A 72,089-nucleotide genomic window follows, 5' to 3' on the forward strand; every position below is an offset into this window, starting at 1 on the left:
ACTACTAATAATGAAAACTTCATCCCATTATGCCAAAGAAGAGTCAGTGAGCTCGTCAACTTTGTTCAAAATAGCATGCGTCTTCTTAGTCTGTATCTTGCCAATCGGACTATTAGTGAACCGATGATCATCTCATATGTTAATTTTTTTAGCTGACCCAAGTCTCAAAATATGACATATTTTGAAAGCATGTATATTTTATTAAGATCCTATTAGCAATAGTCTTGAAGTTCTCTATAGTGTTAAGATTGGAAATATAAGTTTCAACAATTTCGCAACCGAATGTACAAATATGGTAGTTAAAACATTTGTGGTTCAAGGATTAGTCACTATTGTGGTGGGTATTTGCATTCAAGACGGTGACACACGCCGCATAGGACGCTAACAAGGACCCAACCATGGTCGACACATCCACCACACACAAATCCGTGACGGGAGAAAGGAGGAGGGAGTTGTAGTGCATGTCATATGCATTTGGATCCGGAGGTCCCTATCCACACAAGCCTTAGGCAAAGTTGCAGGTGATGTCCTGCCCAATGAGGTTGTGACCGTAACTGACACCCATATTTTCAATGTGTTCCTCCTTTATCTTCCCTTCATCACCAATTCCATGGCCTAACTACATTTTGATCAAAGTTACAGAGATTCTGTGGGAAATTATCCATCCGTGTGTAGCAAAATCTCTTATATATTGTTGTTGTCCAAAGTACAACATTTCCATTTGACTTTTTCTTGATGTTCTTTTTATCCCCATGCATGTGATCTAGGATTTCATATATAAAAATATTTTCTATGTGATCGAAGCATTTCAAAAACTACATAGTAGATACTGACTAAAAAAGTGTATGTACCACTTGCAATAGCTAGAAATTTTGATAATCGATTTCAACTTATTGTTCATCTTTCTATTTGAAAAAAATCACTTTCTTAATTGGTCATGGATGACAAATAATTAATCTATATATTTTTTATGTCGATCGTTGGATCCTCTAACTAGTTGATCATGCCATTCAAGACCTAAATAGCCACATCCTTCATCATTGATTTGCTTGATGAGGATATTGTCATCGATAACATTATTCTATCATCGATGCTGCACAAGTTTCACTATGAGACTACGCTGGACAAGAATGGGAAAGAAGGCATCGATCTTGAGGATGTCTATAGTAGTGATAATGATGCAATTGTTTAATACACTGATGTGTTGGGAGCAAAGCATAATAATGGATGCCCACATAAGTGGGGTGCGGCCGGCCTCATAAGGTTTTGATGTCTACCAATGGAAGAGGTGCTTCCTATCCATTGACCAAGAGAGGGTATGGGAGACCAAGGAAGATACAAACAGTTGGCTCATCAGAAGCTTATTTTCATAATGGAGACAACACTATGACTATGAGACCCCCCCCCCCCGAGATGATTTATCGACGCCAAAGAGATGCACGGGAGGCCAAGAAAGGAGCCAGAAGCAACATCAACGAGCATCAAGAGAGGGCCTGGGAGGCCGAGAAAGGACCAACAATCAATAGCAGACTCTTCTCCAATTGGGTCCAAAAAAATGCACGTAGTAATGGCCCGAGTGAAAAAGAGCCGATTATTTTGTATACACCTTTGAAACTTGACGTGCGTGGTTGGATTGAGATTTGAGTTAGCTTGGTGGTGAATCTTATCCTTGTGAGTGTTCTTATTGAGTCCCCCTCCCCTTTGTTCCCCATGTCGTGTTCTACCTGTAATCCAGCTCCAATCGTGATGATCGGGGCACACCTATAGCTCCCCCCATATCATTTTATTACCTTGAGAAAGAAGGCATTATAAGTCACATGCAGGGTTCCACCTATAAGACCCGTATCCCATCGACTCTCCTTGACCTCAAGACGAATGTATATTCCCATTCAGCTTAATACGTCGAGCAAACTGAAGTGGAAAACGACTTTGTTTTGTGCCACGCAACAAAATCCTATGTCAAATGATCATTCAGGGTAATTCTCACAAAAAATTCAGGATCAAAAGGCAAGAAACTACTAATAATGAAAACTTCATCCCATTATTCCAGAGAAGATTTAATGAGCTCATCAACTTTGTTCAAAATAACATGCGTCTTCCTAAGCTATATCTTCCCCGTCGGACTATCTGTGACCGAATGATCATCACATATGTTGATTCTTGTAGCTGACCCAACTCTCCAAATATGACCTATTTTGTAAGCATGTATATTCTATTAAGATCATATTTAGCAATAGTCTTGAACTTCTTTGTAGTCTAACATATGTTAAGATAGGAAATATGAGTTTCAACAATTTCTCAACCGGATGTACAAATATGGTACTCAAAAGGTTTGTGGTTCAAGGATTAGTCACTGTTGTGGTGGGTATTGCAGACAAGACGGTGACACACATCGTATAGGACGCCAACAAGGACCCAACCATGGTCGACACATCCACCACACACAAATCCCTGGCAGGGGGAAAGGAATAGGGAGTTATAGTGCATGTCATATGCATTTGGATCTGTAGGTCCCTATCCACACAAGCCTTAGTTAAAGTTGCAGGTGATGTCCTGCCCAACGTGATTGAGACCGCAACCGACACCCATATTTTCAATGTGTTACTCCTTCATCTTCCCTTCATCACCAATTCCATGGCCTGACAACACTTTGATCGAAGTTCAAGAGATTCTATGGGAAATTATCCATCATGTGTACAAAAATCTCTTATACATTGTTGTTATCCAAAGTACAACATTTCCTTTTGACTTTTTCTCGATGTTCTTATCCACATGCATGTGATCTGGGATTTCTTATATAAAAATATTTGTTACGTGATCGAACCATTTCATAAACTACATAGTAGATACTAACTAAGAAAGTGTGTGTACCACTTGAAGTAGCTACGAATTTTGATGATTGAGTTCAACTTATAGTTCATGCTTTTGTTCAAAAAAATCAGTTTATTAATTGGTCATGGATGACAAAACTAATCTACTCCCTCCGTTCCTAAATATAAGTCTTTGTAGAGATTTCACTATGGACCACATACGGATGTATGTAGATGCATTTTAGAGTATAGGTTCACTCATTTTACTCCGTATGTGGTCCATAATGAAATCTCTCCAAAGACTTATATTTAGGAACGGAGGGAGTATATATTATTTATGTTGATCGTTGGATCCTCTAACTAGTTGATCATGTCATTCAAGACCTAAATAGCCATATCCTTCATCATTCCGTTACTTGATGAGGATATTGTCGTCGAGAACATTATTCTACCAACGATGATGCACAAGTTTCATTGTGAGACTGCTGTGGCCAAGAATGGGAAAGAAGGCGTCGATCTTGAGGATGTCTATAGTGGTGATAATGATGATATTGATTAATACACTTATGTGTTGGGAGCAAAGCATGGTAATGGATGCCCACATAAGTGGGGTGCGACCGGCCTCATAAGGTTGTGATGTCTGCCAATGGAGGAGGTGCCTCCTCTCCATTTACCAACAAAGGGCATGGGAGACCAAGGAAGAGACACACCGTTGGCTCATTAGAAGCTTATTTTCATAATGCAGACGATACTATGACTACGAGAACCCCCCCCCCCCCCCCCGCTGGTCATTTCTCGATGCCAAGGAGGTGCACGGGAGGCCAAGAAAGTAGCCAAAAGCAACGTGAACGAGTATCAGGAGAGGGCCCGGGAGACCGATAAAGGACCAACACTCACTAGCATACTCTTCTCTAATTGGGTCCAAAAAATTAAAAAAATGCAAGTAATAAAGGCCCGAGTGAAAAAGAGCCGATTATTTTGTAATCTTGTCCTTGTGAGTGTTCTTATTGAGTCCCCCTCCCCTTTGTTCCCCATGTCGTGTTTTACCTCTAATTCACCTCCAGTTGTGATGATCGGGGCACACCTATAGCTCTCCCCATATCATTTTCTTAGCTTGGAACACGAGGCATTATATGTCACATGCATGGTCTCACCTATAAGACCCGTATCCCTTCCACTCTCCATGACCTCAAGACGAACTGATATTCCCATTCAGTGTAATATGTCGAGCAAACTGAAGTGGAAAAGGACTTTGTTTTGTGCCACGCAACAAAATCCTATATCAAATGATCATCCAGGGTGATTCTCAAAATTCTTTCAGGATCAAAAGGAAAGAAACTACTAATAATGAGAACTTCATCCCATTATGCCAAAGAAGAGTCAATGAGCCCATCAACTTTGTTCAAAATAACATGTGTCTTCCTAGTCTGTATCTTCCCCGTCAGACTATCTGTGACCCAATGGTCATCACATATGTCGATTATTGTAGCTGACCCAACTCTCAAATATGACCAATTTTGAAAGCATATATATTCTATTAAGATCCTATTTAGCAATAGTCTTGAAGTTCTCTGTAACCTGACATATGTTAAGATAGGAAATATGAGTTTCAACAATTTCTCAACCAAATGTACAAATATGGTAGTTAAAACGTTTGTGGTTCAAGGAGTAGTCACTGCATGCGATCTAGGATTTCTTATATAAAAATATTTGTTATGTGATCGAAGCATTTCATAAACTACATAGTAGATACTAACTAAGTCTGTGTACCACTTGCAATAGCTACAAATTTTGATGATGGATTTCAACTTATTGTTTATGTTTTTGTTCAAAAAAATCAGTTTATTAATTGGTCATGGATTACAAATAACTAATCTATATATTTTTTATGTTGTTCGTTGGATCCTCTAACTAGCTGATCATTTCATTCAAGACCTGAATAGTCACATCCTTCATCATTGCTTTGCTTGATGAGGATATGCCGTCGATAACATCATTCTATCAGCGATGCTGCACAAGTTTCACTATGAGACTACTCTGGCCAAGAATGGGAAGAAGACGTCGATCTTGTTTTCTCGTATAAGAACATGTCGATAATGATTTGCCCTGATGCACGTACTACCTTAGTTAATTAATTCCCCCTTCTTTTTGGATTATTTTGTGGGTTACACACTTGATACATAGGCATTGTGAGCCACTAGTGTGAAGATTGTTTGGGTATCATCTGATTTTCATGTGATGGAGAGGTTCATGAGTGTTGGTGTTGAAGTGTATCTGCCCAAACCAATCAAGCTCGTGAAATACATCTGTTTTTCCTGCCATAATGAAACCAAGAATTAATTTCCACGATCTATGATCTTGATATGAACTGCCACCCGCACATCGCTAATTGCAAATTAAACAAGGAAATAATTTTAATCATGTCAGGATCGAGACGGATATACTCCGTATATATGCTAGCTGTGATTGAGGCAGATATACGTGCCATAATCGGCAATCTTTGATGCAATTTATTTTTCCAAAAACCTGAAAAATACTTTGATACTCCATAGCATTTAATCACAAAAGATTCGCCAGCCAACACAATATTTGATTTTCCCTGGTGGATTTAGAAAGCGGTGCAGGTCAGATTGATATTTGCATGTGTGAAGCAGCACCGTGATTACGAATGGACGGCGAAGATCGACCGGCCACTTCTATAAATACCCTTGTACCTTGGCCGAGTACAAGGCACACACCAACACCAAAGACCCAAGTAGCATGAAACAAAGCAAGAGCGGCCGTACTAGTTTCAGTCATAAGCTCAAAGGTTCATAGCCACTCTCGCCCCTCTGTCGGGTCGTGTTTCTTCCATTAGTTTTCCCTCCATGCATGCCTAAAAGATCGATCAAGATTGTTCAAGGCACTGCCTAAACATGAGAAGCTAGTGCACTTTTTTCAGTTTTGATCTATGCATTAATGCATAGCACATGTTCTGGTTGTTGTTGCCAGCCATGTATAGACATCTGTTTTGGCCATTTTTGTTGGGTTGTGTTCTTTGCTTCTCTTTTTTTCATCCTTTTGCTTCTTTCAAGGATTTCTTTGTTGTGCTAAGGCTGGTCATCCTCGTGCTATTTTCGGTGCTACATGTTGCAGTTTTTTGTGCGTGGAGAAATTATCCATTCAACTTAGAAGAGTTTATGTCATTGTTGTAATCGATCCAAATTAAGCACACCATTTCTTTATGATTGTTTTCTTGATGTTCTTTTTGTCCTCAAATATACAATCTACGATTTTGTTTCTCCTTCTCTTTCCCTGATGAAACATTCGATAAAACTAGTAGATAGTACTACATACTAATTATGAAACTTGATCGTCTCAGCTGAGATCTATGAAACGCGTGCTCATCTTCCAGATGATTTGTAACTGGTCAGTTTGCAACTAAAATGCACAACCTTGCACTGTGATTTATTAATTATTAAGATTCTGATTTTCAAGTCAATTATTCTTGTAACAATCTCCTTGAAAATATTAGCTAGGTGTGCATCAGAAATAACTAATCTCCTTATTAATTCTTTTTCCGGTTATTTTAGCTAGCTGATCACGTCATCATCCCTCGAGGCACTGCTTGTTGAGGATATTACGGTTGGCAACATGATTCTCTCCTTCATGCTGTGCAGATTTCACTATGAGGTCACCCTGGCTAAGAATGGGAAAGAAGTTGTCGATATGTTCCTTGAGAGTAACAAGTTTGACATTGTTCTGTATGATAAGGACATGCCCATAATGGTCGGTCCAGAGGTATGTACATGCTTGAGATAATTTCCATTTTCTTTCTTTTCCTTTTTCCTTCAACATAACATATGTTGGATGGTCACCTCATCAACATGTTTACATGTTACTCCAAAGGCAGTCATGAAGATAAGAGCTATGGGAGTCACTGATGTGAAGATCGTCAAGGTGTCCGCTAATGATAACGCCATGGAGGCGCTCATGAGTGTCGGTGCTGATGACTTTGTTCCCAAACCAATTAGGCTTGAGGTTCTCGGGCCTATGATTCTGGAATTCATCAACAGGAAAAACAATTAGTGAAGCTTGCTCGATCCAGCCATGGAGGAAGAAATTAAGCTAGCTCATATACTATGAATCTTTGCTAGGTTTGCTATGCATTATATTATTATTGTGTTGTCATTTTATTTTTGAGGTCAATCAGAAAGGCTACCAATAATTAGATCATTGGGATCGATGTAATATGTAACCTTTTCGAATTTAGTCTATTACTACTCATTAATTTTTGCTTCAGGCTGTGTGACATGTGCCTTTGTTTCAGTGGCAAGTTATTCAACTCTCAATTAATTTGATAATTTCACGGTTTGGATATCTTTTATTGGCATGGTACGCCTAACTAATGATACCTGTAAATCTAAACATGTCGCATGCATCCACATAATTTCTTTCTTGAAATATGAAAAACTATATGCATGGCTCATTTAATCATCAAAGATACGCCAGCCAATATTTGATTTTCCCTAATAAAATTAAAAAAGAGGTGGAGATTGATATTGACCAACGTGATTTCAAATGGACGGTGGGAATAAACCTTCCATCCCAACAAATACATACCTAATAGCAGCAAGCAACCCACCTCCATAAGCTGAAGGTTCATAATTCCCTCCTCATCTACCAAAACCAGGAGATATTTCAAAATGGGTAGGCATACTACATACGTATAACTATTCCTTACTTTTTCTTCTGACTTTCCTTTCAGTTTTCTGTTCCATCATGTGCCATTTGGTAGCATTATTGTCTTCGTGCATGCACAAAAATCTAGATTGTTAGAGCATCTACGACCAGACTTGGCAGATCCACCCCCCTAAACGTCCGCAGGCGCGTCCGGATGCGTCCCCATAAAATGCCGGATGGCACCTCATTTGTCCTCCCGGACAGCCAAACCCCTCATATCTAAACTCTCAAAATCCAGGAACCTCCATCATATAGCACAAATTCAATAGTTCAATAATGCAAAAAAGTGAAAAAAAATAACCACAATGCAACAATCAACACATGCCAAAATTAAATACAACAATTCGTAGATAGGCGATTCAAGAATGAATCATTTAGCGCTCGTAGTTGCACTCTATTTGCGCGGGTTGATCTCCTTTTTCTTTGCCTCAAGCCACTTCTTGCCTTCCGGATCCAAGAGGATAGTGTGGGCCAACATGATCCTCAATAAAATCCATGTCCCGAGCCAGTTGCGATCTCTCTTTCTTGTGCTCCCATTTCACATATGCCTCATGCTTCTCCAAGTCCATCTCCTTCCACTCAAGCTGAATGTGTTGCTTAACCTCTCCCAGTCCCAATCCATCCTCTCTTTTTGAAAATCCAAGAATAGCTTGTACCTCTCCTCGGTGGAAAAAATGCCCGTCCATGTGGCGGACATTTCGCTCGCTGCAGCATCATGCACGGTCCTGCCCTTCTCCCACTTGTTTCCCATCACTTCGTGGTTCCTATTTAAACGATGGCTTATCCCTCCCCCTCAACCTTCATCAGCTTCATCATCCAATCCAATGGAGTGTTGGGAGGTTGAACAACTTCTTGTTGTCATTCTTGAGGTCATCAATGAGTTTTTGCCACTTTGGTTTCCCATTCAATTTCAACCAATAATGTCACATAGTGAATGTCTTCCCCTTATTTTGTTGGTATAAAGTGGAAGCCACCCCATATAGCAAACATGAGTCACTCATGAGAATGCAACAAACAAAGCTAACAATGCAAATTATGATAAAACGAATCAAGTCAACTTACACGACTCTTGATTTCAACGCCACTTTAGTTCCGGCCAACCACGTAAGAATAGTAGCTGCAAAACTTGTTCACACTCTCTTGGATAATGGACCATCTATGTTGGAGACAAGCCTCATTGCGGGTGGTATGGATAGGGAACGACTCCACATATTCCTTATGTTCCTGGTAAGGCTTGTGGATATTTTCCTACTTGTTTCCCTTTTGCTCAGTTCCACATATAGGGTCCATGTTGTGGCCAACCAAGATTCATACAACAAATCATCGCATGGATTGAGAATGTTAGACCTATTGCCTTGAGTATCTTCTTCTTGTTGTTAAGAGTTGTCGATGTTTTCCCAATATCATGCATAGAAGAGTAGGTATACTCCAAGTCATAATGCATAGGTTGTTAACCGTTATTGATCATGTCCATCAAGATAGCCACCTAAAATGATCATGATCAGAAATAAACTAATGGCATCCAACAAAAATATTAAATGGCATACGCAACAAATTGATGCAATGACAACTGATCGAATGGCATACGCAACAAATGAGTGAATCAATACAATGTGTGGCAAAACAAATATTTTATCCTCCTCCACAATGATTGGTCCTGATGTACGTACTACCTTAGTTAATTAATGCCCCTTTCTTATTGGATTATTTTGTGGGTTACACACTTGACACATAGGCGATGGGAGCCATTGGTGTGAAGATTGTTGGATTGTCATCTTATTTTCATGTGATGGAGGAGTTCATGAGTGTTGGTGTTGAAGTGTTTGTTCCCAAACTAATAAAGCTCGTGATTATCGGGCTTATGATCCAAGAGGCCATCGATAGAACAAGTCTTGCATCCCATGAATGGTATAGCACAATCTGGCCTGCTTTGCTTGAGTGAGAAATGGAAAGAATGGTTAATGTCCCACGAGGTCATATATGCATGTTTTATGACTTTGGTCTGCATTATAGAATGTTGTGTTGTTTAATTTTACTGTACTATTGTAGTTTAATTTTGAGGTCCAAATTAACATATGGGCGTCATTAGCAAGAAGAATAAGCATAGAATCTATCAATAATTACAATAATGGGATCAATGTAATATATAGCTATTCCAATTTTTATCTAGTTGTTTTCATTAATTCATCCAACATGTGGCATTCATTCATGTTTGAGCCTGGGATCATCCGCACTCGATGAACAGTAAATTAAAAATATTAGTAAAGGAATTGAAAAATTATGAATCTTTTGCCATCAAAGATACTCACGTGCATAAGGAGCATGAAAATATTTGTGGTGTTTGGACATTCGAGGAGGTCGTGTCAAAAAACAAAAATAATTGAGACCAAATAGTGTTATTTTTTAAAGTTTCTTTCACAGCCAATTATTTTCCATGATACCCCAGGTTATCCAAACTACACAGAATTTTGCATGTGCATTGTGCATTCAAGCATATTTGATGCCAAAATAATTGACATTCTTTTCGTATTTTATTTGAATTTGCTATTCATGCCTGGGAGCAGATGAGCCCCGACACCGAATCGTCGTTTGCCCACATGTGGGATTTAACGTGCCCTACATTTACTGATATCCCACTTGAAACTGGTTGAGATGCATGTTGATTAACCTTCTAGAGGCTTTCCCATAACGAACACTCTATTAAGATCCCACTATTTACAGAAGTTTGTGGTTTAGCCTTTGATACACTTGCACGGTGGTTTATTACATTATAAATTTCTTGTTCCAGATATGATTTACTTACATGTGATGAGTCATATTAACCACATCCTATGGTTGGCCATATATATACATATATATTGTAGAAGTGCAAGAGACATTTTTCCAATATAAAAATAAAAATTCAGAGCCAGAAACAAAGGCATTATAAAGTTAGTTTGTGATACAATGTTTGAATGGTGTGGATTAAATGCTTTCTGGCTAGGGTTTGTAAATATATTTTTTTAAATACGACAATGACAAACATGTTGCATTTAAAGGTGTCTTTGCTATATAAACCAGCCAACCCATATGTCTTAGGAATGAGTGGTCTACATGTGTGATCGCACAAACATTTCCATGCACAAAATGATATTTACAAATGCAATACTTATCGCAGCATTATTATGCGTTGTCCATGCCTGCAAGGGCGAATGTGGTACAGAGTTACTGGGTGAAAGTGAACCCAATAGAATCCATAGAAATCCTTCACTATTTTGCTCTTTATGACAACTCATAAGTAGAAATTACACCATAAAAATACAACTAATGCCAGTAGCATGATCATGCATGTGATCATTTATGCACCCTTCTTTGGTTTACATATGCAATTTACTACGTGTATTAGTAGGTTGTTTTCTTGGTTATCATTTAGATGTTCTAGAGATATTTGTTTGATGATCCATCGTAATATAATTCACTATGATTATGACTAACATGAACGTGTCTTACTAAAAAAAGTACTTGTACGCAGGTTTCATATGTCTGCATAACTGGTGATTTTGGTTTTAGAAATAATTTGTGCCTTATAGGTTATATTCATAGTTTATTATTAAGTTACGCCGGTATGAGGGGTAAACAAATTGATGTGCAATTTATAAGCTAAAATATAAATTTTAGACAATATTGGTCCATTACCATTCATACATACCCAATGCGAGTATAGATACTAATATATAGTGTAAGACATAAGTTTAGATAAGAAGTACAAGTTTCCATGGTTTCTCATTTGAAGGTATTAACATGGTGGTAACTACATTTATCAAGTTTGTGGTTGTGCTCTAGATTGTGCAAAGTAAGTTTAAACAGTGCGAGCGAAGCAATAACGTTAGTCGGTGTACAACGTTTGTATGGTGTGGACTAAATTTTCTTGAAAAGGCAAGATCTCTTGAAAGACAACAAAGAAATATAAATGGCATATCCATAGCCCTGGTTATTATTTTCCAAAACAAATTATGTGAAACCGACTAGCCCAAAGAAGATCAACTTTTGCAATAGAAAAGATATGTGATCAAATAGGCACCTTCCAATGAAAAAAATGGAAAGACAACTACAATATTACTCAAATAATTATGTGTTTACGCTTACGATCTTCTTCACGCCTATATTTGTTGCATTTGTTGTTAACAATATGCTCTCGTACAGAGATAAAATCAAATTTAGCGTTTCATGTTAATGAAACATTGGATTTACAATTCTAATGGGGAAATGGCAAAATTTATGCGGCTAGGCTTGTACCATTTCATATTGAAGCATGTGGCAACATAGAAGTAATTGTTCTTCGAGTGTATTAAGTATTATGCTTCTTATGGAAATGATTTGGAAGTGGATCACAATGATACATTATCACCCTTGCATATATAAGATATATCAGTTTGTGTGAAAATCGCGACTGGAGGCAAGAATTCTAAATAGGTAATAGGGACAGTATGAGGACTAAGAAAGCAATAAGTTATTACAGGCTTGTGTAAGCAGTGGGGTCCCAGTTGCAACATTCTCAAACCATACATTACTAAGTTATTAAAGAAATGAAATTTTATTATTTAGGGAACCATTAAATCATGAGCTACAACTGAGTAGGGTGTTTCGATGCCGAGGCTCATCTGCACCAGGTTAGGAAAAAATTCGTAAAAAATTCAAATAAAATTCAAACAAATCTAAATTTATTTTGTGCGGTAGAAAATTTGATGCGTGGGTCCCGCTCAAACTTTCAAGTCATTTGGACATTTCACTAGCTCTCGGCAAAAAACACAAATCGGGCCAAAACAGTACTTGAACAGTAAACTTTTTTACAGACTCCCAATTTGTCTTTTTTGCTGAGAGCTCCTCAGATATCCAAATGATATGAAAATTGGAGCGGGCCTCGCGCATCAAATTTTCTACCGCACAAAAAACATTTGGAATTTTTTGAATTTTTATAGTATTTGTTTTGATTTTTTTCGTCAGCGCGGGTGCAGATGAGCTCAGGTGCAGAAATGGATTTTCGGTTGGCTTTCATAATTAGGAGTCTACGAATCAATTGGCAGTTGATTATTTTACGTAGCAAGGCACAAGTTCCTCACACAAAAAATGATAAAACACAATGGTTGATATTGTGTAAGAAATAATGATAACCTAGGAGCATGTCATTTTTTAGAAAGTTAGCCAACTAGATAACATGATGTAACTAAAAATGGATTTATGTCATTTTCTGTGATGCACTATATATAGCTTTATTAGAGAGACTATAAAAGAAAAAAATTGTTTGCTTTCTTTATAAATTTATACATGTGCAAAGAGATGAAAATAAAAACTATGTTGAAAAAATGCAATAAAAATTCAAGCATACAAAAGAAGCAACATTGAACAAATGCAAAGCAACTGTTTTACCAGCTTATGCCAATTCAACATGCATGATGCATTACTAAACTGATAGTAGCACTAGTCTGGTCAATAAAATAAATAAGGAGGGAATTCTCTGGTACATGGTCGCTGTCCCAAAATTAGGAAACATTTAATAACAAAAGGATCATCGATCCTTCACTTCCTTACTTGAACTAAGCTATGCATATCTCGGTTATAACAATTTTTACTTATTATCAATTAAATATAGGCAAATAAAATTACCTTGTGAAGAAAGGACAAAGAAAATGCATCCATGTCAACCCAACTTGCACATGTGTAGGGGATCACACTATTGAATACAATGGTGATAATATTTTTGAAGCTGATGTGCATTTTTTACCTTTATCATGTTCTTAGAGATGGCTTGTTCTCCATGTGAACAATTCAATGCCAGAAAAGATAATAGAAGAGATTTGTGGATAATATGAGTGACTTTACCCATATAACTGCAACCTAATACGAAGTAGTATATTAGAGATGAATCACTAACCATATTTGAGTGTTACCACATAAAGGTGAGGCATCCACTACATTATCAATTGGCTTTATTGCAAACTAGCCAATGGAGGGTAAAAAACCTGAGCATTACACATCGGGGATGCATTACCTCCAAGAGGTACCCCTGAAGTTTGTTACCAAATTTAATGGCTTTACTAGTTTGTCGCCAATGTGCACATTCCATGCAATGTCATGGACTACCACTGCTTTTTTACACATAACTATTTGCCGAGCAGGATTTTGAAACATTTATCTTAAATACAACAAAAACATCTAATATATAAAACTTTTCCTATAAGCAACAAACACCGATGATGCCTCCGATAGTTTGGCAATATGGTCCATATATGTGATGACACATGCAGTTTTCATGCGCAAAATGACATTTACAGATATAGTGTTTCTCGCGGAGTTATACATTGTCCATATAGGCGATATTGTTTACATCCTTCACATATGCAGTTAAATTTATGCATTCAAATTTTTTTGGGGTGTTTGGATGTTCTAGATATATTTGCATGTTGGTCCATGGTAATGTATAGGATGAATTCATCTCATTTTAAATTATTTGTATGTAAGTCTCATACGGTTCAGTTGTTAGTTAGTTTATTAACATGGTGGTAAATAGTTTTTTTCAAGTTTCTGGTTTGTGCTCTTGATGGTGCAAAGTAAATTTAAATTGTTGGAAGCGAAGCAATAAAGTTCTATTGAAATATAGTAGGGACACATCCATGGTATATACATACCCTTGGTTATATACATTTTATAGGCCAAGGTTTGAATTTGGATTCTAGGATCCATATAACTTTTGAAATTAAGTTAGAATCGAGATGAACCTAAAATAAAAACCTAGTTCAAGTTCTAATCAATTAAGTGAACCACTTTTCCAATTCAAATCAATTTTTGTTAAACCAAATTGGGATGATGAATTATTTAAATTCTCCTAAATAGTTTAAACTTAACCCAATTAAATTGAATCTGTTTTGAAAGTTAAAACCAAGTTAAATTGACTTAAGTTGAAGCTTTAAACAAAGAAACTTTAGTAGAAAATTCAAACCAAACTGAAACTCAAACTTGGGATGAACAACTGAATGAAACCAAACTCAACCCTAAACACCTTGTGATAAGTGATTTGATCGGGAATCACGGGTAAAGTACACAAACCTCTGCAGAGTGTAAAAACTCATCATGATTAGCCGTGTCCCCGCATAAGGACAACTTTTGAGCAACTCTACTGAGAATTGTCAGCTTGATCTCATCAACTCTTCTTAATTAAAACTTGATGGGGTGAACCAAGGAAGTATGGAGAAAACCAGGTGTATGGTGTGAGATCAGTGGAATTACCTGTCATCGGTCTAGGGCAGCCGTATGAGACAGAGGCCCACTTACTGATATGCATTATGGATGATCATGTGAGACAATTTTCTAGGACTATTGTGTGAGATGGTATGTCCAGCTTAGAGCAGACCACCTATTACAAAGTAGGATAAAACTATTTTTGCAAAGAGCCTTGAACTCCACCAGCCAAAGTGCATGTAGGTGAACAGGATTCCCTGTTGACTGTGGACTTGCCAATACATTCAATGTATTGACCCTATTGGTTGCAACGTATCATGTTGCAGGTTATTACTACGAGGAATGACTTACGTAGGGTTTTTTGCCTCTACTTGACATGCTTCCCCATGGTATTGATGAAGCTTACCAAGACATCTCCCTTATATTCGCTTTCATTTCAGCTTGTTATGAAGTTTGTTTTCTTAGTGTGAGACTATGTATTTGACTAGCCTATGGCTAGAGTCTGTAAGAATATTTGCTTTCTGGGGCATGCGATGTAATAAAGAACGCATTTGTGTATGATACAACATCGTTGCCGTGTATGCCGACGATTTGATCCAGTGGTTGGCATAGAAACACACGGAGACCATAAGCCTGAAAAGGTGGGTCATGAAAGAAACCCATTCTTACTTAGTATGTGAGTTGATGACTCGAGACGGCAGGAGAACATAATTGTGCATCCATAGAAAGATCACTACCTAAACCATCGAATAAGATTGGCTTTTGTGCTCGACCTCGTGAAACTTTGGTGCTTATCCTCTTCTGGCACGTTGGTCATGCCATATTGGGAGATTAGACATTCAGAGGCCTTTAATGCCACCAGGATGGGTCTATGAAGGGGATCAACGTTGGTGACCGCTCTTCCGAAGCTCCTGCAAAGAATTATCTTACATATAAGAAGTTTATGGGGAGATGGTGGCCTTGATGTCTAGCACAAGTTCTATGGAGAACATCGAGGGTGCATGATGAACGGGATTGGTAGCATATTTTCTCGAGGCGAGTCCTATAGTTTACTAATTTGCCATGTGTGGTAATGAGATTCGTTTAAGGTGTTGACTAGATCGAATCAGACTTGAGTTGGGTTGTTCTCTATTTGCATGGTATGTGTTTACGAGTCAATTGAACTGGTCACATTTAAGGGAATCGGGTTTTATGATGTAATCGGGTAGCTAGTGAAATAGCTTGAAACCAGCATGTTATTTTATAAGATCCTAGCTAGCAATAGTCTGGAATATCTTTCAACGGAATTATAAATCTCAACAATTTCTCAACCAAATGTACAAATATGGTAGTTAACAAGTTTGTGGTTTAAAAATTTGCGCCGCTGTGGAGGGTATTGCAGACAAGTTGGTGACACATGTCGCATAGGATACTAACAAGGACCCAACCATGGTGGGCAGAACCACCCCACACAAATCCCCGACGGAGGAAGGGGGAGCGAGTTGTATTTCATGTTATGCATCTAGTTCTAGAGGTCCCTATCCGCACAAGACTTAAGCAAACTTGCAGGTGATGAACTGGCCATAGAGATTGACACCTCAACCGAGAGCCATATTTTCAATGCCTTCCTCCTCCGCCTTCCCTTCATAACCAATTTCATGGCCTAGCTCCACTTTGATCGAAGTTCAAGAGATTCTATGGGAAATTATCATCCTGTAGAACAATATGTTATATATTGTTGTTATAAAAAGTACAACATTTCTTTTTGGCTTTTTTATAATCTTTTTGCCCTGGTACACATGATCTAAATTTTTGTATATAAATACTTGTTCCATGAACGATGAAGCATTTCGTAAACTAAATAGTATATACCAACTAATAAAGTGAGTCTACCACTTGCAATAGCTACATATTATGATGATTGATTTCAGCTTATTGTGCATGATTTTGTACAAAAAAATAATCTCTTTATTGGGTGTAAATCACAAATTACTAATCTATCAATTAGTTATGTCTGCCGTTTGATCCTCTATTTTGTTGATGATGTAATACAGACCCAAATAGCCGCATCCTCCATAAAGGCATTTCTTATTGAGGATATTGCAGTTGATAGCAATATTATCTCAGTGATGTTGCACAAGTTTCACTGTGAGACTACTTTGGCCAGGGAAAGAAGATGTTGATCTTGTTTTCTCTTATAAGGACATGCCCATAATAATTGGTCTTGGCGTACGTATTACTTTAGTAAATTAATTCCCCTTTCTTTTTTGGTTATGTGCGTTACACACTTGACACATAGGCAGCGTGAGCCACGTCTGAAGATTGTTGGGGTGTCATATGATTTTCATATGATGGAGGTCTTCATGAGTTTTGGTGTTGATGTGTTTGTGTCCACACCAATGAAATTCCATATTTTAGGGCCTCCAAGAGGTCATTGATAGAACAATTAGCGTGTGTCGTGCATGGTCTAACACAACCAGGCAAACTTTGTCGATTGAGCAATGGAGAGAAAAATTAATGTTCTGTGAGCTCATATATGCATGTTTGATGACTTTAGTATGTGTTGTACATTGTTTTGTTGTTTGATTTTATTGTACTTGTTGTGAATTAATTTGGGGTCGATGTTAAATATCGGTCATCATTAGCAAGAAGAATAAGCATATAGGCCCAATAATTATAAGCATGGCATCAATGTAATATGTACATATTCCCATTTTAATCTAGTAGTTATTAATTCATGCAACATTTGGGCTTTAATGTGTCCTACATTTACTATCTCCCACTTGAAAGTAGTTGCGATGCATGTTAGTCAAACAGCTAAAGGCTTTTCTACAACAAACACTATGATCCCATAATTTCCAAAGCAATGTGCGAACATTAATTTTGTGGTCCGGTCTTTGATACACTTGCATAGTTGTTCACCACATTATAAAATATCCCGTTGTAAATATGATGTTATCTTTTTTGTGATAAGCCATAACACCATGCTATGATTAGCCATATATATTGTGTAAAAGTGCAAAGCACATTTTCCCAATATATAAATTTGGACCCAAGAATAAAAGCAATATAAAGTTGGTTTGTGGTAAAATGTTTGAAGGGCATGGATTAAATGCTTTCTGGCTAAGGTCTGTGATACAATTGTTCAGGGCATCCTCTGCAACCAAAAATTCTCCTATGTCTTCTCCGAGTAGCGGACGGTCAAGCGCGTTGTCGCCCCCCCCCCCAATGACGCATCTCCCCTCCCTACGCCTCCCCCCCCAATAGAAGATTGGAAACCAATATGATGGAAAATAGACCCGGGGGCCATAGGTTTCACTAGAGGCTTCTCTCATGAAGGCAAATAATACGGTGGGTGAACAAATTATCGTCGGGCAATTGATAGAAGAGCGCAAAGTTATGACGATATCCAAGGCAATGATTATGCAATATAGGCATCACGTCTGTGTCAAGTAGATCGAAACGATTCTGCATCTACTACTATTACTCCACACATCGACCGACTCCTGCCTGCATCTAGAGTATTAAGTTCATAAAGAACAGAGTAACGCATTAAGTAAGATGACATGATGTAGAGGAATTAACTCAAACAATATGATGAAAACCCCATCTTTTTATCCTCGATGGCAACAATGCTATATGTGCCTCGCTACCCCTACTTTGTCACTAGGTGAGGACACCTCAAGATTGAACCCAAAGCTAAGCACCTCTCCCATTGCAAGAAAAATCAATCTAGTTGACCAAACCAAATCGATAATTCGAGGAGAAATACAAAGATATCAAATCATGCATATAAGAATTCAGAGAAGATTCAAATAATAGTCATACATAAGCTGGTCATAAATCCACAATTCATCGGATCTCGACAAACACACCGCAAAAGAAGATTACATCGGATAGATCTCCAAGAACATTGAGGAGAACATGGTATTGAGAATCAAAGAGAGAGAAGAAGCCATCTAGCTACTAGCTATGGACCCGTAGGTCTGTAGTGGACTACTCACGCTTCATCGGAGGGGCAATAGAGTTGATGTAGGTGCCCTCCGTGATCGAATCCCCCTCTGGCAGGGTGCCAGAAAAGGTCCTTAGATGGGATCTCACGGGAACATAAGGTTGAGGCGGTGGAAAAGTGTTTTCGTGGATGCCTCTGGAGGTTTGGGAATATTTGCAAATATATAGGAGGAAGATCTAGGTCAGGGGGGGTCATGAAGGGCCCACAAGGTCGGGGGGCACGCCCTACCCCCTGGGCGCGCCCTCCACCCTTGTCGCCGCCTCGTGGCTCTTCTGACTTGGACTCCAAGTCTCCTGGGTGTCTTCTGGTCCAAGAAAAATCATCATGAAGTTTTATTCCGTTTGGACTCTGTTTAGTATTCCTTTTCTGTGAAGCTCAAAAACAAGGAAAAAACAGAAACTGGCACTGGGCTCTAGGTTCATAGGTTAGTCCCAAAAATAATATAAAATAGCATATTAATGCATATAAAACATCCAAAACAGATAATATAATAGCATGGAACAATCAAAAATTATAGATACGTTGGAGACGTATCAAGCATCCCAAGCTTAATTCCTGCTCTTCCTCGAGTAGGTAAATGATAAAAACAGAATTTTTGATGTGGAATGCTACCTAACATATTTATCCAAGTAATTTTCTTTATTGTGGCATGAATGTTTAGATCCATAAGATTCAAAACAAAAGTTTAATATTGACATAAAAACGATAATACTTCAAGCATACTAATAAGCCAATTATGTCTTCTCAAAATAACATGGCCAAAGAAAGCTATCCCTACAAAATCATATAGTCTGGCTATGCTCCATCTTCATCACACAAAATATTCAAATCATGCACAACCCTGATGACAAGCCAAGCAATTGCTTCATACTTTTGACGTTCTCAAACTTTTTCAACTTTCACGCAATACATGAGCGTGAGCCATGGACATAGCACTATAGGTGGAATAGAATATGGTGGTTGTGGAGAAGACAAAAAGAAGGAGATAGTCTCACATCAACTAGGCGTATCAACGGGCTATGGAGATGCCCATCAATAGATATCAATGTGAGTGAGTAGGAATTGCCATGCAACGGATGCACTAGAGCTATAAGTTTATGAAAGATCAAAAAGAAACTAAGTGGGTGTGCATCCAACATGCTTGCTCATGAAGACCTAGGGCATTTGAGGAAGCCCATCGTTGGAATATACAAGCCAAGTTCTATAATGAAAAACTCCCACTAGTATATGAAAGTGACAAAATAGGAGACCCTCTATCATGAAGATCATGGTGCTACTTTGAAGCACAAGTGTGGAAAAAGGATAGTAACATTGCCCCTTCTCTCTTTTTCTCTCATTTTTTTGAATGGCTTCATTGGCCTCTCTTTTTATTTAAGCTTCATTGGCCTCTCTCTTTTTTTTCTCACATGGGACAATTTTCTAATAATGATGGTCATCACACTTTTATTTACTTACAACTCAAGAATTACAACTCGATACTTAGAACAAAATATGACTCTATATGAATGCCTCCGGCGGTGTACCGGGATGTGCAATGGCTCAAGAGTGACATGTATGAAAATTATGAACAGTGGCTTTGACACAAATACTATGTCAACTACATGATCGTGCAAAGCAATATGACAATGATGAAGCGTGTCATAATAAACGGAACGGTGGAATGTTGCATGGCAATATATCTCGGAATGGCTATGGAAATGCCATAATAGGTAGGTATGGTGACTGTTTTGAGGAAGGTATATGGTGGGTGTATGGTACCGGTGAAAGTTGCGCGGTACTAGAGTGGCTAGCAATGGTGGAAGGGTGAGAGTGCGTATAATCCATGGACTCAACATTAGTCATAAAGAACTCACATACTTATTGCAAAAGGCTATTAGCTATCGAAACAAAGTACTACGCAAATGCTCCTAGGGGGATAGATTGGTAGGAAAAGACCATCGCTCGTCCCCGACCGCCACTCATAAGGAAGACAATCAACAAATAAATCATGCTCCAACTTCGTTACATAACGGTTCACCATATGTGCATGCTACAGGAATCACAAACCTCAACACAAGTATTTCTACAATACACCCACTAGAACGACTCTAATATCACCATCCTCATATCTCAAAACAATCATAAGGAATCAAACTTCTCATAGTATTCAATGCACTTTATATGAAAGTTTTTATTATATCCCTCTTGGATGCCCATCATATTAGGACTAAATTCATAACCTAAGCAAATTACCATGTTGTTTAGAAAGACTCTCAAAATAATATAACTGAAGCATGAGAGTTCAACAATTTCTATAAAATAAAACCACCACCGTGCTCTAAAAAGATATAAGTGAAGCACTAGAGCAAAATTGCCTAGCTCAAAAGATATAAGTGAGGCACATAGAGTATTCTATTAAATCACGATTCATGCGTGTCCCTCTCAAAAGGTGTGTACAGTAAGGATGATTGTTGAAAACTAAAAATCAAAGACTCAAATCATACAAGATGCTCCAAGCAAAACACATATCATGTGGTGAATAAAAATATAGCCTCAAGTAAAGTTACCGAGAGACGAAGACGAAAGAGGGGATGCCTTCCGGGGCATCCCCAAGCTTAGGCTCTTGGTTGTCCTTGAATATTACCTTGGGGTGCCTTGGGAATCCCCAAGCTTAGGCTCTGGCCACTCCTTATTCCATAGTCCATCAAATCCTTACCCAAAACTTGAAAACTTCACAACACAAAACTCAACAGAAAATCTTATGAGATCCGTTAGTATAAGAAAGCAAATCACCCCTTTATAGTACTATTGTGAACTCATTCTTTACTTATATTGGTGTAATATCTACTGTATTCCAACTTCTCCATGGTTCATACCCCCCGATACTACCCATATATTCATCAAAATAAGCAAACAACACAAAGAAAACAGAATCTGTCAAAAACAGAACAGTCTGTAGCAATCAGAGAACTTCGAATACATCTGTAACTCCAAAATTTCCGAAAAATTAGGAAAACCTGGGAAATTTGTATATAAATCTTGTGTAAAAAATTTAGATCAAAAGCACGCTTCTGTGAATTACTAAAACTATTTTTCTGGGCGCAAAAGTTTCTGTTTTTCAGCAAGATCAAATCAACTATCACCGTAAGCCATCCCAAAGGTCTTACTTGGCACAAACACTAATTAAAACACAAAAACACATCTAACCAGAGGCTAGATGAATTAATTATTCAAAAACAACAAGGAAAAATATTGGGTTGTCTCCCAACAAGCGCTTTTCTTTAAAGCCTTTTAGATAGGCATTGATAGTTTCAATGATGCTCACATAAAAGAGAAGAATTGAAACACAAAGAGAGAATCATAAAACACGAGACAAACACATCTAAGTCTAACATACTTCCTATGCATAGGCATTTTATAAGCAAACAAATTATCAAGGCAAGCAAAACTAGCATATGCATGGAAGAAGAAAGAAACAATAGCAATCTCAACATAACGAGAGGTAATTTAGTAACATGAAAATTTCTACAACCATATTTTCCTCTCTCATAATAATTGCATGTAGGATCATAATCAAATTCAACAATATAGCTATCACATAAAATTTTCTCTTCATGATCCACAAGCATGCAAAGTTGACACTCTTCCAAAATAGTGGGATTATCATAAAATAAAGTCATGACCTCTCTGAACCCACTTCTATCAAAAACTTCCTAAGATTGAAAATTATCTAAATATGTGGGATCTAAAGTTGACACTCTTCCAAACCCACTTTCAATATTGTAGCAAACATATTCATCATGAGGCTTAAATAAATTCTCAAGATCATAAGAAGCATTATCACCCCAATCATGATCATTGCAATAAGTAGCGGACATGGCAAAACTAGAATCCCCAAGCTTGGGGTTTTGCACATTATTAGCACAATTGACATTAATAGAATTTATAGTCACATCATTGCAATCATGCTTTTGATTCATGTAACTATCAAGTATGGGTGCAATAGCAACAATCTCATGTTTAACATAAGGAACTATAGCAAATTCATCTTCATAAATATCGGCATCATGGCCATAAGAATAGCAAGCATCATGTTCATCAAGGGGTATTTCAATAAAATCAATGGAATCATAATCATCTATAGATTCATGCATATCATTATTTTCTTCCAAAGCAACAGGCATTCTCTCAATAAATTCTTTGACATAGGCATTATGAGCATAGTTTTCATAGCAATATGTAAGTATGTCAAAATTTTCAGATTTGTAGAGAGTAATATCATACTTTTCAATCAAAGAAGCAACTTCATAAGCACCCTTAAAAGCAACAAATTCTTCAGTTTGTTCGATATCATAGTAACTGTAAACACCCTTTTCATAAGAAGATAAGATTTCATTGTCATTAAACTCACATAGGTAGGGAAGGTGTTTTTAGGGTTCTTAGAGCAACAAGTAAAATCACAAAGTTCACAAAGATTCCAAGCATAACATAGCAAACAATTTATTTGATTCCATAAGAGTCTCCCTTTTTCAGACGCCAACTGGCATTACCTACGCTTTCGTGTCTCTCAGTGTGGTCAGCACTGGGTGTTTCCGAGCAGCGGTGACACATAAAATGAGCATGCTCATCTAAAGATTTTCCCTCAACTAAACTAGTTGGGGTTTCAGCAGGAGCACATATGGATCGAAGATGATCCAAGTAGAAACCTTTAAGTGGATCCATATCAAAATATTTTTAGCAAGCAAAGATGCAAGCAAATAGAAGGCACATGGAAACACAAGCAAAGATAGCAAACGAGCAAAAAAACATACGGAAGAAGAGCGAATAAAAAGGCAAATCTTTTCAAAAATTGTTTTAGAAGTGGGGGAGGGGAAAATGAGAGGCGAATGGAGAATAATGTAATGCAAGAGATGATAGTTTTATGATCGGTACTTGGTATGTCTTGACTTGGTGTAGATCTCCCCGGCAACGGTGCCAAAAATTCTTCCTGCTACTTCTTGAGCTTGCGTTTGTTTTTTCCTTGAAGAGGAAAGGGTGATGCAACAAAGTAGAGATAAGTATTTCCCTCAGTTTGAGAACCAAGGTATCAATCCAGTAGGAGAAGAACGCACAATTCATCGGTTCTCGACAAACACACCACAAAAGAAGATTACATCGGATAAATCTCCAAGAACATAAAGGAGAACATGGTATTGAGAATCAAAGAGAGAGAAGAAGCCATCTAGCTACTAGCTATGGACCCGTAGGTCTGTAGTGGACTACTCACGCTTCATGGAGGGGCAATAGAGTTGATGTAGATGCCCTCCGTGATCGAATCCCCCTCCGGCAGGGTGCCGAAAAAGGTCCTTAGATGGGATCTCACGGGAACAAAAGGTTGTGACGGTGGAAAAGTGTTTTCGTGGATGCCTCTGGAGGTTTGGGAATATTTGCAAATATATAGGAGGAAGATCTAGGTCAGGGGGGTCACGAGGGGCCCACAAGGTACGGGGGCGCGCCCTCCACCCTTGTCGCCGCCTTCTGGCTCTTTTGACTTGGACTCCAAGTCTCCTGGGTGTCTTTTGGTCCAAGAAAATTCATCGTGAAGTTTTATTCCGTTTAGTATTCCTTTTCTGTGAAGCTCAAAAACAAGGAAAAAACAGAAACTGGCACTGGGCTCTAGCCTCTAGGTTAATAGGTTAGTCCCTAAAATAATGTAAAATAGCATATTGATACATATAAAACATCCAAAACAGATAATATAATAGCATGGAACAACCAAAAATTATAGATACGTTGGAGACGTATCACACCCCTATGGCTCTCCCCGTATCATTTTCTTTGCTTGGAACATGAGGTGTCCACATTATATGTCACATGCAGGATTTTGACCCCTCCCCCCCCCCCCTCCCATGTGAGTTACATCCTTGGCCTCTAGAAGCAACCCATGAATGCTACAAGAAATATCCCGAAGACTTGACATGGACTCCAACCCGATTGCAACTCGGCGCTGCGGGCGCTGTGTAGGACCGGGCTGGCGCAAGTAAACCAAGCCGGCACAAGGCCAACGATCCTAACTGGTTGATCCCATGCGCGAGCCAGCGATGCGGCCACGATGAACGAACATGTGATGCGAGCGAACCGACCCGGAATGGGACCGACAGTGCTGATAGCCTGGCCCCAGGCACGATGCACGCGCTACGGATTCGCAGCAGATCAGGCCAGCAGAGGACGCCACACGCGCGAGCCGACGAAAAGGGCGTGACGCACGTCTACCTGGCGCGATAAAACCAGCCCATCGCAGGGGGCGCCTACAGGAGGGTCTGATTGTCCCGTCGTGCCCAGGGTAGCACATGAACAAACACGGGTGGGTGCGACCGAAACAACGCATGCCCCTCTTGTTGCGAGTGAACCAGCCCGACGCTGGGCGAGGACGCAGACAAACAGGCCCGAACCCCGCTCTCGTGCGTGAGCGGGCGCGCGAGAGGCCGCCCCATGACGGTGGCCTCAGGCGCGCCCTCGGTCCATCCGTCATGGACTACCCAGGTGGGTGCCCCTAGCGCGCGCCTTCCAGGCAGATCGGACGGCGTGGAGAGCCCCGAGAGGTCCCGGCGACATGCCACGTGGAAACCGATGGCACGGAGGCGCTCTTCGCCCTTGTAGCCCCAGGAGGCGGGTACAGGAGCATCCTTTATAGGAGTAATGGCAAAATGAATAGTCACTTGAATTTATTTATTTATTTTTGAACACAGTACAGACACGGACGCTCATATATACGCGCATACACTCATCCCTATGAACACACACGCACACCCTACCGCCAGTTAAATTATTTACATAATGTTGAATTATTTACATGATGCAATATGATGCAGATGAGATGCATATGATACACAAATATTGTAATAGGACAAATATTAGTGGGTTACTCCCCGGATGTTAGACGGAGTCCATTTCTCTATTACGCGTAATTGCTTAAGAACTTGTATTTTATATTCGAGCCCTTTTTTCCAATTGTTTTACGTATATATATTTCTTGATACAATTCCTTATTATTTTCTATTTTATTTTTTTGCGGGGATACAATTCCTTATTTGTTCTCTTCTTGTAGACCATCCAATCATTTTTTGGTTGTGCGAACCAAAAGGAAGGGTGTTGGATATTTCACCAATATTTGGTATATTTGCGTCCTCTCTAACTACACTTTCATTGTACGTTTCCCTCATCTCTCTTGTTGCTTACTTGTTCGCCTCTTTCATTGTAGTTGCAAGTACGAGATGAAGGGAGTAAATTACTATAAATTCCTTAAACAAAAGTATAAATCATGTACTTGTGCATCCTCGGGGCCTATGTACCTCAGCATCTCGTTGGATCGACCCAGCTTTTCCTTAACCACAATTAGATATTGGTTTTCTTTTCATGGCGCCAAGTGCCCTTTGTAAAGTATAGTTTATTTCTTTGGACAGATCTATGAAAAATAAAATTAACAAATTACATCTATTGTTGTCGTAGATCGACCCCAAATCTTTTTCCATATCGTGACGTCAACATTCCTACGTATTTGCGTCCTTGAATTCCGTCAGTTCCTCAGCGCTCAACGGACACCATAGTATCCTTTTATCCTAAGTAGTTGGAGGCGATGCAAGTGCCTAAGAGGGCATTTTCCTTGAGAGCTCCTCCTCAACGCCCATAGCACTAGGAAGCTTCCTAGCGCATGCCAGCGATCTTTATTCTCCTTGGCCCACCGTTTCCTAGCGCACGCTAGTCCCGCAAGTTAAGCTAGGTAGTTCATCCCTTTTTCCACTCGAATTTTGTCTTCCTCCATTATTGTCTTGGAGGAAAACCCGGCCACCAAAATATTCTTTTATTATGAATATTTTGGTGAAATCAAAATATTTTCGTGTATTCAATAAATACTTGTGATTTTAAAGAGCTAATGGATTTTATAGAATGTTTGAAAACTTGAAATTTGCTTGTAAAATGGAAAATCATCCATAAATTCAAAAATTGTTCACGTCATGAAAAACTTCCATCAAAATGGAAAAAAGATCAGCAATTCAAAAAATATTCATGAATTTATAAAAGTTCACAAATTTGTTTTTCATAAATATGAAAAAACAAAAAAAAACTCAAACAATTCACTGTTTTCAAAAAGGTTTCTGAGCTTGAAAAGTATTCACGAATCTAAAAAAACGTTCATAGGATTTGAAAAGTTCATGGATTCAAATAAAGTTCACGGATTTGAAAATAAACTGGGATTGACAAGGTTTAGGAACTTTAAAAAAGTTCTCGGGCATGAAAGAAGTTCGCAGATTTGAAAAACATTCGTCGGATTTGAAAAGTTCACGGATTCAAATGAAGTTCAATGATTTGAAAATAAAATTGTAGCTATTAAAAAAAGGTTCATCAATTTGGAAAAAAAACACGATGTTCAGAAAAAAAAAATCGCAGATTACAAAATGGTTCATGGCATCTGAAAATGTTTCTTGATTCAAATAAAGTTTATAGATTTGAAAAACAAATTGTAGGTTTGAAAAAAGTTCACGGATTTGAAAAACATTCATGGGATTCCAAAAATCTCATGGTTCGAACAAAGTTCACAAATTTGAAAAAGAATTGCGGGTTTGAAAAAAGGTTCATCAATTTGAAAAAGCTCATGCATTTGAGAAAGTTTGTGGATTCAAATATAGTTCATGGATCTGAAAAACAGTCTGTGGGTTCAAAAAAGGTTCATGAATTTGAAAAAAAAAGTTACACGTGTAAAAAAACAGATTTCAAAAAGGTTCATGGGATTTAAAAATGTTCATGGATTCGAATAAAATTAATGGACTTGAAAAAGGTTCATGGGTTTGAAAAAAGTGCATGAATTTGAAAATAGTTCGTGAGTTCAAAAAAAGATTGCAGATTATAAAATGTTCATGGGATTTGAAAAAGTATCAGATTAGAATAAAGTTCACACATTTGAAGAAAAGTTTGTGTGTTTGAAATACATTTCAAAAATTCCAAAAGATTTCACAGATTTGAAAAAATTTCACGGATTTGAAAAAGTTCATGTATTCGAATAAATTTGCATGTTTGAAAACATACTGCGGGTATGAAAAAAGATTCATGAAATTGAAAAAAGTTCGTGAGTTCAAAAAAGGTCACGAATTTCAAAAAATTGATGGAATTTAAGAATATTCACGGATTCGAATAAATTCCACTGATTTGACAAAAAAATTAGGTTTGAAAAAAGGTTCGTGAATTTGAAAAAAAAATCACGGGTTTGAAAGAAGTTTGCGTATTTGAAAAAGATTCTTCGGATTTGGCAAAGTTCATGAATTCAAATAAAGTTCACGTCCAAAAAGGTTCCTGGATTTGAAAATAGTTCACGGCTTTGAAAAACTTTCTGGGATTTGAAAAAGGTTCACGGATTTAAAAAAAAGTACATGAATTTTTAAAAAAATGATCATGGGCTTGAAAGACATTCATGGATTTCACATGTTCGAGATTTTTTCATGAAATCTAAAATTTTGCAATTTTTAAAAAAGGTTGATGAATTTGAAAAGGTTCGAGCAGTGAAAAATATTCATGAAATTAAAAGGTTCACAATTTTGCAAAAAAAATAATCACAGGTGTAAAAATAAAAATACAAATACAAATACAATTGAAAAAATTAAAATGAAAAAACAAACAGAAAAAAGAAAAAGAAACTAAAAATGGGTGAAAACAAAAAAGTTCCGAACAAAGCACAAAGAAAATCAGCAGAAAAACACAGACAAAACCGGCTGGAAAGAAGTTTATATAGGCTGCCCGTTAGATGCGCGTGAGTGCTATCTACCAATAACGAGAAAATGACGCATCCGACTCCGACTAGGAATTAGCGTGTTTCTTTCCATAGAAAGTTTTTTTAGGCACACGTACAAAGTTATTGAAGTATCTCCCGTTTTGCCTACCTGCTTTTTGGGGGGCGAGCTATTTTTCACTTGACCAAAATCCTTAGCTTCTCTCGTCTAAAGGACATTTTCCCACGCATATCAATTAGGCCGGCCTGTTTACCTTTTTTTCCGCTCACTAGCTCGCGATGCTCGTGAGCGAGCAATCGCTTCGCTGGTTCAAATGCGGTTTTTCTTGTTTCTTTTATTTTTCTCCGTCGGTTACTTTGTTTCTTCTTCAGTTTTCCTTGGTTTTTATTTTTTTCAGCGGTTTTCTTTGTTTCATTATTGGTTTTCCATTCTTGTTTTTCTTTTCTTTATTTCCATTTGTTTTCCTTGATTTTTTATATTTCTTTCTTGGTTTCCACTAGCTTTTTTCTTTTCTTCTTCTCTTTCTTCAGTTTTCTTCTTGTATCTTTCTTGTTTTTAGTCAATTTTCTCGGTTTATTTTGTTTCTTTCTCGGTTTTCAACATTTTCCATTCTTTTGCAGTGGTTTTCTTCGGGGTTTTTATATTTCTTTTTCCTTTCGATTCCCTTTGGGTTTTTTCAGTTTTCATTTTTTTTCTTATGTTCATATGAAAAAATGTTGATAATATATTTTTAAAATACTAATTTTGTATGTAAGAATGTTGATCATGCATACAAAAAATAAAGAATATACATTAGGTAAACTTAGACATAACAAACATATATTGAAAAAAGTTAATTATGTATTTAAAAAATGTTTAACCTGTATATAAATAATGTACATTGTGTGTGAAAAATATTGATTGGCATTTTAAAAATGGTCAACACATGATCAACATTTTTATTATACATGTTTAACATTTTTTAAATACATGATAAATAATAATCTGTACATGTTTCATATTTTTAAAATACATGATCAACATTTTCTTCATACACTCTGTATATTTTTGTATACGTTTTTTTAAGGGAAAATTGTTTCTATATGCATTTAAAAAATTCAAATGCTTGATTAAGATTTATTTTTTCAAATACTTCATTAAAAAGATTAAATGCTTGATTGAAAAAATTAAATACATGATCAACTTTTTTCGTACACTTTGTATATTTTTTGCATACATTTTTTGTATACAGCTGAAACCTTTTTCCTCTACACATTTAACATTTTTTAAATGATTGATTATTATTTTTCAAATATGCGATTAACATTTCTCAGATGCTTGATTAATTTTTTTTAAATACATGATCAACTTTTTTCATACACATTGTATATTTTTCATATACATGGGAACATTTCCTCTATACACATTTTAATATATTTTTCAAATGCTTGATTGACATTATTCAAATGTTTTATGTAAAGTGTTTTTGTAACATATATATTTAGATTATTTGGAGGTATAAACAAAAGTTTAAAAAAGCAAAAATAAATAAAATGTAAGGGAAAACAGAAAAATGAGGTTGTGGCCTACCTCCCGCGCGTTGGGCCGGCCCAGTACAACGCTCGCTCGTGAGACATAGGCGCGCCCATGGCTTGCTTGCATTTGGCCCGTCCCGAGCAGCACATTGGCTATCTTCCTCGGCTGGGCTGCTAGGCACTTCACCTACACATGGGCCACGTCCCTCAGCTAGGCCTCCATGTGGCAACCTGGCCACTTCTTTAGATTGCCTTGATATGCCTTCTTACTCGTCCAGAGTTGCGTTGTAGCTGTAGCATCCAGCACATACGGACACCCCTTGCGTGCTCTTTTGACACCGTGTCTCCGATGCCAGTGCCATGGGTCGTGACACCAGCGGTTGCTCTCGTGCCATCTCCGGCCGCCACACTCGCACGTCTCGAGGCCGTTAGTTGAAGCATGACCCAAAAAAATTTGTGTCGGAGACCGAGATGCGGCACACAACCAAGGAAAGCCTCACACACCATGACGAAGCACACGATGTGCCAGATAGAGTTGGGGGCAAGATCTTAAAGTTGGAGGCCACAAAGATGAAGGAGGCACCTAAGGGAAAGGGTGGATGGGGAAACCAAGACCACGAACGAGGTGGGGGAGCAAACATACCCACTCATTCTTTGTTGCATGAGGCTGGGGGGCGTGACAAACCAGGAGCTGCCATCCCTAGTGACTAGCATAGAGCACGCAACGTCGCGGTCCGGTGTTGGCAAATAGCCGGCTTCGGTTAGCCGGTCCAGCTTGGCCTGTGGATGGCCTCCATTTTCCCTTCGTCAAAGAAGGGGCTTTGGGCTCCACCACTGGTTTCTTCTCGGCGGCTGTCACTTTCCCTCCCTAGTGTTGTTTCCGATCTCGACCATGGTTTTGCGGCTGGCTAGGGGCAAAAAGCATTGATTTTTAGGCAAGGTGTGCGGGAAGCGCGAGGAGGAAGAAGACAAGAAGAATGGGAGCGTAAAGCTTTTCCGCCTGCTCCTTCCTCCCTTTTATAGGAGGGGTAAAAACAAACTGACGACAGGTTAGCGTTGCCGTGTGGCAGTAAATCACCCCCTTCCCCAACGTGATAATTATGCGCGGGGATCGTGGGGGTAGTCGAATAATCACTAGGTGTTTTGAAACACATGATCTCACTTGAAGCGACGTGACCTTAGGGGGTTCAACACCATGTTGAACTAGTTTCAAGACTGGCGGTTAAAGATTAAGAGCAGTTCAGATGAGTCGATGTGCGGCCAGACTTCAAGACCGGTTCAGGGGCTACTGACGGTATCCCAGCTAGGGGGGCTCATCACGACGATTGCTAGCCTAGTGGGCTGGGTCAAGTGCCCTCGTGTCAGTTCTGTTATGGTCCTCTCCAAGAAACCTATGACGGCTACGAGGCAGATCCTGAAGACATGATGTGAACTCCAAGACGATGGATCCATGAGAAACCATGTCTCCTCGTATGTAGCGGATTAAGTTCATGTAACCCTAGGACCCCCCCCCCTCCTACCTATATAAATCGAGGGGTCAGGCTGGTAGAAGACACATTACAATCTCTTGGTGGATACTTGTACTATGTATTACACCCCAATGAAATAAACACAAGCAGTACGTAGGATATTATCTCCTCAGAGATCCTGAAGGTGGGTAAAATCTTGTGTCCCTGTTACCATCGCTCCAAGACAACTAGCTTAGGATCCCTACCTCGAGATCTATGGGATTTAGCTCCGTCAAATAAGCCCAAGAATTAGTTGGATCTCAATTTGGATCCATATTGGGTATTAAAGACTAGCAATGATGAGTAGGAGGATGTCTATAGTGGTGATAATGATGATGTTGTGGAATACACTTCTTTGTTGGGAGCAAAGCATGGTCCTGAATGCCCGCGAAGATGAGAGTGTGGCCGGCCTCTTAAGGTTGTCATGTCTGCCAATGGAGGAGGTGCTTCCTCCCATCGGGCAAGAGAGGGCATGGGAGACCAAGGAACAGATAGACAGTTGGTCCGTCAGAAGCTTCTTTTCATAGTGGAGATGACACTACGCCTATGAGAACCTCCGGAGATTATTTCTCGACGCGAAAGAGAGGCACGGGAGTCTGAGAAAGGAGCCAGAACCAACGTCAATGAGTATCAAGAGAGGGCCTGGGAGGCCGAGAAAGGACCAACAATCACACGCAGACTCTTCTCCAATTGGCCCAAAAAATCAGAAATTGCAGGTAATAAAGGCCCATGTGAATAAGAGCACATTATTTTGTATACACCTTTGAGCGACTGCGCCGTCGCTCCATCGAGCTGACATCAACAATATCGCATCTCCACCTCAAATAGTTGACGGGAGTTCGGCATTGTCGAGACAACATCATCGCCCCATGGATTGAGCGGGTCGGGTGCGCCGGCATTGCCGCGTCGTCACTTCAACAAGCTGGCATTGAACGCATCACAAATTTCGATCAGCGTTGGCATCACCTCGACGTCCACCGCGCCGACCTACTCTGACACGCCGGCTGGCATGGGGTGTCCAACGTCACCTCACCGATCTGCTTCGTCACCTCGGCTGGACTGGGGGCTTCTCCATCGCTTCCTCAACATGCTTTGGGGCTCCATCATCACCCTGCCGACCAGCTTCATCACGTCACCTAGACTAGGGGCTTCGCTCCTTAACATCGGGACCAGCTTGGGGGCTAGGACCTCATCCTACAACAAGCCCAGACCACGTCATCAACGCCTCGAACGTAAACCAGCTAAGTCCCCTTCATGCTCAATTTTTTCAATTTTCAATTTTTGTTTGGTTCGGCCAAGCATCATATTTCTGTTAAACAAAAAGGTTGTTTGTTAAAAACAACTTACTTTACCAAAGTTAGCTCGGGGCGCTTAAATTAATATGTATTGTTCTTAAGTGTTTTCTTCTTAGTCATTGCAAAGTCTTTTTCTACTATTTTTTTACTTGAAGAACGGCCAACGGGGATGCCTTGCTTCTCTATGTGCCGCTCAAGTTTTGTTCGCTAAATTGGCCTAAGAAGCACTCGGTATGTGCCTTCGGGGCAAGGAGGTTGAAGCTGAAATATCTTTTCCGACCTGCAGTTCGGCATCTTCCCTGCCATGCTGCACCTTGACGATGGCGAAACGCAAAGCGAGGTTGACTAAGTTCCCGAGGAGATGTGATCCTAGGGTCGAACATGTGGCTCAACCCAAGTCTCGGGGGCTACTGCATTGACTACTCAATGTAGAAAATTTGAAGTGCAATATGGTTTCCGAGAAGATTACGATCCTCGGGTTGCTCGGTAACACCCAACCTGAGTCTCGGAGGCTACTACACACCGTGTTTCTATTCCAAAAGTATGTTGTCGAGCAAGGACTTGATCCTCATACCGATTTCGCGAATCGACCTGAGTCTCAGGGGCTACTGGGATCGGTGGTTTTATGTTATCCTTCAGGTGCACCTCGAATTTTAGGCCGACACGCACCTTGAGGGCTACTGGCTATACATCTTGGCAGAGAATAAAATGCAACCGGCTTGGCAAAAAACTTTTTTTTTATCATCGAGGCCGACAATCTACATCGACAACTCAAGACCGAGGTGGTGCACCACTTCAGTGGTGCGTTGGAGCTCGGCTGCAAGAAGACACCACCACAAGGGAAAAACTCTAAACCCGATGTGGCGTAAAAATAACAAGGCATGATGAAGGCCGAGAACTTAAAGGAGCTCCTCGGATGCCCGACATGTGAACTCTTCGGATACGCCTCGGCGATCCTCGAGATCGGGGAGGGGAAGATTTGTTGAACCAGCTTCAAGACCAACAACCAAAGACAAAGAACAGCTCGGAAGAGCAAGAAGCGTTCTGATGACCCACAAGTATAGGGGGTCTATCGTAGTCCTTTCGATAAGTAAGAGTGTCGAACCCAACGAGGAGCAGAAGAAAATGATAAGCAGTTTTCAGTAAGGTATTCTCTGCAAGCACTGAAATTATCGGTAACAGATAGTTTTGTGATAAGTAATTTGTAACGGGTAACAAGTAACAAAAGTAAACAAGGTGCAACAAGGTGGCCAAATCCTTTTTGTAGCAAAGGGCAAGCCTGGACAAACTGTTATATAAAGGAAAACGCTCCTGAGGACACATGGGAATTATCGTCAAGCTAGTTTTCATCATGCTCATATGATTCGCATTCGGTACTTTGATAATTTGGTATGTGGGTGGACCGGTGCTTGGGTACTGCCCTTCCTTGGACAAGCATCCCACTTATGATTAACCCCTCTCGCAAGCATCCGCAACTACGAAAGAAGAATTAAGGTAAACCTAACCATAGCATGAAACATGTGGATCCAAATCAGCCCCTTACGAAGCAACGCATAAACTAGGGTTTAAGCTTCTTTCACTCTAGCAACCCATCATCTACTTATTACTTCCCAATGCCTTCCTCTAGGCCCAAACAATGGTGAAGTGTCATGTAGTCGACGTTCACATAACACCACTAGAGGAAAGACAACATACATCTCATTAAAATATCGAACAAATACCAAATTCACATGACTACTTATAACAAGACTTCTCCCATGTCCTCAGGAACAAGCGTAACTACTCACAAATCATATTCATGTTCATAATCATAGGGGTATTAATATGCATAAAGGATCTAAACATATGATCTTCCTCCGAATAAACCAATTAGCATCAACTACAAGGAGTAATCAACACTACTAGCAACCCACAGGTACCAATCTGAGGTTTTGAGACAAAGATTGGATACAAGAGATGAACTAGGGTTTGAGAGGAGATGGTGCTGGTGAAGATGTTGATGGAGATTGACCCCCACCCGATGAGAGGATCGATGGTGACGATTTCCCCCTCCCGGAGGGATGTTTCCCCGGCAGAACAGCTCCGCCGGAGCCCTAGATTGGTTCCGCCAAGTTCCGCCTCGAGACGGCGGCGCTTCGTCCCGAAAGCTTCCTCCTTATTTTTTTCTATGGCAGAAGACACCTTATACCAGAAGATGGGCATCGGGGGGCTGCCAGGTGGCCCACGAGGCAGGGGGCGCGCCCTCCACCCTCGTGGACGGTGGGTGGCCCCCCTCTGGTGCTTTCTTCGCCTGATATTTTTAATATATTTCAAAACTGACTTTCCTGGAGTTTCAGGACTTTTGGAGTTGTGCAGAATAGGTCTCTAATATTTGCTCCTTTTCCAGCCCAGAATTCCAGCTGCCAGCATTCTCCCTCTTCATGTGAACCTTGTAAAATAAGAGAGAAAAGGCATAAGTATTGTGACATAATGTGTAATAACAGCCCATAATGCAATAAATATCGATATAAAAGCATGTGCAAAATGGACGTATCACGTCCCGAACTTGAAGACTGGTTCAGGGGGCTACTGATGGTGTCCTGGAGTAGGGGATACTCACCATGTCGTCTCCCGCCCAGGAGGGCCGGGCCGAGGACCCCCTGTGGCGATTCATTATTGGGCCACTTTCGGGCATCCCATGACATATACAAGGAAGATTCCACAAGACTTGACACACAAGACGAGGACTCTTCTAAATCCTAGGCCTCTATTATATTATATAAGCTGAGGCTAGGCTAGTCTATATAACATATTCGATAGATTAGATTCATTCACACAAGATCTCGAGGTAGATCAACATGTACTCTATACCCCATCCACAGTCAATACAATACAAGCAGGACGTAGGGTTTTACCTCTTCGAGAGGGTCCGAACCTGGGTAAACATTGTGTCCCTTCTTTGTCCTGTTACCATCTAGCCAAGGTCACCAGATCAGGACCCCATACCCGAGATTTGCCGGATTTAGCTCCGTCATTGGGCGCACACATAAATATTTGGGAAGATCCCTGGATTCCATCAAGTGCTTCTAGGAAAGTTATCACTTCTAGGGGAGAATTATGCTATCTAAAGTGGAAGAGATCATAGATCCACATACGGGGTAATGGGCTCTTATTCGATCTGTTTTTTCACCAGTTGATCTAAACAAAATCTTGCAAATGCTCGTGCAGGTTGAGATCTTGGAGGATTTTGTAGCGTGGTAGTATACAAGATCTGAAATTTTTTGTGTTCGGTCTGCTTATCATGTTGAGTTTAAACATCAATTTGGGAGCCATTTAAATAGAGCAGACAACCGGGGGAATTTACATCTCAACCCTATGCGGAAGGAAGTTTGGAAGCTCCGGTTCCCAGTGAAAACAAGCATTTCGGGTGAAAAATAGGGGAGTTGTTCCTTACTATGGTGTACTCGCAGGGACACACCCCAGTTCTCTCTCAATATCCTTTGTGTAGGATAGGATAGGATGATATACAACATTGCTTGTTTTCTTGCTCACATGCATGCGAGTATGAGAGGAACTTGGGGTGACGGAGATTGATATTCTTTTACGGCATCGTCAATTTCTGAATAACCTCCCGGCGGCAGAGCTAATATATATTGTGGCAATGGCGTCAGAGTGCAAAAGGAGTTTCAAATATTTTTGAGATAGCGCCCCATGCAAGAGTACCACCTACCACGTGGCCGCTGCACGGCATGGCATGGATACATATTGACTGGACTTTTTTTTTCTTTTGAGAAAAGAAAAATATTGAGTGCACAGCTGGATCGGGCTACTGTCGTTGTCGGGTGGCCGGCGCAAGTCGAGCTGCCAGTAGACAGCACACCCGTACCCCGTGTCCTGCTATGTTCTCTTCTCTCACCCAACCACGTACGTACGCTACTACAGTACCTGACCTGTCTGGAAAGAGTACACGTATACATGCATACACACACACACCCCCCTCTCTCTTCATAAACAAACTACCAAAACGTTGCGATTTCTTTTCTTGCCCCTCTTCTCGCAAGGCATTGCGACTAGGAAAATACATTCTTTCGCCGATGAGCCCATGGATTTGTCCCTCCTCTGCCTGCCGGCCGTGGGGAGGGATTTTCTGGTGCCTTGGCTCCGACTAGTAGATAGGCAGGGTTTTCGTCCTCGCATGGGCGTCGTTTGGACGGATGGCAACACTTCTTCTTCGAGTCGGTTTTTCGGGTTTCGATCCTCCTCAAGTTTGTCCGTTGGGAAGGATTAGATGAAGCTCCGACGTAGATTCCTCTCAGCTCCTTGGGGCAGCGAGGTTCGGGTTTCTCGTCGTGCGTACAAAACGACAATATTTGGTGCCAGGTTTTTCAGATCGATTTAAGGATTCAAAGGCAATGTATGCGGCTCAAGGACGCTGGTCCTTAGGGGCTTCGTCGACAAGGTCACGCCGGCTCCGGTGTAAGAACGGCAATAGCGGCGCGTCGGCGGCTCGTTCTGGCGATGGCAATAGTCGTTGAGTGGCCCATGGACCTCGATGTAATTTCTATTATGTTTGAGGTGCTTTGTACTTCAGGTAAATCTTTATAATATATCCGATCCTTTCAAAAAAAACTAACAAAACATTATATTTTTAGAAACAGAGGAAGTACATACATAGTGGAGTAATAGTACACCGAGAGGAGAGGAGCAGCAGATACTCCTACTACTTACGTGCTAGAGAGACGAGAGGGTGGGCCCTCCCTCCTCCCCTGCCGTGCCATTGCTCTCTCGAAGGAAGCAAACCAAACAGCAGAAGAGAGGAGGCTGAAGAGTAAGTAAATACTTATACACCAACAAGCGAATCCTTTTTAAATGCAAAAATACGTATGGTGCAAGACGAAGGAAGGAAGAATGCTCGATCGATGAGAAAAAAAAAAGAAACTAATAAGGCCAACTCCACCGCGCGACCCTAAACGGACGTCCGTTTTGTCCGGATTCTGTCCGTTTGGGTAGGGATTTAGGGTCGTGTCCGGACGTGTCTGGGATGCGGTGGCCGTGCGCCCAGCGCGCGGCCGCATCCATTTGCCCCATCCTGTCCGCGTCTATTTAAAAAACTAAAAGCAACGTTTCAAATGCCAAGCCCTAGTCCAGCGGCCCCGGTTCATCACGCCAGCAACAGAGCCAGCGGCCTACACGTCCATCGCCGGCATCAGCCAGCGGCCGGCAACTCAGCCAGCCTCCAAAATGAATAGTTGTCCTCGCCGGCACACAGCCAGCGGCCGGCAACACAGCCGGCCTCCAGAATGAATGTTTTTCTCGTCGGCACACTGCCAGCGGCCCAGCAGGCGGGCGGCACCCATGCCAGCCTCCAAAAAAGAACGGCCGACGCCGATCGGACGACCTAGTTTAGGCCTTCGGCGTCGAGCATCTCCTTCTGCCTGGCCTCGAACCAGGCCCTCGTCTTCTCGCTCATCTTCGACAAGTCCACGCTCATGATCGCAAGGGCCACCTCCTTCGCTTTGGTGGCGGCATTGGTGGCCTCGATGTCGAGCTGCCTCTGCCTGGCCTTGACGTTGTCGGCCTCGATGTTGATCTGCCTTTGCCGGGCCACCTCCTCCATGTCGAGCTGCCTTTGCCGGGCCGTCTCCTCCATGTCGATCTTCCTCCGCTTGGCTGCCTCCTCCATCTCAAGCTTCTGTCTTTGAAGGTCTAGGTTTGCTTCATTTGCTCGTCCTTGCTTTGCCGCTTCTTCTCGTCCCTCGCATCCTTTTGGGACATCATGCCATGCAAAGTCTCATGCAAGGCCATGGATGAGGCATCACGTATGTCGTCAACCTTGGAGTTGGTCTTGCCCCTTGGCCTCTTCAACGCCTCGTCATCTCCACCTCCGGCGAACTTGGTCGTCTTCAGTCCTCTCTTCCTTTGTAGTTCACGGCATTGGTCTTTGAACTTAGGGCAATTGTTGATGATCGTCCAACAATGCGTAAGAGTGAATGGCTTGTCATTGTGCCGGGCCTTGAATGCCTCCAAAGATTGAAATGCCTACACCACATGATCAACAACAAGTGAACATGCAAACATATACACGACCGAAGTCTCATGGCCGTAGCAAGGAAAGGGCTAGGAAGAGGAGAGCATACCATGTCTCCAACGCCGAGACCACTCACGGGTCGTGCTTCAACGCTCTCAAATGCGGCGCAATACTTGTTGCACTCTTGTTGGATGAACAACCATCTCTTTTGAATCGAGCCGATGCCACGGTTGCTTTTAATTTGGTAGGGCTCAAACATCTTCCTTTCATGGAATGTTTTGTGGACTCTCGTCCAAAAAACAATGCCCTTTTGTTGCGCGCCGGTCCTTGGATCTTGGCTAATCTCCATCCAAGCTTGGCAAATCAACTTGTCCTCATCTTGTGTATATGAACCCGTGCGAATGCTCTTCCTCTTCTTTTGTGCTTCCGCTCTTTGGGTGAGCTCGTCGATGAACAATGGCGCGCCACTAATATCAACGTCATTGCCTTCTTCTTCTTCTTCATCACCATCACCTTCGACATAGATGTCATCGTCTTCATGCCACGAGTCACCATGGTCGTAGTCAGCACGGTCGTCGGCCTCTTCATCGGGGACGTACTGGGCGCGGCCATCCTGACTTTGGGTCTCCTCGGGGTCGTAGGCACGGCCATGCCCACCCTCGAAGATCACGTCCTCCATGTACTGGTTGTAGAAGGGGTCGTCGACCGTTGGCGTTGGGGTTGACATTCTGTCAAACAAGACGCGGGGGGGGGGGGGGGGGAGGGGGGCATGGTGCCCGTGAACGGTGCCCGTGCCTGCTTTCTTTGCATCTCGACGGACGCCCGGCCGCCGCTGCTGGACCCAGGCGTGACGTTGAGGTCGATGACGGCCGCGGGGCGCGGTGTGGACGGCGCGAACAAGCTCACGTCCGGCGACCCCGAGAAACGGGTCTGACCGTCGTGCCTTAGCGGAGGAAAGCCGGGCGACATGGGCGCGGTGCGCGACGTCGGCGACTAGTAGTGCGTAGGCCGGGCGACCGACGAGCCTGTGCTCGCCGGGCCGACGGCCGCTGCAGGGAACCCGGCCGGACGGCCCATGCCAAGCATAAGGATGGCGTGCGCTTTGGTGACGAGGTCCTCCTTCTCGTCGGCAGCGGCCTTGAGCTCGTCGCGTTGGGCGGCGAACTTGGCCGCGGCGGCATGGACCTTGACGACCGCTCTCCGTTCCCTCATCTTCGCCGATTCCGCGTCCAACTTGGCGATCTCCTCCGGCGTGCACTCCGACCGCGGCTTCCTTGGCGCCTTCTTCTTCACCTTTGCGGGTGGGTCGATGGCCAGGCCGCCGGAACTCGGCGGGGCGTCGGCCATGGACGGGAGAGAGAGGGGGAGGCGGGAGGGACGTGGGAGGGTTTGGGGGAAAAGGCGCCAAATGGACGGGGGGTTGGTTTCTCCCACCGACAGGCGGGCCAGGGGAGGACAAGCGCGCGTGTCCCGCCCGTCCGCGCGCTGTCCGTTTCACCCCAAAACCGGCGCAAACTTGGGCCGGGATGGGGCGAAAGCGGACACAAAGTGGACAAAAGTTCGTTTGTGCCCACGCGCTGGGTCGTCTCGTTTGTCTCTTTTACCTTAAACGGACAGGAGCGGACAGGATCGGGTCGCAGGAGCGGACAGGATCGGGTCGCGCGGTGGAGTCCTCGGTAGTAGTAGCGGTAGCGGTGGTCTGATGCCACGCGCACCTGCTGCATCGTCTCACCTCCCTCGTCTCCTCTGCAATTCTGCATGGCAACTGCCTGGCATGCCATCCCATGCCATGCCATGTGGATGTGGGCGAACCGGCAGCGGCAGAGACACCACGCAACCCAGCCAACGGCCCGATGACGCACACTTTTTTATCCTCCTGGCTGTGGCTGTATCCACCTTCACATCCACGCGTACGAGTACGTGGCCGATACAGAGTGAGTGTTTTCTCACACAGAACAAATATTCCATTTACTAGCTAGGTTCGTGTACATTTGCTTTACAAAACCGTGATGGTTTAGTTAAGTTTTTGTACGTGTTTGTTTAGGTGCATGACTGCATCTGCAACCATAATGAGCAAATTTGGCCCTCGCTTAGCTTGTCCGTCCAAGCGTCCAAACACTAGTGTCTGGATCTGGATGGGTCCGTTTTGAATCTCTATTTTCTCTGTCACACAACCACAACCCTTAAATTGTCCTCCTCACTTATTTGAGGCATTTCAATTAACATGCTGTGTGCGAAGACGCAAGCCGCGCGAGCTTTTCTCCCGCCTCGACCACAAATGTGAACCGCACAAGTAGGCTCGGCCATGGTGGTGGACGCGGGCTCCTCAGGCATGCATGTGGCCAGCACACGTGGGCAAGGTCCTCTTCGACGCATGCGCGACCTCCTCTCCGGCCTCGAGCAACGCACGGGCGCGACCTTCTCACCTGCAGCCGAAGACGATAGAGAGGAGAGAGAAAGGTAAACACATGGGTGGCTGCAGGTGGGTTGGGTAGGATTTGCGTTGACGTGGCAGGCTCGTCCGGGCGTTCACATCCGCTTCACATATGGACTGTGTATGGGGATGTCGACAACCCGGACATATAGATAGAAAGGAGGGCTTACCGGGTTGTTGGTCCGGACGTTTAAGAAGACTTTGAGGGGTCTGGATGTAGATGTTGTACAAGGGCAACTCAAACGGCGTATCACCAAACGAAATCTCCCGCAGATATTTGGATTGGACGGTTTGGACACTTTTAAGCCATCCAACAACAATCAGAAATGTTGGGACCGCAAACCAACCAACATGAAGCTAGTTGAGTTGGTAAGACGTGTAAGAGGCTGAGTGGAGATAAAAAAGACGTGAAATACACATACACAGAGAGAAGCGTATGATTTGGTGGATTAATCTCCTGCCGGTCCTTTGAATTCCTAAAAATGTAAGTCGTCCATAAAATTCTCTGAATCGCACACATAGGATAGGGAGGATAGGAGTGTGGAGCGGTGGAGCAGGAGGAGGTGTCCTGGTCCTAGACGCTGCATCCACATTGCACTTTTGACCGGACCGAAACGGGCAACTGGCGGGTGGGGCATCCGGGCAGCAGTCGCGGTAGAGCACGCGCTACGCCTACGCTAGGGAAGGGAAAGGGAAGGGAGTATGTATGTATGTATGTATTATGTGGATTAGTCACAACATACTTTTTTGTATGTAGGTATCGAGCATTGAGAGCTGGTCCGCTTAGGTTGTCTTTGATTAACAAATTAATATAAGAGCTTGAAAATAGATTGTACTATGAATGTACTAGTAGTGATTGGGATGGAATGGAGATGCATGGCATGGTTGGGATGGAGGGGAGATGCCACGCGGCTGTCCTACCGTGGCCGTGTGCCATGCACCGCAACGGCAACTGCATCTGCATCTGCATGGAGGTGTGAGGTGAGGTGAAGGCAGTTGGGTTTTTTTTTTTTGAGAGAAGGCAGTTGGGGGTTGAGTGGACAGAAAGGGGCGGGTCATCCGGCGCGGCCAGCAGTCGCGGCGGACGCAACCGAACCAACGGACGGATGACGGCAGCGACGAGGCCGAGGACTCATCCTAGCCGTCCGTCCACATTGCTTTGCTCTGCTCTGGGTACCCACGCCGGCACATACCCCAAACCCAACACCCCACCCCTCCCAAGAAAGGGAAGAGCAGAGCTCCTCCTCCATTACTACTCTACCTCTCTTCTCTTCTCATCTCATCTCATCAAGAACACAACAGAACAGTGAGGGAGGGGCCCACCCCCGCCGGAGAAGACCGCCGCGACGGAACTCGCATCGCCGGTAGGTAATCACTCCCTCCATCCATCCATCCATCCATCCATCCATCCTTCCTTCCATCCATCCTTCCATCCATCCTTCCTTCCTTCCTTCCTAGGGTTGGGTTGGGTTGGGTTGGTTTGGGGACATACTGGTTTCCCCTTATAATGAATCTTGTTTCCTTTTCCTTCCTTCTTTGTAATAATAAATCAAATCAAATCAAATAAATCCCCATTCATTCATTCATTCCTTGATTCATCCGCCCGCAATCCGGCCAGGCTGCAATGCAATGCAATCCTAGCTAGGGTTTTCCCTCCTCTCTCCCGCGCCAGATTCGTCCCCTCGGCAGGCACGGATTCTTCCTTCCTTCCTTGCCTCCACCAATCTATTCTTTTTTATTTTTATTTTTTCAATACCAGATTTGCTTCTCCCTTTCTTTCTTTCTTGACCCGTTTCTCACTCTCTTGTTTTTACTGCCACCACTTATAGTGACTTCTTTCTTTCTTTCTACTAGTATGTACGTATGTATATGTATATCCACTGTGATGTGCATTCTTCAACACAGACCCACAGATTCGTTTGTGCCCACCGCACAGCACACCATTATGCCTAGCCACGGCTTCTTCACTTCAGCTTTGGGGTTTTCTTGCTTGACTTTTTTCTGTGTTTCTTGCTTGACTTTTTGGGGTTTTCTTTCTTCAGCATACTCTTTCTCAAGGGAGCATACTCTTTCTCAAGGGATAAGGAGAGATTTTTTTGTTTTGTTTCTCTCTCTCTCTCTCTCTCTCTCTCTCTCTCTCTCTCTCTCTGTCTAGGATTCTTCTTGCAAACAGAACAAAATGCTTTCAGTGCTTCTTCTTTCTTTCTAATTCTATTCTTCTTGAGCTCAATCAATCAATCTAAAGGCCCTTTCATCAACCTTCCTCTTCTTTTCTCCATGATTTTCCCTCCCTAGCCATCAATCTTTCTGCTCTCTCTGCACTATGCATACATCTTCCCTTTTCACAGCATTTAAAAAGAAAATGCTCTACCTAGTCAGTCTAGTCCGTGATGTGATGTGACAAGCAGAAGGGAGGGGCATCACACCTACCAACTGATGCACCTGTCTGTCTCTCTCTCTGACGATGCATTTTTTGGGCCTCACATGTCATAGGATTCAGAAACCTCTGTTTCGCTTACAGTATTATACTGCTTGTAAAATATGCACACCAATTTTCTTTTCTTTTTTTGATTGAGGTATAAAATATATATACTACTGCAATCTTGGGGGTTTTCTTTGATGGATGAGCTTCTTTAGTTTTTGGCTAGGGTTTCTTCTTGCAAACAAAATGTAGAGGTCCTTTCATCAATCTTGTCTACTTTTCTCTGTTCCCTAGCCATGAATCTTTGTGCTCTCTGTACATATCTTCCATCTTTTCCTAGCAAAATACTACTCCCTCTGTTCCGAATTACTTACCAGTTGGGCATCACACCTCTCAGTGCCTGTCTCGGGATGCATTTTTTGGGGTTGACAAATCATAGGATTCAGGAATATGTACACATATCTTTTGTGATCACAGTGTCAGCATCATTGTTAATTCCTGCTTACAAAGTTACTGCCTGTAATTATGTGCAGGACGTATAATTTTGATTTATAGTTTCATACGATATCTCCTGGTGAAGGATAGAAAATATACCTCTGTTTGGATCTAGCTAGAAAATATACCTCTGTTTTAATCATACACAGCATTACTTTTGTGATCACAGTATCAGTATCATCATTGATTCCTTTTACAAAGTTACTGCTCCTAATTATGCACACCTTCCTTTCATTAATACAAGATCTCCTAGTGAATGATAACATGTACTCCCTCTGTTCCTAAATATTTGTCTTTCTAGAGATTTCAACAAGTGATTAGATACGGAGCAAAATGAGTGAATCTATACTCTAAAATATGTATACATCCGTATGTGGTAGTCCATTTGAAATCTCTAAAAAGACAAATATTTAGGAACGGAGGGAGTACTATATAACTCCGTTAAAAGCAGCTAGATAGTAAATGTTCTTCATAGCTGGACCATTTCTTTTGCGACGTTTGTTTGGTCATCCTGGAATCAAATTCTGTTTCCTGTCTTGGTACTACTACTACTTACTAATCATTGCTGTTCTTTTGATCTTGCTTAGGATGGACCCGCATGATGGAGAGCCTGCTGCTGACGAGTTGCCACCACCACCCCCTCTGCCTCCCAACGTGGTGCCCATCATCGCAGAAGATGCTGCTGCTGCTAGTGAGAGCGAACCGCCCCCACCGCCACCTCCAAGCAAGCCAGCAAAGCCTAGGAGGCACATAATGGCCAGGCCTCCCAATGGCTTGGGAAAGAAGGGCCAGCCCATCCAGCTGCTTGCCAACCACTACAAAGTCTCTGTCAAGCCTTCAGAGGAGTTCTTCAACCACTACTATGTAAGAAGCATACTTGCTTTCTTTCCTAGCTAGTTTCACTACTACCTATCCTAGTACTAGGATTCACAAGTAGTACAAGCTTATTTATATATCCCCATGCTGACTTGGTAGCTGTGTTATCCTTTGATGATGCGTAGGTTAATCTCAAGTATGAGGATGATACGCCAGTCGACAGCAAGGGCATTGGCAGAAAGGTCCTTGATAAGCTGCAGCACACCTACCATTCTGAGCTCGCAGACAAGGACTTTGCATATGATGGCGAAAAGAGCCTCTTTACCATCGGGGCTCTTCCACAGATCAACAATGAATTCATTGTGGTATTGGAAGACATCGGTAGTGGAAAGTGAGTTCTGCTCCTTCGTGACCTGCTTGCATGCTATCTGTTTCTATCGAGTACCATGCTCGGTGTTCAGTACAGGGTATAACTTGGTTCTTACTTGGTTCTAGGACTGCTGCTGGGAGCCCTGGTGGTAATAACGGTAGTCCTGGAGGTGGTGACCAGAAGAGGGTGAGGAGACCCTACCAGGCCAAGACCTTCAAGGTGGAGCTCAACTTTGCGGCAACAATTCCTATGGCTGCAATTGGGCACGCCATCAGAGGTCAGGAATCAGAGCACTCCCTCGAGGCTCTACGAGTTCTTGACATCATACTGAGGCAACATTCTGCAAAACAGTATGTATCTACTCCTATGCCTCCCCAAGTGTTCCTCCGTGCTTAAGCTGCCTCGTGACTGCGGTTTATGTTTTCTGATGATCCACAGGGGCTGCCTTCTAGTTCGCCAGTCGTTCTTCCACAACAACCCTAGCAGTTTCGTTGACTTGGGCGGTGGTGTGATGGGGTGCCGGGGATTTCACTCAAGCTTCCGTGGTACACAGAGTGGACTCTCCCTAAACATTGGTATGCATCTCACCACAGTATTCTTGTATAAACTCCACCGTTCATGTTGCGAGGGCTGCATCCGATCTAACATTTGCATGTCAAAATTCTTTTAACCTGCAGATGTTTCAACCACCATGATAGTTAAACCTGGTCCTGTCATTGACTTTCTTCTTGCTAACCAGAAGGTTGACCACCCTGACAAAATCGACTGGCAGAAGGTAAGTTGCATCTCTTGTGTTCTTGATGATAATTTTGTGAACAGTCAGGCGTGCAACCATATCTAATTTGCCTGCTTGACTAACAGGCCAAGCGTGCTCTCAAGAACTTGAGGATAAAAACCACTCCTGCAAATTCAGAGTTCAAGATTGTTGGGTTGAGTGAGAGAAATTGCAACGAACAGATGTGAGAGTTCCCCCTTACTGCTTTATTCATTTTATACAACTCTGTTTAGAGCAGAGCTAGCTAGAGAGTCAATCATCTCCATCAGATATACAATATCTGTTGTGACCACAGTATCAGCAGCATTATCAATTCCTGTTTACAGAGTTAGTGCCTGTAATTATGTGCAGGAAACGTAGTTTTGATTTATACAAGATCTCCTGGTGAAGGATCGAAAATATACCTCTGTTTGGACTTTGGAGCTAGCTAGAGAGTAAACCTTCATCATCATATAGAGCATTAATTCCTATTTACAAAGTTACTGCCAAGTATGAACACAAAGTATATTTTTGATATACACAAGATCTTGTAGTGAAGGATAAAATGTATACAACTCTTTTTAGAGCTAGCTAGAGCATTACTTTTTGTGATCACAATAATCATCACTGCAGTAATTTATAGTATCCCTTAGAAAGGTGTCCTGTTGTTGTTTCTAGCTTGTTCTATGTTATGCATTTTGCTGCTATTTATTCATTGCTTTGTGATTTGCATGTTTAACTAGGTTCCCGTTGAGGCGGAGGAACGGGGACACCACTGAAACTGTTGAGATCACTGTCTATGATTACTTTGTGAAGAACAGAGGAATAGAACTGCGCTATTCTGGCAATCTTCCCTGTATCAATGCTGGGAGGCCAAAGCGTCCGACGTATTTCCCCGTGGAGGTTCGTTTCACTGTTTTGCTGTTTTTACACCCTTCTGAAATTTCTTCTCAAGTACTGATGGGAACTTTTTGTGCGACCAGCTTTGCACACTAGTTCCTCTTCAAAGATACACGAAGGCTCTGTCAACTATGCAGAGGACTTCGCTTGTTGAGAAGTCAAGACAGAAGCCTCACGAAAGAATGTCAACACTTAATGATGTGAGTGATCATCTAGATTTTAGCTTGCATGATGCAACCACATATATATAACTTGCTTCTTTTACTGATTTGGCAATCAACTGACAGTTCATTCTAACCTATTTTATATGCAAGGCACTTAAGCGTAGCAACTATGATGCTGACCCCATGCTGAAGGCATGTGGCATTCAAATTGCGCAAAATTTCACTCAGATTGAAGGGAGGGTCCTGCCTGCTCCCAAGGTTAGCCAGTGATAATTCTCCAAGCTTAGTATCTTCCAAATGAAAGCTCGATGTTTTTCAGAAAATGTATCTAATCAAGCGTTCTATCATGTAGCTGAAAGCTGGTAACGGTGAAGAGTTCTTTGCACGCAACGGGCGCTGGAATATTGCGAGGAAGGTCGACATTTTCTCTCTCTTTCTAACATGTCTTTCTATCAATGTTCCTTCTGTTTGTTGATTCTTCTTTTGTTTCAGAAGCTGATTAGGACCAGCTCCGTCAAGAGGTGGTCTGTCGTCAACTTCTCTGCACGCTGTGATCTTCGCGGTCTTGTCCAAGACCTTAAAAGGGTCGCGACTGGAATGGGACTCGTATGTTCCCACTTATCTACAACATTTTCTCTTTGGTTTTTCTTCTTTTCTGCTGCTGAACTTCATTTGTTTGCAGGAATATGAGGACCCCCATACTGTAATCGAAGAGAGCCCATCACTGAGACGAGCTCCGGTGGCACGAAGAGTGGAGGAGATGTTTGCCCAGATAAAGGCCAAGCTACCTGGAGCACCCTTGTTCCTTTTGTGCCTCCTCCCTGAGAGGAAGAACTGCGAAGTTTATGGTTGGTTCATCTTCTTTTTGGTTGTGTTACCCTTCCCCATAAGCATGATTAACTGTTGGAGAATAGTATGTAATATATATCTGCTTGAATCTGCTGCAGGTCCTTGGAAGAAGAAGTGTCTTGCTGATTTCGGCATAGTCACCCAGTGTCTAGCTCCGCAAAGAGTCAATGACCAGTACTTGAGTAATCTGCTGCTCAAGATAAATGCCAAGGTTTGTTGACGTGACCGACCCTGGTTTCTTTCTTATAACTGTATTTATTTTGACTACTGTCTGTATGCTAAGGCTTGTTGCTTTCGTCTTTCCACCCCAGCTCGGTGGACTCAACACACTGCTTCAAATTGAAGCAGCCCGTGCAATACCCATTGTGGGGAAGGTGCCCACTATCATCCTGGGCATGGATGTCTCGCATGGTCAACCTGGCCAATCCGACAGGCCTTCCATTGCTGCGGTAAGCGGGATATGTATTTTTTACACTCTGATGAATAGTAGCTCTGTAGATGATGATGTCTTAGATCTTCAACATGAAGATAGGATCCCGAATTGTCGTTGCTATCTGCTCACAATTCTGCAAGGTTTCTTTATGCTATCTTGTGTGGAAGATATAGCGCATGGTTGGCTTTGTCCTGTCAAAACTAGGCCCCTCAAACCATGAATGCATGATGTAACTGTTCCTTATGGCCATGTGATAGAAAAAAATCGCTGATAATCTCATGTAACCCAATTTAACCTGCTGACTAACTTTTTTTTCAACTGTCAACAAATCAGTTCACAGTATTTTTTGGCCAAAAGTGATGTAACTGTTCTTTCTGGAAACTTCCATTTTTTGGCCAAATTTTGACCCAAAATGGTCCTGATTGTGTATTTTCCTTCTAGTTATTTATCTGTTTGGCAAAATGTTTTCAGACTTCCCCAGATTGAATATCATAGTAGTGTTCATGATTGAGATTTTTTTCAAAAGTTTCTGGAAACTTTCATTTTTTGGCCAAATATTTTTGACCCAAAAGGTTCCTTCTAATATTTTTATCTGTTTGACAAATACTCCCTCCGTCCCAAAATAAGTGACTTAACTTTGTACTAGCTTTAGTACAAAGTTAGTACAAAGTTGAGTCACTTATTTTGGGACGGAGGGAGTAGTCCTCAAATTTCCCCAGATTGAATATCATAGTAGTGTTCATTTTTTTAGAGTTTTTTCAAATTTTTCTGGGCACTTCAATTTTTCGGTCAAAAGTGATGTGGCAGGGTGACTGGGATGCTGACCAGGCTTTTGACTGATCAAAAGTCAAAACCACTCAAAACAGGGATGAAACCAGTTTGACCGGAGACTGTTGATTTTTGTCTGGTTTTGGAAGTTTTGAGGTTGTACAGTAGATGGTTCTGTAGTTCGGGGTTGTTTCTTAAACTTTGCTCACAATTCAGGGTTTTAATATCGTCTTCTCTCTTATATTAACTGTCGACAAATCAGTTTGCAGTTTCCTTCAAGTAGTGTTCGTTGTTGTATATACCACATAGATGAAATATAGCCCTAGAAATTGAGATATGGAAAATGAGCTATGAGTAATCCCACAGTTCAGATACATTCTAATAAACAACAGGCTGTCATTGATCAATTTTACATTTTTTTAGATAATAAATGTCATCAATCAGTTTTGAATACAAACAAGTACATATATTGGCCAGTAGGTTGGGCCCACATTAGTCCTTGAGCACTGATTGCATATTGTGTTCATCCATCTTAGAATTGCATATCATGTTCTAGAACACTGACTGGAAGCTTGCAGACCGCTAAGCTATTGGAATGTGACTGGCGCCAGCCACAAATTTATGCTACTGTTGGTGCTGGATATTACTTATCTTCAAAGTGTTGCTGTTCTGACTGCTTGTAACTAACTATGGCTTTTGGATTTTGTTTAGGTGGTGAGTTCTCGTGAGTGGCCTCTCATCTCTAAATACAGAGCAACAGTACACACTCAGTCACCCAAACAGGAGATGATGGCCTCCTTGTTCAAACCACGGGGAACTGAAGATGATGGCCTTATTCGGTACGCGTCAATCTTGAGTCCAGTTCATTGTCCAAACTGTGCGTGGGTGTCCTTGTAGTATGTATGTTGTGCTTTGTTGCACGCTTTTCCTCATGGAATGGAATGAAACCGTTGCACTGTGGATTTCCAGGGAATCTCTTATTGACTTCTACACTAGCTCTGGGAAGCGGAAGCCAGACCAAGTCATCATTTTCAGGTACCAAATTGTGAAACTACTAGTATTTGCTAATAGCAGTAAATTTTTGTAGTTCCTCTACTGAAAATGGACATAACTGATGCTACTTTCAGGGATGGAGTGAGCGAAAGCCAGTTTACTCAGGTCATAAACATCGAGCTTGAGCAGATCATTGAGGTAGTATATTTACTTGATCCCAACATGTTCTTGTTAGAACAATACTTGTAACCTATGTACAAGTAATTATCCCGTACTGGAGCTGGACAGTGTCACTCATTTGATCTCCTGTTAACCAACCAATGCAATGCAGGCATGCAAGTGCCTTGATGACAAGTGGGAGCCCAAGTTCACAGTCATAGTTGCTCAGAAAAACCATCACACCAGGTTTTTCCAGACCAACTCGCCAGAAAATGTTCCTCCTGGTAAACAAATGTCTTTCCGAAGTCCACTGCTTTTTATACGTGGGTTTGCATGCAGTTTTCTTGTGTGAAACGGTAGATTGTAACAGCAAGTGTCCATGTCATATTGTGTAGGCACTGTGGTGGATAAACAAGTGTGCCATCCCAAGAACTTTGACTTCTACATGTGCGCGCATGCTGGGATGATTGTGAGTAGTAAACTCTGCTTTCTGCTCTGTTTTTGCTTCCTAGCGCAATGTAGCACTACCATGTTCGTTCAGGTGGGGGCTAATTAGGGTTTCTTTGTGTGGCAGGGGACGTCGAGGCCAACGCATTACCATGTTCTGCATGATGAGATCGGCTTCAGTGGGGATGAGCTCCAGGAGTTTGTGCACTCGCTCTCCTACGTGTACGTGGACAGCCTATATATATATATATATATATATATATATATATATATATATATATATATATATGATGTTACTACCGGTCTAGGCTTGGGTCATTCTTGTTGTGTCTGAACCTGTCGGCGTTTCTTTATTTCAGGTACCAGAGGAGCACGACAGCGATATCAGTAGGTATGTTTGAAGACTCACTCGATCCATGCTCGCCGCTGTTTGTGTTTGGCAATGCATGTGAGGAGTTGCTTATGCTGTTGTGTGTCTTGTTTTGGCAGCTGCTCCGATAGCGTACGCGCATCTGGCGGCGGCGCAGGTGGGCACCTTCATGAAGTTTGACGACATGTCGGACACGTCATCGAGCCAGGGAGGGGGCCACACGTCGGTGGGCAGCGCCCCGGTGCCGGAGCTGCCTCGGCTGCACGAGAAAGTGAGGAGCTCCATGTTCTTCTGCTGATCTGATGCTGCTCTCCGCTGTCTGTCAGTGGAGGTTGAACCGTGTGTCTGTATAAAACCTATCTATCTTATCTAGATGGCACCTTGAACTCTAGCTGTATGGGTGCCCGTAGAATGAACAAGTAAGTGGGTCGGTCTGTTGCGTTGGTGTCGCGCTGGGAACGTTCCCATGGATCGTTTGTGTTTGTGTTGGCGTCGTTGAACCAAGCAACCTGAATCTAGCTTAACCTTGGATGATGTGCTGGCTAGCTAGACCTAGACGACTTGGGTGGAGTGGATAATCAAGTTAAGTGGATGTGAATTTGTTGCAGATGGAAGAATCGGTTGGCAACTTGGTACATAGAGAGATACATCAATCTCAATCACAACTTAAGTAAGCAAACAAACGAAACAATCCATCAAACTGCATACATTCATTAGCGCCAACCAAATTATGTATGGCTTCAGTATGTATCATGGATAATCTCCAGCCAGGTTCATCACATGACAGCACAGACAGAGACAAAATGTTTTTGTGCAATCTCACAACCAATTTTCATTCATTCATTCATTCATTCTATATATATCTAGGAGTGCTAGGAGCACACTCGAACGCCAACAGCCGTAAGCAGCAGCTACCAAATCAACTCGACTCGATCAATCTCAATCTAAGCAGAAGCAGAAGCAGGCACACTAGAAAAAGAAAAAGCCCAAACACAATCGTCCATCAAAAATGGAAGAGAAGAAGAGAAAAGAAAAGCATGAATTGATCATGCTTCCTTGAGCAGCTCGATGAGGTAGTCCCTGGTGCTGAGGTAGCAGGTGAGGGAGAGGCTCTGGTACAAGACCTCGTATCTGTACATGTTGAGAGATGCCATCCTCATGTATCGCTCCATGCTCAATCTCTCGTACACCGCCGGGATCGTCAGAGCGCCCACCACAACTGCCACCACAAAATCAAATCAAACACTCCATCAGAACCCAACCCAACCCAACCCAACCATGGCGTCTCAACAAACTAGTGTACGTATTATTCACAAAGACAAGAAAGAAAGCAGAGCAAAGGCAAGGTGCCTGCCTGCGTAGCACAGGGTGGGGAGGTCGCGCGCGAGGCGGCCCAGCAGGGCGGCGGCGGCGAGGCAGAGGAACACCTGGCCGGAGCCGGGCTGGCCCTGCGCGACGCGGCGGAAGGCGGAGGCGAGGTCGGCGAGGCACGAATGAATCAGCGCGGCGAGCTCGTCGGCCGCCGGCTGCAGGTCGGGGATGGGCGGGGCGGGGCGGCCGAGGAGGCGCGCGGCCCTGGACCACGCGTACAGCACCGCCAGCAGCAGGAGGAGCACGTCGGCGGCCAGCGAGACGGCCGTGTAACCCGAGGCTCCGTGGAAGAGGATCCAGGAGGCGACGGCGGCCGCCAGCAGCAGCGCGCTCAGCTCCGCCCGGCCTCGCCGCCACAGCACCACGTCCGTCACTGCGAATGATGGATCCATTGGTTGATTCATTCATTCAGGTCTGCGGTTGCTTGCTAGCTGATGATACAGAGAGAGAGAGAGAGAGAGAGAGAGAGAGAGAGAGAGAGAGAGAGAGAGAGAGAGACGAGGAGGTTACCGACCGAATTCTCCGGCGTGGTGCTGGCGGCGGCGATCCATGGATTGGCCGCGAGAGAGGGTTTGGTACTTGCTGGATTGGAATTTGTTTGATGAATGAATGATCAAAGGAGGGAGACGTGCACTTCACTTTCCCAAATGCTGCTGCAAATTGCAATTTTTCGCTGGAAAGAAAGAAAAGAAAGAAAGAAACCAGAAATGAGTTGGTCCGTCCACCTGGACCCGACTCAGTGTCCACCTACCACTATCATCATTCCTGCCTGTCAAACAACTCCCCACTTATTTCAAAAAATAAATAAAAACTCCTCACCTACAATCTAGTGGTAGCATTTGTATACTAGTTATTATCAAGGCACTTGTAACAAGTTGGTTGTATTGTTGTACTACTAGTATACACTTTGAGGAAGCGGCGCTACAGATGACGCGTCCGACACATCTCCTTGGCGAAGCCGACGCGGAGAGCGAACCCGCCCCACGACGGTGGCCGGCGTGGTTCGCCGCCAATCTCAAGACGGCGGCTCTACAGCTGCACCGCGGGGTGATCGTGCTTGGTCGACGATCGACCTCGTCGACGAGCGAGGATGTACGGTGGACAGGCGGTACATGAGGGGGCTCGTGTTGGCCCCTGGAACCACAATCGGGTTCCCTTGTTACGTTGCGCGCGTCGAGGAGGAGATCCAGGGCGGGGGCGCCGGCGAGGGAGAAATTGCGGCTGGTGGGAGAGGAATTGCGGCTGGTGGGAGATTAATTGCGGGCAATACTTATGGTGAGTCCGCTCCGATCCAGTTCTATCCTTCTCTTCCAACAACCACACCCACCTCCCTCTCTGGCGACGACCGCGGCGGCGATGGTGGAGATCAGTGAAGAGAAGTTGAGGAAGTTTGCTGGCTGGGACATGTTCCTGCGTGCTCGGCTGAGGGAGATCGGCTCGTGGTATACAAGCAAAAGGGAGATGTATGCGGAGGCGGAGGCAATCTTCGAGCGGCTGACCGTGGCGGAGGAGAGGTCGCTGTTCGGAAGGGGTGGACGCAAGCACCCGCTCCAGGTGCTGCTCTGGCCGGATTCGCCGGAAAGGGCCGTGGCGAGGAAGTGGGTGGAGTTCACCTCCTTCGAGACGGCGCAACTAGCCCCCGCCATGAGGGGATTAGCTCTCAGATCTCGCGAAGGGGTCCTGGCCCTCCCTGCCCCAGGCTCGGCCATGGCGCCGATCGTGATCTGCGACGACCCGGTGGAGCAGCCACCGCAGGAGGAGCCGCGGATGCCGCGCCGTTCCGCGCGCCTTGCACCAACCCCGACTCCACGCCGCTCGGCACGCCTCGCCGGAAACGATGCCTGAAGGCTTCGTTAGCCAACAACCGCTTCTGGAGGTTGGCTAACGAAGATTCAGGTACCGATTCTAACGAGGATGATAATTCAGGTGAGGATTGTTGCCCCTTTTCTCCATATGCTTCTATTACCTATGATAATAGAGAGCATCTTCATGCAATTGATATACAAAGCCGAATCAGGCGAGTAAATAGGGAAATGAAAAAAAGGATGAATCAATATGTTCAGAGCTTGCTTCTGAAAAATGAGGTTGATATTGATAAGAAGGAATTTGATATGATTCAGACCAAATGTGAGGGTAGTTTTACTCATATTGATTCTCCTAGCTGGGGTGAATACCATTGTAAAAAGATAGATATGCCTCTAATTAAGATGAAACCTAAAAATCCAATAATATGGGATTATGCGAGATTCCCTGAATATTTGAGTGATATTGAGATGGATGAGCCTAATCCAATCAAAAAAGTAGCAGATCTTAGTTTGGTGGGGGGGGGACGAAATCTAAGGGAGTGACAACAAAGATGGCAAGTTGTCAAAAGTGAGCATCCCTGAAAATTTTAGCCTTGAGGAAGAAGCTGATGAAATCCAAAGGGGAGAAGAAAGTCAGATTTCTGCACAAGGAAAAAGAGAAGACAACGGAGGAGATAATTGGATGCAGGGGGGTTTGGGAGGAAAAAGCCTTCTGGGCTTTTGGCCCAATAAGGTGGACGGGCTGGGGGGCCCAGGGAGGAGTGTAGAGGGGGGAGGGATATATAAAGGAGGCATCCCACCTTCTATACCAGAACCAGACTTCCTCCACCCTCCAAACCCTACACCCAAGACGGCGGCGAGCAGAGAAACCAGATCTGAAGAAGAAGAGAAGGACTGGGGAGGAGCTGAGACCATGGCCAACAGATAGGAGAGTTGGCGGCCAAGGCCTGGGCGAGGCACATGCTTTGGGGGGAGAGGTAACTATTACAACAAACCTGATAATTCTGAGAGAGGATTTAACAGGCAAGATGGGAGAGATCAGGAAGGTTTTGATTGGAGAAACAGAGATGGAAATTACAGGGGGGGTCTGGAACTAATAGCAGTGGTTCTGGAGGAGAAGGAACTTCGATGGGGAGTGGGAGAGATCTGAATGGCAAGGGAGGATCATTTGGCTCAGGCAGAGGGGGGGGGGGACAGCAAGAGAGAGCTTAGATTGGGAATGGAGATTTGGGACCTGGTAGCAACTTTGCAGTTGCCAATCCCAATATCTAGCAAATGGGTATGCAAGGGGGACAGATGCAGATGGCAGGTGGATTTCCCATGGTGAACAACCCTAATTTCCCGCAGCTGGTGCCTGTTGGGATGGGGCTGGGCAGTTTGGTTTCTTGCCACAGGAGCAAATGGCACAACAATACCAATATTTGCTGTCTAACATGCCTAAGCAGGAAATATTGAAGATGCAAGGGCAAACAAAGGATGAGGGAGGAAAAGAGGCCCCAAAGAAGAAGGAAATAGGGAGCAACAACAAAGATCTTTTTTGTGTCAAGTGCAAAGAGAAGGGGCACCTCAAGAGTGACTGCAAAAACAAGGTGTTTTGTGTGGTGTGTCAGAGAGCATCACACAGTACTGAAGAATGTACAATTCTGAAGCAAGCTAAACCTGTAGCCAAGTATGTGGGATATGGAGCTAGAAGATTGGGATGTCTTTTGGTTCAACACACCAAAGACATTGTTGCTACTGAGCATATAAACCCAATGGCACTTGTCACTGTACAGTCTGGGCAGTTGAATGAAACTATAGTTGCATATGGATTTGCCAAGATGTTTGAATGGGGGTGGACCTGGAGAGCTAAATTTTAGAGTCCAAAAACCTTTCTGATGAGATTCCCTAGCAAAACCAAATTGGTGGAGCTTAAGAACTTTGGAAAATTCACTTTGTTGGGGACATGAGCAATGGTGGAGGTTGATTTCTGGAGCCCAGATGATAAAGCCAAGGGAAAGCTTCACTCAGTATGGATAAAGATGTGGGGGGTGCCTGACACTTTGAGACACTATCTAAGGGTGTGTGAGATTGGATCTGCTTTAGGGCCAGTGGTGGAGGTTGATGTGGAGCACATACACTCCCAGGAAGAAATCAGGGTGAAGGTTGGTGTGAGAGACATGCACAAAATTCCAGCAGGGACTGAGATAACTACTAAAGACCTGTTGCTATATGACATAAACTTTGAGTTTGACTCGGTTGCTGAATAGGGGTGGTACAAGTTTGATGAGGGGAACAAAAGAAAGATGTTTGAATATCTGGATCTTGAGAGTTTTGAGTCACAAAGAGAGAATGACATGCAAAAAAGAAGCAAACAAGTGGGCACTGGAAAACAGAGCATGAACTTGGGGGATTTGGGTCTGAAACAATATGAGCAGGTGGTTCTGAAGCCTAGTGAAATCTGTCAGACTGATGAAGTCTACAAAAAAGCAAGGAGACAGTTGCAGTTACAGAATTGCAAGAGAGGGAAGAGAGTCTGATGATCAGGCTGCAGAAAGCAGAGGAGCTGGCTGCTAGGCAGACTGCACAACTTATGCTAGAAGAGAAAAAAGGGAAAGAAATGGAGTTTATTAGGAAAACCCTTGAGAAAGAGGTTAAAAGACAGCATGAGCTACTCCAGATCAATCTGAAAGGAGGTGATGAGGTGAAAGGGTCACAATCTGGAGATAAAAGCGGCAATGAAGAGGAAGAGGTAGAAGCCATTGATGAAGATATGAGAGTGGAGGACAAACAGGAAGAGGGGGGGAGAAATGACAGAGCAAGAATTGATAGATCAGGCCATTGGACTGGGATATGTGGATCCAGTGGATTACACAGCTAGTCAAGACACACACTCTTTTGAGACTAAGATTAAAAAAGCTAGGAAAGGGGAGGATGTATTGAAAGATGAAGAAGAGGAGCTGAGAAGATGCACTAGATTAAAGGGAAAAGAAGATCGTAACATCACAGAACTGGCCAAGGAAAGGGCAGCAAAGAAAGATAACTATGGTGAGTTACCTTGTATTGGAAGCTTTCCTAAATCTAACAGTCTCCTGCAAAAGGTTGCTGAGGGGGTAGGGGTCACACTAGGAAAAAATGCTGAGGTGATTAAACATAATTTGGAATTGATAAAAAATGTAGAGCAGGCTAGAATTGACTTGTGGCTGTCTGACTTGAATAAAAAGCAGAAACAAATGTGCTGCTTGAGGAAAACGAGATCATTGACACTGGGGAGCATACCCTGGAAGATTTACTTGATCAGGGAGATGAGGAGGGGGATAGAAAAGATGACGAGGACTGGGAAATAGTTAGATAACTTTTCTCATCAAAAAAAGAGAGAAAAAAGGAGAAAACCACCAGAGGTTCTCGGGTAAAAACTGCCTTTGCTGTTAAAATGTTAGAACTTTCTGCTAAGAAAAAGAAACAAAAAAATGAGAGGCATTTTTTGGAATATGAGAGGTTTTGGGGGAGACATTAAAAGGAGGTTTCTTAGGGAAATGATAATGGACATGAAAGTAGATTTCCTGGGCTTGCAAGAGACCATGAGACATGAGTTTTCTAGAAATGATCTACAGAAAATATGTGCTGGCAGAGACTTTCACTGGCATTTCACTCCTGCTAGGGGGAAATCTGGTGGACTCTTGTTAGGGGTGAATTACACCACTCTAGATGTGATCTCACAAAGTGAAGGAGACTACCATATTAAAATGACAGTGCAAGATCTAAAAACTAGGTTCATTTGGGACTTAGTGGTGATTTATGGAGATGCCCAACTAGAGAGGAATGCTAAATTTCTGGCTGAGCTTTCTAGAATTTTCCAAACCAGTATAAACCCCATTCTGATAGGGGGTGATTTTAACATCATTAGAAAATCCAGTGAAAAGAATAAACCTGGCTCTCCTGGGCACTATCATTTTAACATCATTAGGAAGGGGTGATTGAAGGAGACAAACATCTGGTAGAATATATAACAAGTTTTTATAAAAACTTGTTTGGTCATCGTGAAAATTCTACAACTTCTCTAAATATTGAAAATCCAAAAATGATTCAGGAACAGTATAGAGATATACTGATCAATGAGTTCTCTCTGGAGGAAATTAAGAATGTGGTGTTTAATATGGCCCATAATAAGTCACCTGGCCCTGATGGATTTACAGCTGAATTTTTTCAACATTACTGGGAGTTGATCAAACATGATCTTAAGTCCTTACTAGACGATTTTGCAAACAAAAAAGTTGATATTAGTAGGTTGAATTATGGGATTATTACTTTAGTCCCAAAAAGCAAAGATGCTGCTAAAATACAAAATTTCAGGCCTATTTGCTTGTTAAATGTCTGTTTCAAAATTATTACTAAAGTTCTGATGAACAGATTGAATATGGTGGCAGCAGATGTTATTTCCCCTGTACAAAATGCTTTTGTCAAGGGCAGATATATTATGGAGGGGGTCTTGATTTTGCATGAAGCCTTGAATAGCATAAAAAAGAAGAAACAAGGGGCTTTGCTTTTGAAAATAGATTTTGAAAAAGCTTACGATAAAATAAAATGGTCCTTTCTCTTCCAAATGCTTAAAATGAAAGGTTTCCCAGACAAGTGGATAGATTGGGTGATGGAAACAATCAGAGGAGGGAAAGTTTGTGTGAAGGTGAATGAAAACTTAGGAAAGTATTTCCCTACTCATAAAGGGATGAGGCAGGGGGATTCCCTGTCACCTCTTAATTTTGACTTAGCGGCTGATGCTTTGGCTATCATGCTTGATAATGCCAGAAAAAATGGCCTAGTTAAAGGGGTGCTGGAAGAATATGCCACAAATGGGATTAACATGTTGCAATATGCAGATGATACCATATTTCTTTTACAATATGACATAGATAGTGCACATAACCTCAAATATATATTATGCCTTTGTGAGCAGATGTCTGGTCTGAAAATCAATTTTCATAAGAGTGAACTTTTTCTTTTTGGGGAGGCCAAGAACAAAAAAAGATGAATATACTAGGATACTCACTTGCCCCATTGGGACTTTGCCAATGAAATATTTAGGACTACCTGTAGATGGCAGTAGAATTAGCAACAAACACTGGAAACCCCCGGAGAGTAAAATGGAGAAAAAATGTGAAACCTGGCAAGGAAGGCTCCTTGCTAGTGCTGGAAGGCTTACTTTAATACAATCTTCTCTGATAGGCATCCCATACTTTATGATGTCCTTTTATGGATTACCTATTGGGGTGAATAAGCGAATGGACTTCTTTAGAGCTAGGTTATTGTGGCAAGAAGATGATAAAAAGAAAAAATATCATCTGGTTAAATGGTATGATGTCTGTAGACCTAAGGACATGGGTGGTTTGGGGATCCAAAACCTAGCACTTATGAATAAATCCCTCTTGAGCAAATGGTGGTGGAAAATTTACAACACGGAAGGGTTATGGAAAGAGATTATTTTGAAAAAATATCAAGGATCGGAACCCTGTTGGAAATTTAACTGTTAAACAAGGTGACTCCCAATTTTGGAAGGAGTTATTAAAACATAGAGATTATTTTACCTCTTTGTGCAAATTCATGATAGGAGATGGAGGAAACACCAGATTCTGGGAAGACTGGTGGATTAGATCTGCACCACTTTGTAAAAAATTTCCCAGGTTATATAATATCTGTTTTGATAAAAAGAAAACAGTTAAAGAAATTTTTGAGAAAGGGCTTAATAATACATGTTTTAGAAGGGCTTTGATTGGGGACTCAAAAGAGCTCTGGGATCATATAAAAGAGGTGTGCAGTTCGGTGGTGTTGAGAGATGCAAAAGATAAAGTGAAATGGACTTTGACAAAAAATGGGATTTATACAGTAAAATCCTTATACAGACATCTTGTAGAGAATGGAATCAAATACCCACACCTTTATATGTGGAAAATTAAAATGCCACCTAGAGTCAAAGTCTTCATGTGGCTGGCTCTTAGAAATAGCATTCTCACTAAGGATAACCTGGTGCGTAGGGGGTGGAAAGGTGATGAAAACTGTCCATTCTGTGGGCATAGAGAGAGTATTAATCATCTGTTTCTGACTTGTTCAGTAGCTAGGCTTCTGTGGAATATTTTAAAATGTGCTTTCAACTTAACTGATATACCAGGCGAATTAGAACTGGTGGTTAAAAATTGGGCAAAAAACTTTGGAAAAGATGAGAGGAGCTTAGTTTTGATAGGAATTTCGGCTATCTGTTGGACAATTTGGAAATTTAGAAATAGTGTTGTTTTTGATAATAACAGGGTAAATGATCATTGTATACCTGTTAACTTACTACTCAAGAACTTATATGATTGGAATATTTTGCAGAAAAACCCCGTAAGAAATAAGATGATGGAGGCAGGAGTGAAGCAGATTGGCGAGGTTGCTGAAGAAGTGTTCAAGGCAGTTCATGGATGGCGTCTGGGGACCAGAAGAATTGTGGGATAAGCTACAACTCCTCTGCCATCTGTTGCTGTGGTGGACGCTTGATGGGGCTGCTGCTGCCCTGCTTTCACCCCGTCTCTATTGAGCGCTTGTATGGGGAATGTTTTAGCTTTTGTATGAGATTAAAACTGCTTTCTTTCTGCTATTGTGAACCTTGTGATGCTGGTACTGGGACCGGTTTGAGCCCAGGCCTTAGATCTTCCCCTGGGGGGTATATTGCTTGGGGATTGTGGGAAGGGGAGGGATGGCTCTCCTTCCTCCTTGATAGTCAGTGCCTGACCTGGGGGGAGATAGCTATGTCACTTTCTCCTTTTTAGCTGTAAGAAAGACCTGGTGATTTCTCTTAATAGAAATCGGAGAGAGAGCTCTCTTTTATCAAAAAAAATCAAGGCACTTGTATATATTTATAATGTGGTAATTATGCAGTGTGCCACATCGAAGCAAGTGGGCGAGGTGTGCTGATGTCCAAGCAGAGATGCTTGACGCATCAAAAAAAATGCTAAGCTCGACAAGGGAGTAAGAGCATCTCCAACAGCTGCCCAACGCGCGACACGCTAAAAATCAGTTTGCAGCACGCCGATCGCCTGCTTTGGCGCGGCGAGGAGCGCTGGCTCCAGCAGCCGCGGTAAATTTACCGTGCGCGCGTAGCTCCAGCACGCGCGCTAAAATGCAGCGCGCGCGAGCAGGCGACGCTTGCCATGTGTTGCATTTTGGACACAAAAATGAATTTCAAACATCAAAACAAAGACATGGTACAATTTAAATCACACAAACAAGTTCATGATGACATAAAAAGTTCATGCGCACAAGTTCAAATTCATGCCCACAACATCATCCAACCAAGTTTAAAATCCGAACCAAGTTCATGACACAAAAATTCACACCAACGAAAGGCATATCAACAATCAAGGCTCGTCCTCATCTTCCTCCTCCTTCGAAGACGATTCTTCCTCCTCTTCATTGTCGCGCACCGCATCGTCATGTAAAGCTCGGAAGGTGTTGGCAAGATCTTCAACGACATCTTCATGCAAAGGTGTGTGAGGCACACCAGAAGACATTCCCCCATGCCGCCCGGAGGTGCTCCATGAGAGACGCAAAACTCATGCCCTCCCATGCCGCCCGGAGGTGCTCTAAAGCCACCCATGCCTCACATGGTCTCCATGGTAGCTCCAAAGCCACCCATGGCACCCATGCCGCCCATGGTAGCTCCGAAGCCACCGATGCCTTCCATGCCGCCAAGGCCGCCGCCACCCATGCCGCGAATCATGGCTCTTTTTTGGATCAAGACTTCTTCACGGGCAAGATTGACATACTCCTTTTGTGCCTCATTGAGGATAGATGTGCCCATGAAGAACAAGTACTTCTCCTAATCCAACAATCTAGATCGCTCCTCCATGCCCACCTTCCTCTCCTCCAATGCCACCTTCCTCTCCTCGGCCGCCACCCTCCTCTCCTTGGCCGCGGCATCTTGGTTCCTTGCCATCTTCCTCACATCGTTGGCTTCTTTTCTTGCCTTCACAATAGCTTCCATAGCATTTTTGAGCTCATCATATCCTTTCCCCTTCTTCTTTTCTTTTGCGTCTTTCTTGCTCCCATCCGGTCGTTTTGGCTTCGAGTATGAAACCGAGTTTGGTGTGGGGCTTCTCTTGCCGTCATCACTTGATGCCTCCTCCTCATCATCATCCAAATCAATTGTTCGCTTGCGTTTGTTGCTCAAATCCAAATCATCCATATCATCACGCTTCTTCCATTTCTCATCATCCTTCAATGCTTCATAGCAATGAGGCAAGGTAAATGGTCTTCCTTTCTTGATCTTCCCATGCTTGCTCTTCTTCTTCTCTCATTTGAACAAGTTTTGTGCAATATTCAACTACATAAAAACAAAACAAGTTAGCACTACAAACACCAACAACAAGCATGATGAACATGGATGAAATGGCACTTACCTTATCTTCATCATTAGTGCCACTTGGGTTCAACTTGTCAACCGCCTTTTGTGCGGTCGCCCACTTTTGACAGTCTTTGTTGAATGTCGACCACAGGGAGCGAAGAGATCGAGCGGAGCTGTCAATTCCACTCTTGTTGTGTAGATCAAAATGCTCCTTCATCCGGTTCCAATAAGCATCTCTACTTTGATCACCTCCAACGGATGGATCCCTCGACACTTGCAACCAAGTGTTGCATAGCAAGACGTCTTCTTTGTTGGTGCAGTTGCCTCCTCTTCCTTTCGGTGCGTCGACAATACCCTCACCATCCTCTTGGACAGATGCAACTACGTGATGCTCTTGGACATCTAGTGTGATTCTACGAAGCACAATAACGTGTTTTGGTGCAAATCCTTTTTATTAAAACCTCTTTGCTTCAAATATTTGAACAACATAACACGGTGCTTGACAGATATAAAATAAAATAAAATCAATGAGTTACCTGATGTGTGTAATCAATTTATCAAGATTAAAATAGGATGGCACCAGGTAGGGCAGTATTCTTTCTTACATCTCTTTAAAAAAATATTATCATAAAAATACTAGAGTGCATCTTATTTGTGCTGAGTAAGAAATAATCGGTATTAAGTGTTGTTGGCTTAAGAATTGAAGGGTAATAATAGTCATGATGATTGCAACCTTTGGCACACAAGAAAAAGAAAAAGGTATCATTCCGTATGTGTGATTTATCTTGTCTAGCGAGTATCCGGTAATTAACTTTTGAGCTGTGAGAGTTCCTTGGGGGTTTCACTTCTCGAAAACACCGATTAGTACACTCGAAATGGCATGGCGTCGACATGAGAGGCAATGATGCTATCAGAACTACTTTGCATACACGTACATTATGTGTCCGATCACTATGCGATGCCTAATCAAGTGATCGGCTGCAATTTTATTCTGTGCATGGATGGCTCAATTGCATTGTGGTACAATAATCATATGCATGGTGACCTATGTGTGATGCCATGGCATCGAAAACTTAATGAAGATGCATTGTTCAATTGGTAATGGAATTATTACTACTCGGTGATGGTCGTACTAGGGATGGTTGTTTTTAAATTAAACGGCTTATATAAAAGTCAAACAACCCATATCCTCTTACATATCATGTTAACGAAGGGACCATGTTAACGACGTTAAAAGGGGCCATGATTTTGTGAGGAAGTCAATACGAAAACAATTTTATCACTAGAGTTCCCCTTAACGAACAGGCACAACTATGCCTCTCGCAGAAGCAAATTTGTGCTTCCACAAGAGGTAAATATGTACCTCTCTCGGAAGCAAAAAAGACTCATTTTTTCCTTTTACAAGAGGCACAAATCTTTGGCTCCATGAGAAATAAATTTGTGCCTCTCGCCGAACCAAAAAAAATGCGTTTTTTCCTTTTCCGAGAGGCACACTCGCGGAAGCAAATCTGTGCCTCTCGCGGTAAAACAGATATGTGTTTTCTTCCTTTTCCATTGTGCCTCTCGCGGGAGCAAATATGTGCCCCCATGAGAAGTAAAATTTTGCCTCTCGTGGAAGAAACAAAATGCGCATTTTCGCACAAAAAAGACATTCAATTTTTCCCTAATCTAGGGAAAACAGGGCAAAAAATAAAAAAAATAAAAATCATCTGAAAACCCGAGAACGCGTACAGAAAGTAAAAAAATTAGAGGGAGCGCCCAGGACACGACACGTAGCGGTAGCTGAGAGCGTGCCAAATTTAAAAAAACTTTATGGATGTTACGAGTTGAGGCTTTGTGGATTAGCTGCTGGCTGGGGCCTGCTTATTCCGTGGAGTGGAATGATCAGTATGGGAGTAAACTAAAACAGTCTAACGGGATGGGGCGAACCACACCTAACCCTATTTGGTGTCAGATATGGAAGTTATCCTGTCCGGCAAAAGTCAATTTTTTTATATGGCGTACGTTACATGGCACCCTCCCATGCCGGGCAACACTTGCTAATAGAGACATGAAGGTCTCGCCCCTTTGTCCTACTTGCTCTCACGGTGTAGAAGACACGAAGCACATGCTTTTCCTATGTACTAAAGCAAAGGAGGTTTGGAAGAGGCTAGGAATAGATGAGATTATTGATAGAGCTTGTGAGATTGATCGTGCTAGAGAGGCGATACTGGAATACCTTTTAGTTCTCCCAGATAAAGATTTGTGTATTATGGGGTACCAAAGTGTACGAGAAATGATAGCTATTTCAGCTTGGTATCTATGGTGGGAGAGACGGAAATTAGTGCACAAGGAAACAACTCAGAATGCAACTCAGATATCAATGGGGATCATAGCCCTCACATACAATTTTGTAAATGCATCATCTTCAAAGGCGTCCATGAAAAAGGGGGGTTGGCATTGTCCCCCTAGGGGTTTCGTGAAACTCAATGTTGACGCCTCTTTTGACCAGGACATGCTGAAGGGTACGATGGGGGCGGTTTTGCGAGACGACAAAGGTAGGTTTATTGCAGGAGGAAACGGAAAGATTGACCATTGCGCGGATGTTCTGATGGCAGAAGCTTTAGCCCTCAAATTTGGACTAACACTAGCGCAAAGGGCAGGGTGCAATCGCCTAATCATCAACTCAGATAATCTAGAGGTGATTGAGACCATGCAGGATGGAGGACAGTCAACGGGTGTGGCGGCGGCAATTTTCGATGACTGCTTCCACTACGCATGTGATTTCATCATGACTAGATTCGAACATTGTAATAGAGAGGCAAATAGAGTAGCACATGAACTTGCTAGATTAGCTAGATTTTCTTCAACTTTGGATTGGTTCGAGGAGCCTATCAATGAAATTGTACTCATCCTCACAAACGATGTATTGGTTATTTCTAATGAATAAAGTTTCGTTTTATTTCAAAAAAAAAACTGCTGGCTGGGGTCAACGAAATTCTTGGGCCGGGTCATACACACTTTTTGTTAATAGTATTAGTTTTGTTAGAATTTGTGAATATTATTAGCATTTTTAGGAGCAAAGTCTAGTTTTATGGGAGGAGGACCTTTCGTGAATAGAGCCTCTTTCTAGCCGCCGCCTCCTCCTCCAAGAAAAGCTAGGGTTCATGCCTCTCGCCGGCTCCGCCGCAGGTCTGCCTCGTCTCCAGTGGCCCTAGGGCCATGGGGGCGTGGTGAATCCTGGCAAGGGCCGGCGGGAGGGCTCCTTGTTAGTCGTTCCTTCAAAATTTGTTAGGGTTTGTTTCCTACTCAGGAAGACGAGACGGCGGCGGCTCCCTGAAGATGGAATAAAGATCTCCCCACCTAGTCCCCATTCCGGTGGTGCGTCTAGCATCATTGGTGGGCGTGTGGAGGTGTGTCTCCGGCGGATCTATCCTTGGTGGATTTGCTCGGATCTGGTTGTGGTTCGTCTATGTCGTGTGTCTTCAGGTTGGATCCTTTCGATCTACGTTATTCTTCATCAACGATGGTTGCTGTTCTGGTGCACTGGTCCTACGGGGCCTTAGCACGACGACTTCCCGACTGTCTACGACAACAAGTTGTGCCCGACTCCGGCGAGGGAGGGGTGATGACGGCGGCGCGTCTTCGGCTCGTTTCAGTGATTGTAGTCGTCGCTAGGTGGTCTACGGATCTGGATATAATTTTTATTATTTCTAGTGTTCATTGTACTGCCATGATATAAGATGAATAGATTCAAATTTTTCTCGGAAAAAAGCCTAGTTTTATGAGAGAGAGAGATCGCGCCCAAGATAACTGGCCGCCGAGCCATATGGGAGGCAGTTAAGCAGGTTATTCGTCTGGTACTTCAAATGTCTACCTCCGGTTGTGCGCTGGTGGTGCTGTAGCCATTCCTCCGACCTTCTTGTGTTAAAAAAAACACCCTTTCATCACCGGCAGTTATCGCGGTGTACAACTGTTCGAGCGAGCGTGGGAGCCACAATCTCGTCGCCGACGGCAATCATGATGTATATCGTCCTCGGCATGGGCCTGGCCAAAGGCCCGTATGCCGTGGGGCGGTGGGCGCCCCCGGCCAGCGGGGTCCTCCTCCCCGTCTCAGCATCGTTGTCAATAGCTTCAAAAAAGAAAAGCAAAACAAATGAGAATTTCATTCTTGCAAGGGTTGGGGGCAATGCTCCCCACATTCCAGATTGATCTGTTAGTCTTATTGCCTCCCACCCCACATTCAAGATTGATTTGTTAGTTTTGCTTCAAATTTGAGTAAGTCGCAACCTTTACTCTTGTAGTGCCTAACATGCGGTCCACCTGTTGGAAATGTGCTTAAAATGGCAAATCCCTCGACCAGTTCTTTCTGCAAAAATAAGTGATGGCTCGCGTGCGATGCGGCTGAGGCTGGGTGATCACGGCGGCCGGCACACGGCTCGACCCCGGCAAGCACGGCGAAGTGCGGGCAGCCGGCTGGTGACGTGCGCAACCAGTGGGTCTGAGCCGCCCAGGCACGCGGTGAGCGGTGGTGGCCAGAGCGGCCTATCACGCAACACCCGCGGCTCATGGCGTAGTCCAGGCTTGGCGCATCGGTGATGACTGACACAGCTCGGCCATGCGTGAGGGAGTCCGGGATTAGGGGGTCCTCAGACAGCCGGACTATATCCTTTGGCCGGACTGTTGGACTATGAAGATACAAGATTGAAGACTTCGTCCCGTGTCCGGATGGGACTCTCCTTGGCGTGGAAGGCAAGCTTGGCAATTCGGATATGTAGATCTCCTCCCTTGTAACCGACTCTGTGTAACCCTAGCCCCCTCCGGTGTCTATATAAACCGGAGGGTTTAGTCCGTAGGACAAGAACAATCATAATCATAGGCTAGCTTCTAGGGTTTAGCCTCTACGATCTCGTGGTAGATCAACTCTTGTAATACTCATATCATCAAGATCAACCAAGCAGGAAGTAGGGTATTACCTCCATCGAGAGGGCCTGAACCTGGGTAAACATTGTGTCCCCCGCCTCCTGTTACCATCCGCCTTAGACGCACAGTTCGGGACCCCCTACCCGAGATCCGCCGGTTTTGACACCGACATTGGTGCTTTCATTGAGAGTTCCACTGTGCCGTCATCATAAGGCTCGATGGATCGTCTTGTTGTCAATGACAACATCACCTCGGGGGGAGCCCTGGCTGTAGGCCAAACCCTCCGATTAGGCGGCTTCGCCATGACCGCCTGTTCAGCCGTTGCGCCGACGATGACTTCTTGGGTCATCAAAAACAGCCTCCACGTCGACTCGGGAGTCGCCGAGCAGATGGACCCAATGGAGCTCTCTTCCCTGAACGGGCTCTTGGATTGCATCGCCGCCTTGGGAGTCGCTATGGACTATGATCGGATCGGGCTTAAACCCGACCAAAGGGAGATCAATTCTCCGCCGGTCACCCATCAGATAGCGGTGGTGGAGGAGCAATGCCACGATTCTTCCTCTATCTTGAGGACGAACTATGTCCGGATTCCCGAGCTCTCCGAGCCGGATACCCGTCTACGGGAGGACATGGCCCAGGCTTTGAACCTAGAATCAGACAACGGGCCGGATCTATTGGGCAACATCCCGTAGCCCGAACTGCCAAGCTCGGAAACTCCTCCGCCCCTGGGTCTAAGATCGGGTCAGGATTTGGACCTAAATCCACCCACCCACCCAGATATAAGTGATCTTTCCCACATTAGACAAGAGCCCCAAGAGACAGTACATCACTATTGGGCCAGATTCCTCCTTGTAATGAGCAAGGTTAAGGACTGTCGCGAGGAAGACGCAATTTCATTCTTTTGCAAAAATTGCACGGACAAGGGAATCCTCAACTCCATAAGTCGCCGTGACATAGCACACTTCGCTGACTTGGCGGCCATAGTACAGAAGTACTGTGTGATGGAAAGCACCCGGAAAACCCAAACAAAATTCTGGGATCCTCCGGCTCTCACTAAACCCCCCGTCCGATCTAAAAGGGTGTACCCTCGTAAGTCACCCGATCCAATTACAAAAAATTCAAAGCCCACCACAGGGCGTGGAACTGTATTGGAGGGATGGTCAATGGGCCATGCAAAATTCACAGTACACCGGATACCATGCCAACACACAGCCTTAGAGCATGTTGGATACTCCGGCAGGTGGCCAAGAGCGGCGATGATCTCCTCATCAACAATACCTCAGAGCACCATCCCATGGAAAATAACAATACAGTATTGACAGTCTTCGAGACCTTCGCCTCAAATAATAGGCGTAAGCGTGCACTCCGCAGCCTTGCCGAAGTCTGCCACGTAGCAGCAATAAATCCATGGAGTGACATGGCTATAACCTTCAATGCCAGTGACGAACCTAAATTCCGAACAACTCGAGCACCAGCCGCCTTGGTCCTTAGTCCAATTGTGGACGACTTCCGGCTTACTAAAGTTCCCATGGACGGTGGCAGCGGATTAAACCTCATCTATGAGGAAACCCTTTGAAAAATGGAAATAGACAAGAGCCGCATTGGGCAAAGCAGCACGACCTTCAGAGGAATCATCCCTAGTCGGGAGGCACGATGTGCAGGAAAAATCACACTAGATGTGGTATTCGGCACGCCGGAGAATTATAGGTCCGAAGAAATCACATTCCAAGTGGCCCCGTTCAGTAGTGGATACCACGCCCTTTTAGGGCGGGAGGCGTTCACGATCTTCCAAGCTATACCCCATTACGGGTACATGAAGCTCAAAATGCCCGGGCCCAATGGAATCATCACTCTAGCTAGTGATCCGGACATAGCACTCCGCGCCGAAAATAAAACCACCGCACTAGCCCTCGAGGCGTTATCCGAAGCCCTTGCGGCCGAGGAACTAACTGCGCTGCGCTTCACAGTGGACAGGGACGACGTGATACTCGACAAAAGACCCAAGTCCACCTCTTTTAAACCAGCGGACGAAATAGTCAAATTCCAAGTCCACCCAACGGACCCTGCAAAAACAGCATCCATCGGGGCACAGTTAAACCCCACAGTAGACGCCGCACTGCGGGAGTTCTTGCACGAGAATTGGGACATCTTCGCCTGGCATCCTTCAGACATGCCAGGAATCCCACGCAGGCTGGCCGAGCATAGCCTTAACATTCTAAAGGGGTTCAAGCCGGTCAAGCAGACTCTTCGGCGTTTCTCTGAGCCTAAGCGACAAGCCATGGGAGAGGAGCTAGCCAAGTTACTTGAGGCCGGATTCATTAGAGAAATAAAACATCCGGACTGGCTAGCAAACCTGGTGATGGTACCAAAGAAGGACAAATCCTGGCGCATACGTAGACGACGTGGTCATCAAAACCAGACACGTCGAATCCTTAATAGACGACTTGAGGCTCATCTTCGACAATCTCCGAACATATGACATCAAGCTCAATCCGGAGAAATGCATTTTCGGCGTGCCCGCTGGAAAGCTCTTGGGCTTCATCGTCTCCAGCAGAGGAATTGAAGCAAATCCGGCTAAAATACGAGCTCTGTCACAGTTGGCTATCCCAACAGACCTCAAGCAAATCCAAAAATTAACTGGATGCGTGGCTGCCTTAAGCCGCTTTATCTCCCGATTAGGGGAAAAGGCACTACCCCTTTATCGCCTTCTTCGACGCACCGAACACTTCTACTGGACGGATGCGGCCACGGCCGGATTGGAAGATATGAAAGCCGTTTTGGCCACCAACCCAATCTTGGCCGCACCAAATGTCGGCGAACCAATGCTGTTATATATAGCGGCAAAACACCAAGTTGTAAGCGCAGTGCTCGTCGTCGAATGTGAGACGGACGGACATAAGTTCCCGCTTCAAAAGCCGGTATACTATGTATCCACTGTCCTCACTCCATGCAAATCACGGTACCCACATTATCAAAAGATAGCATACGCGGTCTTCATGGCATCCCGGAAATTACGACACTACTTTCAAGAGTGTTCAATTATGGTGGCCTCTGAAGTACCACTCAACGACATAATAAATAACCGCGATGCCATGGGCCGGATTGCTAAATGGGCCATTGAGCTCCTCCTGTTCGACATAACATACAAACCACGGCGAGCCATTAAGTCACAAGTACTGGCTGATTTCGTGGCCGAATGGACAGATGCCGAACTCCCTAAAGAGTACAGCGCGTACTTCAATTGGATGATGCACTTTGACGGCTCTAAGATGCTGGCTGGTCTGGGGGCAGGCATCGTCCTGACATCCCCCACCGGAGATACAGTCCAATACATACTTCAAATATTATACACAGACTCCAACAATGCAGCGGAATATGAGGCCCTGTTGCATGGTCTCCGGATAGCACTCTCCATGGGCATTCAACGCCTAGAGGTGCGTGGGGATTCGAACCTCGCAATATCTCAAATAAATGGAGACTTTGACGCCAAGGACCCAAAACTGGCGGCTTACAGCAACGCCGTCCTCAAAATGTCAGCTCGGTTCGAGGGGCTTGAATTCCACCATGTGGTCAGGGAAAACAATCAAGCGGTAGATATCCACGCCCGCATCGGCACTAAGCGCGACCCTGTCCCACCTAATATCTTCTTGGAAAGGCTGTTTAAGCCATCCGTGGTATGGGAAGGAGAGACCGGCAACAACAGTCCGGACCTGGCCACAACACCAGATACCGAACACTCTGACGCAATCGGAGGCTCTGCCACCGAAATAACGCCTTCGGCCCACGTGATTATGGTTGTCATCGCCCCGTGGACAGAACTCTTCTTGGCCTACCTAATTAGGCAAGAACTCCCTCAGGACCCAAACGAGGCACGTTGCATTGTACGGCGGTCTAAAGCCTACAAGGTCCATGAGGGAGAGCTTTATAAGAAAAGCGCTACCGGAGTACTTCAAAGATGCATCTCCGAAGAGGAAGGACGACAACTTTTGGCAGAAATTCATGCTGGACTTGGCGGCCATCACGCCGCAGCTCGGGCCCTTGTAAGCAAGGCCTTCCGTACTGGTTTTTACTGGCCGACGACCCGAGCAGACGCACAGGACCTCGTTCAACATTGCGTCAGTTGCCAGCTTTTCGCAAACCAAAGCCATATGCCACCTACCGCTCTCCAAACAATCCCCATTACTTGGCCCTTTGCGGTCTGGGGGCTTGATATGGTCGGACCCCTTAAAGAGGGAAGCCATAAGAAAAAATACCTATTGGTCATGGTGGATAAATTCACCAAATGGATAGAGGCCAAACCAGTTAAAACGGTCGAGTCCGGACCAGTGATAGACTTCATATCCGGGGTTGTACACCGTTACGGCGTCCCCCACAGCATCATCACCGATAACAGCTCCAACTTTACAGCCGACGAGGTAAAAACTTGGTGCGGCAACATGGGCATTAAGCTCGATTATGCCTCTGTCTATCACCCCCAAACAA

General features: G+C 43.4%; 3 protein-coding genes across 5 annotated transcripts; 2 read left to right on the forward strand and 1 right to left on the reverse strand.

The window, feature by feature from the left end:
* Nucleotides 1-5,691: 5,691 nt before the first annotated feature.
* LOC141023311 (two-component response regulator ORR42-like) lies at nt 5,692-6,878 on the forward strand. Its single transcript, XM_073499951.1, has 2 exons — nt 5,692-6,590; nt 6,699-6,878. Exons 1-2 carry the CDS (start codon nt 6,444-6,446, stop codon nt 6,876-6,878), a joined length of 327 nt encoding a protein of 108 aa, XP_073356052.1. The 5' UTR covers nt 5,692-6,443.
* A 35,359-nt stretch (nt 6,879-42,237) lies between these two features.
* On the forward strand, nt 42,238-51,710 carry LOC109766824 (protein argonaute 4B). Of its 3 annotated transcripts, none has more exons than XM_020325590.4 (23): nt 42,238-42,600; nt 44,741-45,017; nt 45,155-45,360; nt 45,465-45,689; nt 45,778-45,914; nt 46,017-46,114; nt 46,201-46,298; nt 46,837-46,996; nt 47,077-47,193; nt 47,308-47,415; nt 47,510-47,572; nt 47,650-47,763; nt 47,840-48,005; nt 48,105-48,217; nt 48,318-48,455; nt 49,919-50,046; nt 50,177-50,242; nt 50,335-50,398; nt 50,532-50,643; nt 50,755-50,828; nt 50,934-51,028; nt 51,166-51,197; nt 51,296-51,710. In XM_020325590.4, the coding sequence occupies exons 2-23, from the start codon at nt 44,742-44,744 to the stop codon at nt 51,472-51,474; spliced, it is 2,769 nt and encodes a 922-aa protein (XP_020181179.1). In that variant the 5' UTR covers nt 42,238-42,600; nt 44,741; the 3' UTR covers nt 51,475-51,710. The 3 variants fall into 3 exon arrangements, with proteins under 3 accessions (XP_020181179.1, XP_020181178.1, XP_045086071.1); XM_020325589.3 differs by having other exon boundaries at nt 42,363-42,604; XM_045230136.2 differs by lacking the exon at nt 42,238-42,600 and adding an exon at nt 43,555-43,680.
* A 155-nt stretch (nt 51,711-51,865) lies between these two features.
* On the reverse strand, nt 51,866-53,324 carry LOC109766825 (reticulon-like protein B12). Its single transcript, XM_020325591.4, has 3 exons — nt 53,062-53,324; nt 52,531-52,920; nt 51,866-52,395 (listed from the first exon to the last, which is right to left on the reverse strand). The coding sequence occupies exons 1-3, from the start codon at nt 53,096-53,098 to the stop codon at nt 52,223-52,225; spliced, it is 600 nt and encodes a 199-aa protein (XP_020181180.1). The 5' UTR covers nt 53,099-53,324; the 3' UTR covers nt 51,866-52,222.
* Between the last annotated feature and the right edge of the window lie 18,765 nt (nt 53,325-72,089).

This window comes from Aegilops tauschii, chromosome 1 (assembly GCF_002575655.3).
Source record: "Aegilops tauschii subsp. strangulata cultivar AL8/78 chromosome 1, Aet v6.0, whole genome shotgun sequence".
NCBI classification, from domain to species: Eukaryota; Viridiplantae; Streptophyta; class Magnoliopsida; order Poales; family Poaceae; genus Aegilops; species Aegilops tauschii.

Coding starts and splice junctions, on each gene's coding strand:
- LOC141023311 (XM_073499951.1), top strand. CDS start 6,444: ATGATTCTCTCCTTCATGCTGTGCAGATTTCACTATGAGGTCACCCTG. Junction 6,591..6,698: donor CCATAATGGTCGGTCCAGAG/GTATGTACATGC, acceptor GTTACTCCAAAG/GCAGTCATGAAGATAAGAGC.
- LOC109766825 (XM_020325591.4), bottom strand. CDS start 53,098: ATGGATCGCCGCCGCCAGCACCACGCCGGAGAATTCG. Junction 52,921..53,061: donor GCACCACGCCGGAGAATTCG/GTCGGTAACCTC, acceptor CATCATTCGCAG/TGACGGACGTGGTGCTGTGG. Junction 52,396..52,530: donor CCCCACCCTGTGCTACGCAG/GCAGGCACCTTG, acceptor TTGTGGTGGCAG/TTGTGGTGGGCGCTCTGACG.
- LOC109766824 (XM_045230136.2), top strand. Junction 45,690..45,777: donor AGGCAACATTCTGCAAAACA/GTATGTATCTAC, acceptor GATGATCCACAG/GGGCTGCCTTCTAGTTCGCC. Junction 47,764..47,839: donor TCGCGACTGGAATGGGACTC/GTATGTTCCCAC, acceptor ATTTGTTTGCAG/GAATATGAGGACCCCCATAC.